The sequence below is a fragment of the Artemia franciscana genome, chromosome 12 (assembly GCF_032884065.1).
Source record: "Artemia franciscana chromosome 12, ASM3288406v1, whole genome shotgun sequence".
Lineage (NCBI taxonomy): Eukaryota > Metazoa > Arthropoda > Branchiopoda > Anostraca > Artemiidae > Artemia > Artemia franciscana.
This window is the reverse complement of record NC_088874.1, coordinates 24,228,122-24,298,673: the sequence shown is the minus strand read 5'-3', so window position 1 is coordinate 24,298,673 and position 70,552 is coordinate 24,228,122. Positions and strand designations below refer to the sequence as shown.

Sequence of the window (70,552 nt, the reverse complement as noted above, 5' to 3'; positions counted from 1 at the left end):
ACAGGGAATATAAATGACCGGGACACAGGGACACAACTACAACGGGGACGCCGATGGGCACAAGGGGGACATATAAATGACGACGGAGACACAGAGAATGTTCGATTAGCAATCACCATCAACAAAGCTCAAGGGCAATCATTAGAATCATGAGGTATAGATCTGAATACCGATTGTTTTTCCCATGGAATTAATTATATGTTGCATGTTCAAGAGTTGGTAAACCTGACAATCTATTTATATGCACAGACAATGGGACACCGAAGAATGTTGTATATTCGCAAGTTTTACGTAGTGAAAAACACACACACATATATATATATATATATATATATATATATATATATATATATATATATATATATATATATATATATATATGTATATATATATATATATATATATATATATATATATATATATATATATATATATATATATATACACTAGCTGTTGGGGTGGCGCTTCAAGCCACCCCATCACCTAGTTGGTGGGGCGCTTCGCGCCCCCCCCCCCCCCCCGCGCGCGTAAGTCGTTACGCGTCATGTTAGTTACGCGCCATTGTAGTTGTGTCCCTGTGTCCCACCTGTGAATAGATATATATATATATATATATATATATATATATATATATATATATATATATATATATATATATTTATATATATACATATATATATATATATATATATATACTAGCTGTTGGGGTGGCGCTTCGCGCCACCCCAACACCTAGTTGGTGGGGGCGCTTCGCGCCCCCCCCCCCAAGCCCCCCCGCGCACGTAAGTCGTTACGCGCCATAATAGTTACGCGCCATTGTAGTTGTGTCCCTATGTCCCACCTGTGAATATAGATAGATATATATATATATGGTTTTAACTACGTAAAACTTGCGAATATACAACATTCTTTGCTGTCCCATTGTCTTTGCATATAAATAGATTGTCAGGTTTACCGACTCTTGAACATGCAACATATAATGGTCCATGGGAAAACAATCTGTATTCAGATCTATACCTCATGATTCTAATGATTGCCCTTGAGCTTTGTTGATGGTGATTGCTAATCGACCATTCCCTGTCCCGGTGTCCCGGTCGTCATTTACATCCCCCTGTTTCCTCCGGTGTCCCCGTTGTAGTTGTGTCCCTGTGTCCCGGTCGTCATTTATATTCCCTGTGTCCCGGTCGTCATTTGTATCCCGGTGTCCCGGTCTGTATATACATTCGTTTTTTAGTTTTGTTTTTCTCCTTTATTTTTTTCCTTTTTTTTTCTTTTTTAGCTTATTTAGATTTTTAGATTTTTTAGTTTTTTTATTAGTTTTTAGTTTTTTTTTCTTTTTAGTTTTTTTGTCCCGGTCGTCATTTATATCCCCCTGTTTCCCCCGGTGTCCCCGTTGTAGTTGTGTCCCTGTGTCCCGGTCGTCATTTATATTCCCTGTGTCCCGGTCGTCATTTGTATCCCGGTGTACCGGTCTGTATATACATTCGTTTTTTAGTTTTGTTTTTCTCCTTTATTTTTTTCCTTTTTTTTCTTTTTTAGTTTATTTAGATTTTTAGATTTTTTAGTTTTTTTATTAGTTTTTAGTTTTTTTTTCTTTTTAGTTTTTTTGAAGTTTTTACCTTCTTTTTAGTTTTGTTAATTTTTTTTTTACTTATGTCCTGGTCGTCATTTATGCTCCCTATGTCCCGGTGCTTTGTTGATTGCTAATCGAACATTCCTTTTGTCCTGGTCGCTTTCTCTTTGAGTGTCGTCATTTATTTTTTTCTTTTTTAGTTCTTTTAGTTTTTACCTTTTTTAGTTTTTTTTAGTTTTTTAGATGAAAATTTTTTTTAGTTTTTTCCTTTTTTTCTTTTTAGTTTTTATTGGTTTTTACCTTTATGTTAGCTTATTTTTCAGTTTTTTCCTTTTTTCTTAGTTTTTTTTTATTTTTTATTTTTTTTAGTTTTTTACCTTTTTTTAGTTTTTTTAGTTTTTTTAGTTTTTTAGCTTTTTTACTTTTTTTATTAGTTTTTAGTTTTTTGTAGTTTTTGCCTTTTTTTAGTTTTTTCAGTTTTTTTTTTAGTTTTTTATTGGTTTTTACCTTTATTTTAGCTTATTTTTCAGTTTTTTCCTTTTTTTTTAGTTTTTTTCAGTTTTTAGTTTTTTTAGTTTTTTTGCTTTTTTTAGTTTTTTTAGTTTTTTTAGTTTTTTAGCTTTTTTATTTTTTTTTATTAGTTTTTAGTTTTTTTTGTAGTTTTTGCCTTTTTTTTAGTTTTTTTAGTTTTTTAGCTTTTTTATTAGTTTTTAGTTTTTTTTGTAGTTTTTGCCTTTTTTTAGTTTGACAACTTATTTTTATATATATAGATAGTTTTTTTTTTTACTTATGTCCTGGTCGTCATTTATACTCCCTGTGTCCCTGTGCTTTGTTGATTGCTAATCGAACATTCCTTTTGTCCTGGTCGCTTTCTCTTTGAGTGTCGTCATTTATTAGTTTTTTCCTTTTTTTTTAGTTTTTTATTGGTTTTTACCTTTATTTTAGCTTATTTTTCAGTTTTTTCCTTTTTTTTAGTTTTTTTTTATTTTTTATTTTTTTTAGTTTTTTACCTTTTTTTAGTTTTTTTTTAGTTTTTTTTAGTTTTTTAGCTTTTTTACTTTTTTTATTAGTTTTTAGTTTTTTTTGTAGTTTTTGCCTTTTTTTAGTTTTTTCAGCTTTTTTTTTAGTTTTTTATTGGTTTTTACCTTTATAGTTTTTTTAGTTTTTTAGCTTTTTTATTTTTTTTATTAGTTTTTAGTTTTTTTTGTAGTTTTTGCCTTTTTTTAGTTTTTTCAGTTTTGACGTCACCTGATCCAGTTTTTTCAGGTGACGTCACCTGACACATCCATCCATCCATCCACAGACAACTTATTTTTATATATATAGATATATATATATATATATATATATATATATATATATATATATATATATATATATATATATATATATATATATATATATATATATATATATATATATATATATATATATATATATATATATATATATATATATATATATATATATATATATATATATATATATATATATATATATATATATGTTTTTAACTACGTAAAACATGCGAATATACAACATTCTTCGCTGTCCCATTGTCTGTGCATATAAATAGATTGTCAGGTTTACTGACTCTTGAACATGCATCATTTGTGTCCCGGTTTCCCAGTTTGTAATTTCTCTTTGAGTGTCCCGGTCGTCATTTATATTCCCTGTGTCCCGGTCGTCATTTATATTCCCTGTGTCCCGGTCGTCATTTATATTTCCCGCATGTGCCCCCGGCGTTCCCCTTGTAGTTGTGTCCCTATGTCCCGGTCGTCATTTATATTCCCTGTGTCCCGGTCGTGATTTGTGTCCGGGTGTCCCAGTCTGTAATTTTTCTTTGAGGTTCCCGCTCATCATTTATATTCCCTGTGTCCCGGTCGTCATTTGTGTCACGGTGTCCCGGTATGTAATTTCATCAGTTGACAAACATGACGTCAGTCGACAAACAACTTCATGACGCATACAGCTCAATCCTTTATATATTTTTTTAACTGCGTAAAACATGCGAATATACAACATTCTTCGCTGTCCCATTGTCTCTGCATATAAATAGATTGTCAGGTTTACTGACTCTTGAACATGCATCATTTGTGTCCCGGTATCCCAGTTTGTAATTTCTCTTTGAGTGTCCCGGTCGTCATTTATATTCCCTGTGTCCCGGTGTCCCGGTCGTCATTTGTGTCCCGGTCTGTAATTTCTATTCGAACAATCCCTGTGTCCCGGTCGTCATCTATATATCCCGCCTGTGCCCCCGGCGTCCCCGTTGTAGTTGTGTCCCTATGTCCCAGTCGTCATTTATACTCCCTGTGTCCCGGTCGTGATTTGTGTCCGGGTGTCCAAGTCTGTAATTCCTCTTTGAGGTTCCCGGTCATCATTTATATTCCCTGTGTCCCGGTCGTCATTTGTGTCGCTGTGTCCCGGTATGTAATTTCATCAGTTGACAAACATGACATCAGTCGACAAACAACTTCATGACGCATACAGCTCAATCCTATATATTTATATATATATGTTTTTAACTGCGTAAAACATGCGAATATACAACATTCTTCGCTGTCCCATTGTCTCTGCATATAAATAGATTGTCAGGTTTACTGAATCTTGAACATGCATCATTTGTGTCCCGGTATCCCAGTTTGTAATTTCTTTTTGAGTGTCCCGGTCGTCATTTATATTCCCTGTGTCCCGGTCGTCATTTGTGTCCCGGTCTGTAATTTCTATTCGAACAATCCCTGTGTCCCGGTCGTCATTTATATATCCCGCCTGTGCCCCCGGCGTCCCCGTTGTAGTTGTGTCCCTATGTCCCAGTCGTCATTTATATTCCCTGTGTCCCGGTCGTGATTTGTGTCCGGGTGTCCCAGTCTGTAATTTCTCTTTGAGGTTCCCGGTCGTCATTTATATTCCTGTGTCCCGGTGTCCAGGTATGTAATTTCATCAGTTGACAAACATGACGTCAGTCGACAAACAACTTCATGACGCATACAGCTCAATCCTTATAATGACGTCAGTCGACAAACATGACGTCAGTCAACGCACAAACATGACGTCACTCGACAGACACACACACACAGACAACTTATTTATATATAATATATATATATACTAGCTGTTGGGGTGTCGCTTCGCGCCACCCCAACACCTAGTTGGTGGGGCGCTTCGCGCCCCCCCCCCAAGCCCCCCCGCGCGCGTAAGTCGTTACGCGCCATATTAGTTACGCGCCATTGTAGTTGTGTCCCTATGTCCCACCTGTGAATATAGATAGATTTATATATGTGTTTCAAACTACGTAAAAATTGCGAATATACAACATTCTTGGCTTTCCCATTGTCTGTCCATATACAAAGCCGTATGTACTAATAATGACGTCATATGCAAACGCTCTTTTTACAAACAAACAAACATGCATACACACAACTCGTTTTTATATAGATAGATAGATAGATAGATACAATACAAATTAATTACGTAAAACTTGTGAATATACAACAGTCTTCGCTGTCCCATTGTCTGTGCGTATAAATAGATTGTCAGGTTTACCGACCCTCAAAGATGCAACATACAATTGTACATTGGTAAAGCAATCTGTATTAAGATCTATACCGCATTTTTCTAGTGATTGCCCTTGAGCTTTGTTGATGGTGGTTGCAAATGCTAATCGAATTGGGAATTGCAATCTTTTAAATTGAAAAAGCAGATCCGTTGGAATCATGGGAATGCGAGGAATAAGAACAGACTCACCCTCATAAGGCCCTGTCAAGATTGTGGCATCTATTAGGTTTTCCATTGTTTTTTTTTTACGGCAAGTCGTCATTTATAACTGCATCTCGCAAATGAATGTATTGTTCAGAGCGGAACTTGGTCTGATTCAGGCGGATATATAGCAAACGTTCTGATTCAATTTTAGCATACATATCCACGACAAATTGGTGAAACAATTCACGGCATTTTAAAATATAATTTTCTTCATCCTGCCGAATCATTAGTCTATAGGAATAATAATGCATTGCACTGCATTTCTTATTCATTTCTTTGTTAGTGGCTGGATTCATCAATTTAATATTAAAGTGATAGCCGTCGGCTCCATCCCAAAAAATGATAGGATATTGTAGGGCATCGTAGCAATGATGAGTTTCAGCAATTCTTAACAACTGAGCGTTTCGCTTATGTAGAATAATATCTCGAGGTAAAAACTGATCACCGACCATAACGATTGCCACTTCGTCGATAGTCGGAGCATTTTATCTACGCACATGTTGGCCAGGAGGCGTTTTGTCAGCGGAAATAACAATTTTATGAGTATCAGTAGGCATCAAATCATGGCTGTTTTGAACAGACGCACTAAATTATTATTTTCGTGGAAAAGATGTTGCAATTGGGAAACGATTGTCCTTTCAACGTTGGGAGAAATTTCGCAACGTGCATTCAATTCAGAATTTCTATCACTGATGAAGTACAATTGTAAAAATTTATGATTCTCGCCTGAGAATGGTAGAAGGGACCCTGCTTTATGATAAATTTGCCCTTTTACTTTGAAAGTAGACATAAATTGATCTGGATTTTCGATTTGGGCTCCAAACGACGTCATTTGGAAACATGAGTTGTATTGTCTGATTTTTGACAAAAAACGCTTAGATTCTGACGTAGTTCCAGTAAGGAAAGTCTTCAATGGCTCTGGTGGTGCAGCCAATAGAAGAAGTTTAACTTTTCCTGAGGCGCAACACATTCCCATTGTTTCACCATTGAATTTCAAGGCCTTGCAATAGGGACAAATTTTAGACATTGTCCCGATTTGAACACATCTACTCAAGCTATAATCATCGACTGGGTTGTACCTGAATGCCAGGCGATAACTTTCAGATTGCTCTGATTCCTCGGCACGCTTTCTTTTCTTACTTTCTCTGTCAGCAGCAAGCCTGATTTCTTGCTGTTCTTGTAATTCCTCGGCACGCTTTCTTTTCTTACTTTCTCTATCAGCAGCAAGCCTGATTTCTTGCTGTTCTTGTGATTCCTCGGCACGCTTTCTTTTCTTACTTTCTCTATCAGCAGCAAGCCTGATTTCTTGCTGTTCTTGTAATTCCTCGGCACGCTTTCTTTTCTTACTTTCTCTATCAGCAGCAAGCCTGATTTCTTGCTGTTCTTGTAATTCCTCGGCACGCCTTCTTTTTTCACATTCTCTTTTAGCAGCAAGTCTGCTTCTGCGTTGCTCTGGTAGTTCCTCGGCATGCTTTCTGTTCTTTCTTTCTCTATCAGCCTCAAGCCTGTTTCCCTGCTGGTCTTTTGATTCCTCGGCACGCCTTCTTTTTTCACTTTCTCTTTTAGCAGCAAGTCTGCTTCTGCGTTGCTCTGGTAGTTCCTCGGCATGCTTTCTGTTCTTTCTTTCTCTATCAGCCTCAAGCCTGTTTCCCTGCTGGTCTTTTGATTCCTCGGCACGCCTTCTTTTTTCACTTTCTCTTTTAGCAGCAAGTCTGCTTTCGCGTTGCTCTGGTAGTTCCTCGGCACGCTTTCTTTTCTGACTTTCTCTATCAGCAGCAAGTTTTTTGGCATAGACTCTTTGAGCATCTTCATCAGTCATTGTAAACTTAAACATTAATAGATTTCTACGCGAACATATGTCTTATATAACTTGAATGACGTCACCTTCAAAGCAAAAATGACGGCAACTAATTTCATGACGTCAGCCGAAACATGACGTCACCTGATCCACAGATCCACAGATCCACTGACAGACAGACAACTTATTTTTATATATATAGATATATATATATATATATATATATATATATATATATATATATATATATATATATATATATATATATATATATATATATATATATCTTATATATATAAAAATAAGTTGTCTGTCTGTCTGTGGATGGATCAGGTGACGTCACCTGAAAAAACTGGATCAGGTGACGTCAAAACTGAAAAAACTAAAAAAAGGCAAAAACTACAAAAAAAACTAAAAACTAATAAAAAAATAAAAAAGCTAAAAAACTAAAAAAATAAAAAAAGGCAAAAACTACAAAAAAAACTAAAAACTAATAAAAAAGCTAAAAAACTAAAAAAACTAAAAAAAGGCAAAAACTACAAAAAAAACTAAAAACTAATAAAAAAAAATAAAAAAGCTAAAAAACTAAAAAAACTAAAAAAAGGTAAAAAACTAAAAAAACTAAAAACTAAAAAAAACTAAAAAATAAGGAAAAAACTGAAAAATAAGCTAAAATAAAGGTAAAAACCAATAAAAAACTAAAAAAAAAACTGAAAAAACTAAAAAAAGGCAAAAACTACAAAAAAAACTAAAAACTAATAAAAAAAGTAAAAAAGCTAAAAAACTAAAAAAACTAAAAAAACTAAAAAAAGGTAAAAAACTAAAAAAAATAAAAAATAAAAAAAACTAAAAAAAGGAAAAAACTGAAAAATAAGCTAAAATAAAGGTAAAAACCAATAAACAACTAAAAAGAAAAAAAGGAAAAAACTAAAAAAAAATTTCATCTAAAAAACTAAAAAAAACTAAAAAAGGTAAAAACTAAAAGAACTAAAAAAGAAAAAAATAAATGACGACACTCAAAGAGAAAGCGACCAGGACAAAAGGAATGTTCGAATAGCAATCAACAAAGCACCGGGACACAGGGAGTGTAAATGACGACCAGGACATAAGTAAAAAAAAAAAACTATCTATATATATAAAAATAAGTTGTCTGTGGATCTGTAGATCGTGGATCAGGTGACGTCACCTGAAAAAACTGGATCAGGTGACGTCAAAACTGAAAAAACTAAAAAAAGGCAAAAACTACAAAAAAAACTAAAAACTAATAAAAAAAATAAAAAAGCTAAAAAACTAAAAAAACTAAAAAAAGGCAAAAACTACAAAAAAAACTAAAAACTAATAAAAAAGCTAAAAAACTAAAAAAACTAAAAAAAAGGCAAAAACTACAAAAAAAACTAAAAACTAATAAAAAAAATAAAAAAGCTAAAAAACTAAAAAAACTAAAAAACTAAAAAAAGGTAAAAAACTAAAAAAACTAAAAACTAAAAAAAACTAAAAAAAAGGAAAAAACTGAAAAATAAGCTAAAATAAAGGTAAAAACCAATAAAAAACTAAAAAAAAACTGAAAAAACTAAAAAAAGGCAAAAACTACAAAAAAACTAAAAACTAATAAAAAAAAGTAAAAAAGCTAAAAAACTAAAAAAACTAAAAAAACTAAAAAAACTAAAAAAAGGTAAAAAACTAAAAAAAATAAAAAATAAAAAAAAACTAAAAAAAAAGGAAAAAACTGAAAAATAAGCTAACATAAAGGTAAAAACCAATAAAAAACTAAAAAGAAAAAAAGGAAAAAACTAAAAAAAATTTTCATCTAAAAAACTAAAAAAAAATAAAAAAGGTAAAAACTAAAAGAACTAAAAAAGAAAAAAATAAATGACGACACTCAAAGAGAAAGCGACCAGGACAAAAGGAATGTTCGATTAGCAATCAACAAAGCACCGGGACACAGGGAGTATAAATGACGACCAGGACATAAGTAAAAAAAAAAATTAACAAAACTAAAAAGAAGGTAAAAACTACAAAAAAACTAAAAAGAAAAAAAAACTAAAAACTAATAAAAAAACTAAAAAATCTAAAAATCTAAATAAACTAAAAAAGAAAAAAAAAGGAAAAAAATAAAGGAGAAAAACAAAACTAAAAAACGAATGTATATACAGACCGGTACACCGGGATACAAATGACGACCGGGACACAGGGAATATAAATGACGACCGGGACACAGGGACACAACTACAACGGGGACACCGGGGGAAACAGGGGGATGTAAATGACGACCGGGACACCGGGACAGGGAATGGTCGATTAGCAATCACCATCAACGAAGCTCAAGGGCAATCATTAGAATCATGAGGTATAGATCTGAATACAGATTGTTTTCCCATGGACCATTATATGTTGCATGTTCAAGAGTCGGTAAACCTGACAATCTATTTATATGCAAAGACAATGGGACAGCAAAGAATGTTGTAAATTCGCAAGTTTTACGTAGTTAAAACCGTAGTTACGTAGTTAATATTCACAGGTGGGACATAGGGACACAACTACAATGGCGCGTAACTATTATGGCACGTAACGACTTACGCGCGCGGGGGGGCTTGGGGGGGGGGGGCGCGAAGCGCCCCCACCAACTAGGTGTTGGGGTGGCGCGAAGCGCCACCCCAACAGCTGGTATATATATATATATATATATATATATATATATATATATATATATATATATATATATATATATATATATATATATATATATATATATATATATAAAATAAGTTGTCTGTGGATGTGTCTGTCTGTCGGGTGACGTCATGTTTGTGTGTTGACTGACTTCATGAAGTTAGTTGTCGTCATTTTTGTTATGACGGTGACTTCATTAAAGATATTTAAGACATGCGTTCACTATTAATGTTTAACTTTAAAATGACTGATGAACTTACAATGGCAACAGCCGAGGAAGATGCTCAAAGAGTCTATGTCAAAAAACTTGCTGCTGATAGAGAAAGTAAGAAAAGAAAGCGTGCCGAGGAATCAAAAGAACAGCAAGGAAACAGGCTTGAGGCTGATAGAGAAAGTAAGAAAAGAAAGCGTGCCGAGGAATCAAAAGAACAGCAAGGAAACAGGCTTGAGGCTGATAGAGAAAGAAAGAACAGAAAGCGTGCCGAGGAACTACCAGAGCAACGCGAAAGCAGACTTTCTGCTAAAAGAGAAAGTGAAAAAAGAAGGCGTGCCGAGGAACTACCAGAGCAACATGAAACCAGACTTGCTGCTAAAAGAGAAAGTGAAAAAAGAAGGCGTGCCGAGGAATCACAAGAACAGCAAGAAATCAGGCTTGCTGCTGATAGAGAAAGTAAGAAAAGAAAGCGTGCCGAGGAATCAGAGCAACCTGAAAGTTATCGCCTGGCATTCAGGTACAGCCCAGTCGATGATTATAGCTTGAGTAGATGTGTTCAAATCGGGACTATGTCTTAAATTTGTCCCTATTGCAAGGCCTTGAAATTGAATGGTGAAACAATGGGAATGTGTTGCGCCTCAGGAAAAGTTAAACTTCCTCTATTGGCTGCACCACCAGAGCCATTGAAGACTTTCCTTACTGGAACTACGTCAGAATCTAAGCGTTTTTTGTCACAAATAGGAAAATATAACTCATGTTTCCAAATGACGTCGTTTGGAGCCCAAATCGAAAATCCAGATCAATTTATGTCTACTTTCAAAGTAAAAGGGCAAATTTATCATAGAGCAGGGTCCCTTCTACCATTCTCAGGCGAGAATCATAAATTTTTACAATTGTACTTCATCAGTGATAGAAATTCTGAATTGAATGCACGTTGCGAAATTTCTCCCAACGTTGAAAGGACAATTGTTTCCCAATTGCAACATCTTTTCCACGAAAATAATAATTTAGTGCGTCTGTTCAAAACAGCCAGCGATTTGATGCCTACTGATACGCAATATTTCCAAATCATCTGGGATGGGTAAAGTATTGCAGCAATGCAAACTTATTATTTGGGATGAGTGCACAATGGCACACAAAAAATCGCTCAAGGCTCTGGATCAATGCTTGAAAGATTTGCGAGGGAAGTCGAAACCCTTTGGCAGCACATTAATATTGCTTGCGGGAGATTTCAGGCAAACAATACCTATAATACCTAGATCAACTCCTGCAGACGAAATGAATGCTTGCCTGAAAAATTCTAATTTATGGGCACACGTAAAAACATTAAAATTAACTACAAATATGCGTGTCCGATTGCAAAACGATGACTCTGGTCAAACATTTTCAGATCAATTGCTAGAATTAGAAACGGAAAGTTCCCAGTAGACTCAATTTCAGGACGTATACAACTACCTGCTGATTTCTGTAATTTATTGACGTCCAAAAATGAATTGATTGAAAAAGTATTTCCGAATATTCTAAACGATTATAAAAATAATAAATGGCTAAGTGAAAGAGCGATTCTCGCACCCAAAAATATAGACGTCCACGAAATCAACAATATTGTTTTGACCAAGATTCGAGACCAGGCAGTCCTATACAAGTCAGTCGACACAGTTTTGGAACCAAATGAAGCGGTTAATTATCCATCTGAATTTTTAAATTCCGTGGATCTTTCAGGGTTTCCACCACACGTGCTACAACTAAAAATAGGCGTACCAATAATACTTTTAAGAAATATCAACCCACCAAAGCTTTGCAATGGCACGCCACAATCTTGACAGGGCCTTTTGAGGGTGAGGCTGTTCTTATTCCTCGCATTCCCATGATTCCAACAGATCTGCCTTTTCAATTTAAAAGATTGCAATTCCCAATTCGATTAGCATTTGCAATCACCATTAACAAAGCTCAAGGTCAATCATTAGAAAAATGTGGTATAGATCTTAATACTGATTGTTTTTCCCATGGACAATTGTACGTTGCATGTTCGAGGATCGGTAAACCTGACAATCTATTTATATTCAGCGACAATTGGACAGCGAAGAATGTTGTATATTCGCAAGTTTTACGCAGTTAATTTGTATTGTATCAATCTATCTATATATCTATATAAAAACGAGTTGTGTGTATGCATGTTTGTTTGTTTGTAAAAAGAGCGTTTGTATATGACGTCATTATTAGTACATACGGCTTTGTATATGCACAGACAATGGGAAAGCCAAGAATGTTGTATATTCGCAATTATTACGTAGTTTGAAACACATATAAATCTATCTATATTCACAGGTGGGACACAGGGACACAACTACAATGGCGCGTAACGACTTACGCGCGCGGAGGGGCTTGGGGGGGTGCGAAGCGCCCCACCAACTAGGTGTTGGGGTGGCGCGAAGCGCCACCCCAACAGCTAGTATATATATATATATATATATATATATATATATATATATATATATATATATATATATATATATATATATATATATATATATATATATCATGAAAAGAGAAATCACCAATGTAACAGCACAAACACATTAAAAAAAAAAAAAAAACACATGAAAGAGACAGAAGGAGAAAATGAAGGCTGTTTTCCTAAATTAGTGACTAATATAGACCAGCACTTGAATGAGGCCTTAACCCTACTCATCCATACAATCACATAGGTCAAACAGCATAGCCATACACAATCAACCATAAAGAATAATCCATGGAGAGGCAGTCATGTCGTCAATAAGTCTAAGTCGTCATTTACAAAACAATAGAAACAATAAAGACAAATAATTCAGAGGCAACAACCCAACACAAGGGCTCATCAGGAGAATACACTTGTCTATAGGGTTTCGCCACATTAAATTCTCTACCCAGTCAAGTGTTGTGGCTACCACAGAATATCCATGGCATCCCCGTGTCCGGTATCACCCCCAAAATACATGCCTATGAAAAAAAAAAAAACCAGCAAATGTAACACCAAAACAAGCTTATCCTGTTAATATATCCCTCTTTTTTGCAACAATAGGTAAACTAAATATGATAAATTTTACCAAATCACAAATATTAACACATTGCAAAAAACCTGAATGAACTAAACAACCTGTGTTGAACTAAACACCTGTGAATATACAATATACATATATGTATATTCACAGGTGGGACACAGGGACACAACTACAATGGCGCGTAACAAATATGGCGCGTAACGACTTACGCGTGCAGGGGGCTTGGGTGGGGGGGTCAATATAAGTTTTTTGTTTGTGTGTCTGTCTGTCTGTCCGCATATGACGTCTGAATTATTTCATCATATACAAATTCAAAAACGAATGTATTCAAGCCGAAGTAGCTGAGTAGGTAAAGCCTTATGTTCCAGTTTCTATGTCCGAGAGGTTCCAGGTTCGAGCTTTGGCTTTAGCATTAATACAAAAGAAGAAAAAAACTAAAAAAGCTAAAAAACTAAAAAAAAACTAAAAAAAGGTAAAAAACTAAAAACAAAAAAACAAAAAAAAACTTAAAAAAGGTAAAAGTACAACTACAAGGGGGACGCTGGGGGCACAGGAGGGATATATAAATGACGATGGGGACAGAGAGAATGTTTGATTAGCAATCACCATCAACAAAGCTCAAGGGCAATCATTAGAATAATAAGGTATAGATCTGAATACGGATTGTTTTTCCCATGGACAATTATATATGGCATGTTCAAGAGTCGGTAAACCTGACAATCTATTTATATGTACAGACAATGGGACAGCGAAGAATGTTGTATATTCGCAAGTTTTACGTAGTTAAAAACCATATATATATATACATATATATATATATATATATATATATATATATATATATATATATATATATATATATATATATATATATATATATATATATATATATATATATATATATATATATATATATATATCTATAATCACAGGTGGGAAACAGGGACACAACTACAATGGCGCGTAACTAATATGGCGCGTAACGACTTACGTGCGCCCCAACAGCTAGTCTATATATATCTATATAAATAAGTTGTCTGTCTGTCTGTCTATCTTTCGAGTGACGTCATGTCATCACGTCGTCATGAAGTTAGTTGTTGTCATGTTTGTTATGACGATGACGTCATTAATAGTATTTAAGAAAATCGTTCAAAGACAAATTTTTAATTGTAAGATCGTGGACGGAAAAATGTTTAATTGTAAAATGACTGAAGAACCAACAATGGCAACAGCCGAGGAAGCTGCTCAAAGAGTCTATGCCAAAAAACTTGCGGCTGATAGAGAAAGTAATAAAAGAAAGCGTGCCGAGGAATCACAAGAACAGCAAGAAAACAGGCTTGCGGCTGATAGAGAAAGTAAGAAAAGAAAGCGTGCCGAGGAATCACAAGAACAGCAAGAAAACAGGCTTGCGGCTAAAGAACGAAAAACCGCGCAGTTAGATGAAAATCCACCTGGACAGCGAGAGTCAAAACATATCAAAACTGAAAATGATAGCGATGATGATTGGGTTTGGGATTTTGACTTGGATAAGGTCATCAATGCCTACCAGATTTTAGTTAAAAAAGAAAGGTTCGGCGATATGTATTTCATAGTGACGCTGAAAAATAAAGAAGAAAAAGAAAACTGAAAAAAGAAAGAAGGTAAAAAACTAAAAAAACTAAAAAGAAAAAACACTCAAAGAGAAATTACAGACCGGGACACAAATGACGACCGGGACATAGGGAATATAAATGACGACCGGGACACTCAAAGAGAAATTACAGACTGGGATACCGGAACACAAATGACGACCGGGACACAGGGAATATAAATGACGACCAGGACACAGGTATTTAAGAAAATCGTTCAAAGACAAATTTTTAATTGTAAGAAGATCGTTGAAAGAGAAATTTCTAATTGTAAAATGACTGAAGAACCTACAATGGCAACAGCCAAGGAAGCTGCTCAAAGAGTCTATGCCAACAGACTTGCGGCTGATAGAGAAAGTAAGAAAAGAAAGCGTGCCGAGGAATCACAAGAACAGCATGAAAACAGGCTTGCGGCTGATAGAGAAAGTAAGAAAAGAAAGCGTGCCTAGGAATCACAAGAACAGCTTGAAAACAGGCTTACGGCTAAAGAACGCAAAACCGCGCAGTTAAATGAAAATCCACCTGGACAGCGAGAGTCAAAACATATCAAAACTGAAAGTGATAGCGATGATGATTGGGTTTGGGATTTTGACTTGGATAAGGTCATCAATGCCTACCAGATTTTAGTTAAAAAAACAAAGGTTCGGCGAAATGTGACGCTGAAAAATAAAGAAGAAAAAGAAAACTGAAAAAAAGCTAAAAAACTAAAAAAAAAGCTAAAAAGAAAAAACACTCAAAGAGAAATTACAGACCGGGACACAAATGACGACCGGAACAGAGGGAATATAAATGACGACTGGGACACTCAGAGAGAAATTACAGACTGCGATACCGGGACACAAATGACGACCGAGACGCAGGGAATATAAATGACGACCAGGACACAGGGACACAACTACAACAGGGACGCCGGGGGCACAGGGGGATATATAAATGACGACGGGGACACAGGGAATGTTCGATTAGCAATCACCATCAACAAAGCTCAAGGGCAATCGTTAGAAAAATGCGGTATAGATCTGAATTCGGATTGTTTTCCCATGGACAATTATTATGTTCCATGTTGAAGAGTTTGTACAATTTTGTTTGTACAATACAAGTTTGTACATGTACAAACGGTAAATTATATGAAAAATAGAACATTAAATATGTTCTGAAACCATAATGGCTATGCATGACGTATGAAAACAAGAAAGGAATTAATAAATGAAGAGAGAAAAATCAAACAGGTGAAAAACGAGGATTTCGTCTGCCAGTAGCAAAATATGAAGATGAAAATCAAGTAAATATTTCGACAAGAACCTCCACCAATCGTCCTCGTTTTGTTCGTTAGTTCGTTTTGAGTTGAGATAAAAAGAAATATATTAATGTATAAACAGAAATTTGGCTATAAATAGAGACACGGGAGATATTTCCTTAAGTCCAATTTATAACAATTTAATATTAAAAGACTATATCAATATTTTCGCCCAGTCTAATTTAAGACAGCCTGTCTGCATATCTAATGAAAACCGAAATTGTACACTGGAAAAATCTATTGCAAGGCAAAGAATATTTATTCAATCCAATTAGTAACTTCTCTTTCATTGATCTCAAGTTGGATTTCGTCTTTTGATTCAGTGTCTTTTCTCCTCTCGTAGAGTTCACTTAAGAAGGTTAGATTTTTTTTTGTCTTATATTTTTTTTAGCACTGAGGACGACTTGGCGGAGATCCTTGTCGAAATATTTGCTTGATTTTCATCTTCATATTTTACTACTGGCTGACAAAATCCTCGTTTTTCTCCTATTGATTTTCTCTTCATTTATTAGTTCCTTTCTTGTTCCATTTCTAAATATATAAAAGAAACAATAACTCGACTTGGCGGTTTATATAAAAGAAATCGAAACTTGTAAAGAATTCGATTTATGTACAAATATTTATAAAAGTAGATGAAAAATCGACTCTAATTCAGGGATTACAAAACAGATAACAGAAGTATTAGTTCAGCTCGGTGGGAACTGAGAATCGGTGGGCGGATCTTTTGCACTCTATTGCCGAGCTTTGTTACCGGAAATATTTATAAAACCATACTGCCATCTAGAATCTGCCTACTAAAGACACTGTTCTCGACATGTCGCTCTAAGACAAGGATCTTCCAACTTTCTTCAAATTAGTAACTTAATGTCTGAAAGGTATACAAAATGGAGTCTTAGATTGCCTCAAATCCTATAAACTATCGCCTGCAACAAAAAGCCTTCATTTATTAAATAGAGTATTATTGGAAAATAATGGAAGTAGGTTTTAATTTGAAAGTTTTACTTCAGCTGGTGTCGCACATGTTCATAGAGCTAAAAAGACACTTGTCCCCTTGGTACTTGGGTCGGCCCTGCTTTGGGTTGCTACAGTTGTGTTTGAACTCTGCATCGCGTATTATCAACCTGAGGGCAGGGGGATAGTTTTGCAACTTCAAGAATTCCCAAATCAGACAAACAAGAAGCAAATGGGACTGGATTCATGTCAGAAAACGAGAATAGAAAATACAGACAAAAAAGGCACACTATGTCATTGCCAATATTATGTAGTAAATGAAGTTTTGTATGATCAGCGAAATAACACAATTATCGAAAATCTCTAGCTCTTGCCAAAAAAAAACTTTACAAAATACTCACTATTCCTTTATTTAATAGCTCAAAATACTTTTCCTAGCCCCTCCCTCCTCCCCAACTGAAGCCAATTTAAGCCATCTCGAAACATAATCTGTCTACCACACTCGTCTACTCTATACTGATTTGGAAGAAGAGGTTACGAACCTTGCTCCGCTCATTTTTTATGCTCTTTTGTTAATGAGATTCTAAACAACTGAATAATTTGTCACCAGATGTGTGATATGTCTGATGCTGAAAAAGGACATGCATTCCTTACTGAAGAAAGTCCCAAATTCGACATAGACTTCTGATTGTGGTCAATTAAGCATGTCCAGACTTACATAGTAATCATTAAATTGTTTAACCAAAATAACTCGCGACTGTTACAGATATGCCATTTTCTTTGTTTAGTTAGGATTCAACTCAGAAGTTAGTTATAATTGATTGTATTGAGAAGATTTCAAGGTATTTGTCTTTGTAAAATTTCTGCACTGTAGGTACAGTTTAAGCTCCTGAGATCTTAGTTTTTATAATAGGATTCAGACACGTAACGAAAATTGCTGGAGGAGTGGTAAGCTCAAGGGCGCCCATTGAAAATTTTTCAGGGGAAGGGGTGGTACGGAAATATTTATTAGAATGCATTTTCTTAGGAATAACTTTGTTTTTAAATACATTTTGTAGAAAAAATTTCAAATAAAAAAAGTAACTAACTTTGCATGCAAAATGTCATAAAACTCGAGAAATTTTAAACAGCGAGGATTCCTGGCAAAGGGATCAATCTGTTTATTCAAAAATATACGTAATTATTGTGCATTACCATGTATTTAATCTTTATCCATTATGTCCGAAACTTATAATAAAAGGAAATCAGCCTGAAAACAAAAGTATGGAAAGAGTTATGCTTCCCCGGATTTATGCAATTTCCTAAGCCTTAGTATTTTCGCAATTTTCTCTAGCCCCTAGAGCGGAGTTTTGCCAAGTTGTTTACATTTCAAGGACCCATACTCAAAAATTATTCTGTCTGGATAGATGTCGCGTTTTGATTTTATAATGGCCATTTAGAACATACCTCTTTCGTAACAGAACAATTTTCTCCCTCGAACTGAAATCCCACTATCTTCAGAAATTTAAAAACAACACAATAGCGAAAGGAAAACTAAATTTTACTTACAATCCTGCTGTCAAATTGACTCTTTCTTTCGATACTCTAGTTAAACTGAATAAAATGATCAGGATCAAATAAAACCGTTTATCATAAGAGAATGTGATCAAATGGTATGTGATAACAAACTGCAAGTAAGGAGCAACTCGAGCCTCCAATCTATAAAATTTGTAATTTTCGATCATTTTTTTTTCAGAAGAGAGATCGTTGAAGCACTTTTTTTTCTCCAGGGGTGATCGTATCAGACCAAATGTCCTAGAAAATTTGGAGGGAGTTCGTTTGAACTTAAATTAAAAGTTGCTTTTTAAGTGACCGTAAAGATTGTTCCACGGGAAAGTACTGTTTTCTGTCATGTTATGGCAACAAAATTTTCCCCAAAGAGGACAAATTAGCAATCAATTTTAAAAATTTGAGAAGCAAATCGATTTAAAAGTATCAAAAAACTATGTTTTATGCCTCCCAGTTGCAGAAAAAGTTATGCTGCTGGGTGTCAGCAGTGGATTTAACCAAGATTCATTTTGTAATGAAATTCCATTTGGCGATGTGTAATTGCGGATCAGTTATCATGAAGGGGGTGGGGTGTGTCATTTGTGGCCGAGGGTAGGGGCAGAAGTCAAAAAGAGCCCTTTTTAATGCCCACACTGCTAAACCTCCACGAGCCTTCAGGTAAATGTACAAACAGGTAAAGGAAAGGGGACCTACCAGCACAGAGGTGGGAAAGGCGAGACAGGCTGTCATTAGCCCGCCAGAGAATTTTCTTGGTGGGTGGCAAAGACAACTAGGAACTTTGTTTTCAGCAATTTTGAATGGTAATATTTCTCTTTTCTATTTATATAAAATATTTCAATGCATTTGAACATATGTTATCGTTTACTTTTCAGAGAATCCTATTGTAGAGGCTGTGATGACTTACGATAAAAGTAAAGCAAGTACAAAAAAATACACTAAACAATAGCCTACTTATAAAAAAATAAGCTAGGAACTCGTACCATTGAATTCTAATGAGCAATGATAAGGGTTTGGATGGACATTTTTGAACATTATCGAAATTTGAACTTGGTTAGCAAACAGAAATATTTAATATTTTTAGATTCTGTCCTTATAAAAATTCGAGCAATTTCACTTAGTTTGTTCTAAGTTAAGTATTGAAACTAAGATTAACAAAACCAAATTAGATTTTCTAGCGCTCGGCGTTGTTGAGAAACATTGTTGAACATTACTGAGTAGTATTGATATTTTTAGTTTAGTTTTGAATGCCAAAAACCGAAATATTTGACAGCTTTATACTTCATAACTATAAATATTTAAAGATATTCAAAGTAAACCACTATATCAATACAGTCACTCCTGGTAAAACAAAAATAATAATAAAAGAACACAAGAAAACACCGATCTGTTCTGGGGGAAAATAAAAAATTAAACTTTTCTTATTGTAGTGTCTTCAGTTATCAGCTCATGGGTACTCGTGCATGCTAAATTTATGGTATCTTTTTTGTCAAGATTGCCTCCCTTTTAAGCTTGTTTTTGTTCTTTTTCTGTAATTATGTTAACTTTATTTACTAGTAATTTATAACTTCAAGCTCCAAAAAAATGCATATTTGAAATAACCATGAAAATCTGATTGTTTGATTTAATGTTATTAATATTTACGTTTTTAAGCTTTTGTTACTGATAAGGATTACAATTTACATACCATTCATTACTATAAAGACTTTGATTTTTTTTTTTTATTCCAAACAAATTAAGTAGAAAAAACACTGGTGAAAAACTGGAAAGGGGTGATTCAGGCATACATTAGAGCCCTGCAGGCAGCTGACCAACGCACATTTTTTGCAGGATTTGTCTCTATTCTGCTCTTTTTCGTTGGTTTCCTCATAATTACTTTATATTCACTGATTTCTAGGGGGGCTATGCCCTCTGTCCTCACCACTGCGGGCACTCATGGGCAAGCTCGACCTTGCCCTCCAAAAAAGCAGAATATGTGAAACGATAGGAGAACCTTAAGAATCTTCACGCTAGGGGACGCTGAGCCGGCAGAACCCCCCGTGATAATTCTGGTAGTCATGCCAGTAATCAATAATAGTCAACCATTTTTATTCGTCTGTGTATGCATTATTTTATATTTAGTACCGGGAGTCTGAACCCCTCTAAAAATGTTGAAATTGGGTAGTTTCGGACAAACCCAGTTTAAAAAATATCCGATTCTACTAAACTAGAAGTAATGTGATAAACTATATTAGAATATTCCTACGTGGATGAAGCCTTAAATCTCACTCCCCGCTTGTAATTGTGATTTCTGTTATCTAAAAATAGGTGAAAATTTGGTTCTGCAAGCTAAATCCTTCTGCATTGAGTAATATCTGTCACTTTCTAGGATGAAAATGGCTATGGCAAAAGGAAATTCCCGTACTCTGATCATAGAAAAAGAAAGTGGATCATACGGATTTACTTTACAGGTAAAGAATATCCATAGATCGTGCAAGTTTAATAAATAGGTTACTTTTTGAAGAATTCTACCTTACAAATTTACGGTGCAAAATACACGGCTATATTCCGAGTGCCCCAGAATCTGAAATTTTGCCAGTCTAGCTGGACAAGAATCAATTTTTTTTCATTTTTTATTTTACAGATCATATTACCACGAGCTTTTTGCTTGAAAAGTAGCCGGCTTCATCCCGTGCCACCCGCAAGGAGGATCAAAATTTTGTTTTTGAGGACTTTTTTTCTTGACTGGCCATTTCATGCCCGTGGCATCGAAAAGTTGGGAAAAGGCTCCTTAGTGAACGAATTTCAAGTTCTAATGCGAAATATTTGTAACGAAAGAAACTGAACCACAACAATTGGCTTCAATTCACCTAGGAGAATCAATAGGGTGGAATTTTTCTTTTTGTTGTAGCTCGATTTCACTCGGAATTAACCAATGTTTTTATTGTCTGTCCAGAAATTCCAGGAACAATGTGATTGGCTCTTGAACATACGTAACAGATTAATCTAATAACATTAATAATAAAATTAGAGCACACGTTTACCTCGGAATAATATGAAACTATTCTCTCCTTTTCTCTTTGTTGTGCACGTTATTGCAGACATGGTAAAGAGTGACCTGCGTCGCAAATTAAAAGTAAAGTTAAAATTGAAAGTAAGTTAAATTAGAATTAAGCCAAATTGAGATACCGTGAGCTGGGGGAAAATACATAATGAAGTTGTGTGGTGGTGCAGTGGGTTTGATCTCACACGGGACCCAGAGTTCGAATTCAGTTGCAGCAACACTATAGGGGCCGACACAAGGACCATAGTAGTCGAGGAAAGGAGAATTTAGAAGATGTGTGCTGATTCAAGGAAAACAGAAAAATGGGTCATTCGTATGACAACTAAACGTAATCATATGAGAAACTCATTAAAAAAATATTCAAATTTTCGGGTAGGAAATCGAAAGATCTAGTTCCTTTTCCCAGTGGCATTATAAATTGGACCAAGGCAAAAAATTCGCTATACGCCTTTTTGCACTGGGAAATAATTTTAGGATTGAGATGTGCATAATGATACTAATAATAAGTTTGTCTTGCGCTAAAAGCCCCAAGGCCATGGTAACGTAAAAAAAAACACTCTTAAATAATACTTGGATGAAAATTCTGAGATATCAATTCAATTAAGAAGCATCAGAAGGGTCACATATCTCAAAATTTCATCATAATGCTGCCAAAAGGTGGCTTATAATTTCCATTACCCCTTAACTGGAGTCAAGGGTATTAAATGCGGTTAGGTTATAATTTGGAAGTTTTGCTTCCATTGTTTGGAATAACACCTACGTACAGAGGTTGATAAGAAAATGGAACTTGTCCCTTTTTCGAAAAAATAATCTTTCTAACAGTCTTCTTCTCCCAAAGAGAAATTAGACCGACTACGGTGCAAAATCAAGTTTTTGAAGCGAAGTCATTCCTTTTTCAAAACTTCTCCCCTCCCCCCGCCTTTCGCGATAAAAGAGATTCAAAACACAGAAGTGTATACAACTTATTATTAAAAGAACGCTTGGTCAAGGCCAAAAATTTTATATTTGGGTATGTAGAATTTATTGTGAAGAGATGCACATTTAGGGCGGCTTGTAATATATTGGTTTCAGATAAAATTGCTTAACGAAATTACGAAATAAAATTTCCTTGTGTGCAGGTAAAGAGCTACTAAAACAAAACAATAAAACATTACCACTTTCGTCAACACGATGTCGTGGAACTTGATCCTTTAGAGGAGGTAAAATTCATAACAAGGTTTCCTTAGGTGAACCATTGGCGTTTGATAAGCGAGAAGAAGACTCTTGGCTCCTGTGGTCAGTAGTTTTCTAATCGTTGGTATTGATACACGTCCCAGTGTTTAGTGTTGGAGGTGCACGAGTAGATTGCCTCGTGTGAAGAGTGCTCTTGTGCAGCATCATACACGTGGACATTCGTTGAACAGAGGGATGCTCAACGGATATCTTCAGGAATGGGGGAATTGATGCAGAGAGAGTGGAAACACATTAAGCACATATATTATGTATTTTTAATTACAAATGGTCCTCTTTTCTATGCTAATGTTTTAAGTGAGGGGTTCTAATTATTCTTTACCTTCATATACATTTTCAATCGATTCATCATGAAGTAAAAGGGCAGCAGAATGTACTCATGGGCACCGTAGGTTCGCTGCCTAAGTAAATTGAGAAATGGCTTCAATGGACTATGTTGTTTTTTACTAGGCCACTTCATGTGGAAGAGTTGGTCGTAGCAGCTTTGGAAGGTACGCATTTGGTTGAAAATTTAAATTTTCTAGTGGTATTTTTAAGAGCCAAAAATAATCAGAGGACCACCAGCCTCCTTTCTACCTGATCCCCCTGTTTTTACTACCTGATTCCCCTTGTCTGCCAAAGACATTCAATCATAGTTTTTAGACAGCCATTTTGTTCAAACCATTCTAAAGGTTAAATCAATATGTCTCCGTGGATGGCATGACTCAAACAGCCCATAGTGCAAAGACAGTGAATTATGCAAGTTGTTGATTGTTGTATCCAATAAATATCCTCCACTACCTCTGGGTCAAGGTCTGTAAAACATGCAAGTTGCTCATTTTTTATATATGTTTTTTTTTCCGTTCCCTTTTTACTACAATTTTCCAAGAAATCCGATCAAAAATTTTTTATAGCCATTTATCTAAGATAGTCGAAAGATTTTACAGATGTACCTCCTGGTATGATTTAAACCCTCAGTTCCTGGGTCAAGGGTAGTAAATTATACGAGTTGTGCGTATTTTTACATGGGGCTGTAAAACGTAAAGACGGCGGGGGTATTTTAATCCTAGGCGTCATATTAACTCAAAACTTTCACAGATTGTTCAGTGGGAACAAAGACGCCATTTGGACCAAATCTTGGGGTGGGCATGAACTCCATCTTGCCCCCCCCCCCAAATCACTTCATGTCGCGTAATCATCTAGGAAATGGGCATTTGACAGAACTCGAGAATTTTATTATGTATCTAACCTACTTTCAAAGTTTACAATGATTAATAGCAAATAGCGTAATTACCCCAAGGGTCGTCAAGTAATTACGCTCTTTGGTTAATAGGCGTGCAGTAATTTCAAATCAATTGGACAAAATGGATTATGTTGGACATAATGGATTATTATGGCCGGCAAAGGGCCCTTTGTGGTGGAAGCTTGGGCCCCCTGGAAAATTTGGGGTGGGCATTTGCCCACCCCTGACCCCCCCCCCCAAATGGCGCCTCTGAGTGGGAAGAGAAAATTATAAATTTTGTGGACAGGAGAGGGAATCCTATAATGGGCAAAACTTTTTTGTTCTTTTTTTTCTTTTTCTTTTTTTTTTGTTCTTTTTGCTCAGTAGTGAGCTCTTACGGATCATAGTCAAGGCTAAGTAGCAGGATAAATAAAAAAAAACTTTACGCGGCAAGGTTGTCAAAATGGTCAAAAGGTTGTCAAAATTAACATTCTCAAAACTTTTAGGGAACGTTAAGGGGATGTAAGCTGATTTGGAATAACGTTGTGGGGAAAGGGTAGATCTAAGTCAAAAGACATTATGTGTATCTAGGCAATCAAAATACCATACTTAAGTATTCTGGGAACGGAAATGGACCTATGCAATTGAGATTCAAAATTTCTAGTGCTTTTTTTAGAATCGAAAGTGATTTGAGGACAGTCAGCCCTCCTTTCATGCCCCTTTTGGCTACCTTCCTCACCCCTTATGCTCCCCAGGATATCTGTTGAAAATTTTGATATTCCTGGTTTGTTCAAAACTAAAAACTAAAAGAAAAAGTATCGAAAAAATCAAATGTTCCTATTATAACCCAATAAAAAAAGAATAGAAATTAACGATAAAAATATTTAACAAAAAAAGATTTTTCAAAAAGAAGCAAAGAGGATCAGATCAGAGAAGAAGATATTTAAATAAAAATTCCGCAGCAATGGAGTCATGATAATTCAAACTTTAAAAGAATAGATACCGCTGTCAATTACTAAAGTAGATCCAAAATTAATAACAATCAAAATGAACTATCAAGTCAATCTTAGCGAACGGAAAGTACCACTAACAGGAGTAGGGTTAAGCAGTTTGAGTAGCAAGGGCTTAGGCAGAAACTTTTTCGGTAAGGGGGGGGGGGCAGACGCCAAAATAGCAGTGGTGGTTGGGTGACAGTTTAGGTGGTTTAGGGCACCAAACTGCGACTTTACCCTAAAGAGGACGAATTTTGCAGTCAATTTAAAATCCCGAGAAACAAATAGATTTAAGAGTATTAATGACTATATTTTAGGCTTCCCAGTTGCAAAAGAAGTAATGCCAAACGGTGGCAATACTGGATTCAACCAAGATGATTCGCTTTATTTGTAATGAAATAAGGCTGAGTTTGGTGATTTGTAATTGCGTATCAGCTATAATAAGGGGGAGGGCGAGTCATTGTTTAGGTGGGAGTAGGCTAAATTCCTACAAAAGTACATTTTAATGTTTAAACTGCTTACTCTTCATGAGGCTTTTGATAAATGTTGAAAGAGGTAGGGGGAGTGGCAATTAATTAAAATTTTTCTCTATACAGCTATAATTTTACATTCCAATATCTACCAGCGCAGTTGTGGAAAAGGCAAGGCAGGTCATCATTAGCCCCGCCAGGAAATTTCTTCAGGGTGGCAAATACTGCTAGGAACTTAGTTTGCAGCAATTTTAAATGGTAAAGTTTTTCTTTTTCTATTTATATGAAGTACTTCAATGTATTTAAACAAACGTATGTAATGTATTTATCAATCAGAAAATCCTATTTTAGAAGTTGTGATGGCTTCAATTATGTAGAAGATCAAAAGTCTCACAGAATTTCCATCCAGTCAAACAATGATACTCCTTTTCATCCACCCGAAATTCCTTAGTGATAATATTAACAAGGACCTTTCACCAAAATTACTATCTATTGCCAATTTTTTAAGTATGTTCAAATTTTAACCAAAATTGAAATTACAAATTTAAGCGTAGGACGGTACTGATCAACCTACTATTACTGATTTACACATTTTATAAGCAATAAACGAGGGAATCAAGGAACCGGTATAATCACACGGTATAATAACCGGAAAAATCACAGATTTGTGTCTATTTGGTTTTTTTCCAGGGGTGATTGTATTGACCCAGTGGGCCTGGAACGTCAGGAGAGGCCTCATTCAAACGGAATTAAAAAGTTCTAGTGCTCTATTTAAGCTACCAAAAAATTGCAGGGTATCTAGGCCCCCTCCTATGCCACCTTTTCCCAGAGCTGTTCGATCCAAATTTTGAGATAGCTTTTCTGTTTAGCATAGTTGAAACGCCCAATAATGATGTCTTTGGAGATGATCCCCACCAGCCCCTGGGGAAAGATTTTAAGCTATAGAATTTGTCCATTGTTTTATTTGTTTCTAGGAAGTATGCATACATTTTTAGGATGGGGGAGGGGAGGACAAATTTTCTGCTGGAAGGATTTTCCACGGAGAGAGAAGTTTCCAGGGGGTGAACTTTTCAGGGGAAATTTCACACTGGTTGAATTTGCCAGAATTCCTATACAAACTTTCTCTTTACAGATTCAATTTTGCGCATGGAGATGTTAAGGGTAATTGACCGGGACAAATTTTCACCAGGACTGAATTGTCCAGAGGATATTTCTATGGGGACAGGGATTTTTCCGAGGAGGTGGAGGCAGGTATCCTAGCGTTATTTAAAAAACGATCAGAAATAAGAAAATAAAATCAAAGAAACAAGTTTTTTCAACTGAAAGTAAGGAGCAACATTAGAACTTAAAACGAAAAAAAATTATCGCGTTTATAAGGGGGTTGCCCCCTCCTCAACAATTTGCTCTTTACGCTAAGGTTTTAACTTTGTCCTCATTCTTTAAAAACGACTCCTGAAACACAAGGGTCGTTCAATTAGAACAATAAGTAACTTTTTTTTAAAGTGCCGAAAAACTGTAGAGTGAAGAGCGAGGTGTTGAGGAGGGGGGCAACCCTCCTCATATGCGTAATCATTTCTGTTTGTTTTAAGTTTTAATTTTGCACCTTACTTTCATTTGAAAAAAAATGTTTGTTTACAGACAAACATTTTTCTAAAGGCAATGGAAAAATTACGTCAATTAAATTAAAAGTATATAAAAAAGGAAAAAAGTAAGTAATTACAAAAAATACGCAGAGCAATGCCTGCTTACAAAAACTAAGATATAAACTGCCAGCATTCAGTTCTGTTGAGCAATGTCGAAACGTTGGACGGATATTTTCTAACAATATCGACAGTTTTGAACTTGGTTATCAAACATCAAAATATTTAATGCCTTTAGACTCAGTGTTTATAAAAAGTAACGCATTATCAAATTAGTTCGTTCTAAGTAAAACGTTAAAACTAAGATTAAGAAAATCAAATCAAAATTTTTAATTCAATATTTTTAATTCAATTTTGAATACCAAAAGCCAGTATATTTGTATACAATTTTTAATCTTTTTCAAAGTGACATCTAGATAAATACAATCACTCCTGAAAAAAAAATGATAATAAAACATGAAAAAGGTATCCATTCAGGATGAAAACAGAAATTCCCAGCATTCTATTCAGGGGAAACATTTCTGATTATATTGGTTTCATGTATCAACTCATGGCTGCTCTTGCAATTCAAGCAATATCCCCTCCTGGATATTTGTCCTTTCAATTTAAGTCCTTGTCCTGGATTGAAAGTCCTTTCAATTTACATTTTTTTCGTTTTTGCCGGGGCTACCCTATAGTCGTACTTGTTGATGAAAGCCCCGGAATTTATCTTAGTGTTATTGGTGCTCTTTGATCCGTGTTCTTCCTCGATTTATCATCATACATACGCTGTACAAGTGAAAAATTTGAAGATGAGAAAGATACGAACTTGGTTTTGAAGGCTTACATAAACAATAATTTGCTCCCAAGTAAATTTCAAACTAATAATTTGTCCTTGTATTTTTGTCAGATTTAGTATACATACAGGAATAACACTGCTTCAATTCCCCATATATTATAATTTCTGAATATTTTGAAATTATATTTACCAAATTACACACATGGTATATTCTTGGCTTTGCGGTTTTATTTAATGTTGTCTCTTCAGCAAGTGTGGCTGAGATTTGACTTAGTTAAATACCAGTGGAGGCAATGTAGATATTTATTTTTCAGAGTTATGGAATTAAACACCATGGAGAAAAAGATATTGAGTATCTTACCTATGTTGATTTTGTATTGGAAAATGGACCTGCTGGAAAAGCTGGGATGAGACCAGGTAATTTTGAAGCGTTCACTGTTGTTTCATGTCTTGCGCTAATTGGTGCAAAATGTACATATGCAGTTCAGGTAAAAGCTGGGATGAGACCAGGTAATTTTGAAGCGTTCACTGTTGTTTCATGTCTTGCACTAATTGGTGCAAAATGTACATATGCAGTTCAGGTAAAAGCTGGGATGAGACCAGGTAATTTTGAAGCGTTCACTGTTGTTTCATGTCTTGCACTAATTGGTGCAAAATGTACATATGCAGTTCAGGTAAAAGCTGGGATGAGACCAGGTAATTTTGAAGCGTTCACTGTTGTTTCATGTCTTGCACTAATTGGTGCAAAATGTACATATGCAGTTCAGGTAAAAGCTGGGATGAGACCAGGTAATTTTGAAGCGTTCACTGTTGTTTCATGTCTTGCACTAATTGGTGCAAAATGTACATATGCAGTTCAGGTAAAAGCTGGGATGAGACCAGGTAATTTTGAAGCGTTCACTGTTGTTTCATGTCTTGCACTAATTGGTGCAAAATGTACATATGCAGTTCAGGTAAAAGCTGGGATGAGACCAGGTAATTTTGAAGCGTTCACTGTTGTTTCATGTCTTGCACTAATTGGTGCAAAATGTACATATGCAGTTCAGGTAAGACGGGTCTAGACAGGAACGCAATGGACTTGCGTCTTCAAAATTACATAATTTTTTCAATTCTCGTCGGGATTGTCCTTCTTTTAGTTGCTTGTTTCTAGTTATTTGACCCCCCCCCCCGCAGAGAATAATTCATGTGGACCCCTGGCAAGGCTCGTAGGCTTATAACTGATTAAGAACCAAGTGTCAGAGAAATAAAGAAACACATGGATTATCTAGAACGACAACAAGGTTTTATTTCGGAGTAAGAGTGGGGGGAAGGGGCTTTGACTAGTAGTAGAAGATATTTCAAGTCTCACAACCCATTCTGTAGACGTGGTTCGTAAATCATAAAATTTAGCAGATATATTTCGAATGATAAGAGGTAATGTTCTAGCGTTGCCTGCAGTAAAGTGTCATTAACCTTCAATGAATGTTATATTTTTTTTCCATAGCCACTTAACATGGTAGGGGTATCCGTGAAAACATCTGAGGGGGGTCAATCGATTGGGAATGAAATTTTTACTGCTGTTTTTAAGAGTTAAAAGTCATTGAAGGGCAACCAGTCCCCTCTCTTGACCTTTTTGGCTACCCCTTGTACCCAACTGATGATTCACTGATGACTTGTGACTTTCAACTGATGATTCAGTTGAAATTGTGACATTCGATAAAGATTTTAAGCCTTTTTGCTCAAAATAGTCGAGAGATTCAATTAATGTATCTCCAGGGACGACTTAAACCCTAGAGGCTCAGTGAGAAGAGCCGCAAATATTTCAAATTTGGGTGTTTAAACATAAATTTTGGATACAAAGCTGCAAAGTTGACTTTCATGACAAATGACACTACTTCAAAAAAAGTTTTAAAAAAAACTTCAGGTAAATTCTGAAAACATCGTGCTAATAGATTTCAAAATATTTAATACTCTTTCTCCTTTTACTTTTTTGATGACCAATAAATAATCTTTGGCAGTGGAAAAAATAAACGTGTCATTTAAAGATTGGCTGAAGGGCGATGTGGGTACAATTATTATTATTATTTCTTTGGGGTTTGTTGTTTTGGTTTTAGACCAGGGTACATCGTATCGAAGGAGTTATCGTAGAAACTTCGAAACGGACTTATTCGATTGGAAACTGAAAGGGCCAGTGCGCTTTTTAATAGTCGAAAGGGATTGGAGGGTAATTAACACTCTTCCCACGCTCACCATTTCCCCAAACACATTCAATAAAAATTTCAGAGATAGCCATTTTGTTCAACGTAGTTGAAAGGTCCGGAAATTGTGTAACACTTCCGGACTTACAACCCGGAAAGGGTTGTAAGTTATGCCCTGGGGGCATATAAGGTTTTTATATAAAGGGTGATCGTATAAAATATGGGGAAGGGACTAATTGGATTGGTGATCAAAATTTCTAGAGCCATTTTTCAGATTCAGAGTGACCAGAAGGGGGAATACCCCCCCACACACACACACCTCGTATTTTCCTGAAATGCAACTGATAGAAATTTTGAGATGACCATTTGTTGTCGTATAAACTTTGAAAAGGGCTCATTTGATTGGAAATTGAATAGATTAGTGCCCCTTTTAATAGTCGAAAGAGATTGGAGGGCAACTAGCCCCCCTTAAATGCCCACCATTTCCCCGAACACATTCAATAAAAATTTTGAGATAGCCATTTTGTTCAAAATAGTTAAGAGATCTGGAAATTATGCCTTTGAGGATGACAACTCCCCCGCAGCCCTCGGAGCAAGGGTTTTAAGTTAGTCCTGGTGGTATTTAAGGTTTTTATAGAAAGAGTGGTCGTATAAGCTTTGGAGGGGACTCACTGGATTGGCGATCAGAAGTTCAAGTACCCTTTTAAAGATTCAAAGTGATCGGAGGGTGCATAGCCCCTCCCTCCAACACGTCGTATTTTCCCAAAATGAATCGGATAGACGTTTTGAGATGACCATTTGTTGTCGTAGAAACTTCAGAAAAGGCTCATTTGATTGGAAATGTGAATGGCCTTTTTTAATACTAAAAATCGATTGGAGGGCAACAATCAATTGTTGCCCATCAATTCCCGAACACATCGCCCATCAATTCTCAAAACACTCTAATCAAAATTTTGATTTGAGCTCATTTTGAGCTGATTTGAGCTCGATTTTGAGCTCATTTGATTGGAAATCAAATGTTTTAGTTCCATTTTTAAGAGTCAAATTGATCATGAGCAGCCATCCCCGCCCTTACGTCGCATTTTCAAACATGCATCAGATAAAAATTTTGAGACTGCTATTCGTTCAAAAATAGTCCAAAGATCCTATAATAAGGGCTTTGAGGTGGACAGAATCCCCCAGCGTCTGCGGGAAAGGATTGTAAGTTATGCCCCAGGGTCATATGAGGTTTTTATGGAAGGGGTGGTCGTGTGAACTTTAAAAGAGTCTTATTTGATTTGAAATATATATTCCTAGTTCCCTTTGAAGAGTCAAACATGATGGAGAGCAACTAGCCCCCCTCTCTGACACCCTCTTTTCCCAAAATGATTCCATTGAAATTTTGAGGTATCCATTTTGTTACAAATAGTTCGAAAACCATGTTATAACGTCTTTAGGGTGGAAACAATCCCTTAGAGCACATTGGCAAGGGTTATAAGTTATGCCCGGGACTTATGAGGTTTTTGTAGAACAGGTAGTCGCATAAACTTTCGATCGAATGGAGCTCATTTGATTGGAAGATGGAAGTTTTAGTACTTTTTTAAGAGTCAAAAGTGAATGGAGGGCAATCTACCCCCTCCACTCAAGCCCATCATTCCCCAAAACATATTTGATCGAAATATTAAGAGAAATATTTTGTTCACCCTTGTAGAAAGGTCCAGTAATTATGTCTTTCGGGAACTCAACCTCCACACAGTCCTCGGGACAAGGGATGTAAGTTAGGCAATTCGTTCATTGTTTACACCTAGTATATGTTATTGAGAAAGGTATGCATGTTTGAACTTTAATTTCCAAGAAAACGAAGGGTATTTAGGTAAGACTTTCAGAGAATGTTTAGGGGGTGTTGAACTAAATCAAAACAGGAAGGATTGTCAAAATGGTGTAACGCAGGATTAACTGAATAGGTTAATTTGGAAAACTCAGGAAATAATAAGTGAGATGATCAAAAGGCAGTATTTGCATACTATCAATACTATTACAACTATCACCACTATTACTATCACACTACTCCGTTTACAGGATTAAGGAGAAATTTGAACTAAATCCAAAGACGCTATGTGCATGCACATGGTTAAAATAGTGTTTCTCAAGAATTGATTTGGGTATTAAAGTTGGAACTTTCAGAGAATACTTAAAGGGGAAGATCATCTCACCAAAAGCCAATATGTGCACACTACTGCTAATACTACTGTTACTGCTACATTTACTGCTACTGCTACTACCTTTATTGCAACTACTTGTAGGGTTAAGAGCACTGAGATGAAAATTTCAAGAAGTATATGAACATACAGGTTATCAAAAGGACATACCAGCAATATCATAGCGATGGCTAATTTTATTATGTTGGAACTTCCAGGACTTGATGAGAGGGATGTTCTACTGACCAAAAAGCAATATGTTAATACTACTGCTGCTAGTAGTACTACCACTTTTCAAAACTATTTACTAGTAATATCAGTACTATTACTACTATTACAACTATGCCTAAGGGTATGAAGGTGGAATTTTCAAGAAATTTTGAAAAGGGAAGATGAACTGAATCAAAACATGCCTCCCTTATGCAGTTTGTCAATAGAGTGAAACAGCAATATCTTAGGAACAGTTTGCGTATGAGAAGTTGAAACTAACAGGGCTTGTTGTGAGAGATGTTGAACTAACCAAACGAAAATATTTGCATTCTGCTCATACTACTCATACTACTGATGCTGTTACTATTATTACTACTTCTTTTACTACTAATGGCACTAAAGCTTAGGCTACTACAATTGATTTTACTGCTACTACTACTACTATTAAAACTAAGGATAGTAAGGCGAAAAACTTGGGACATATAGAAACTGAATAAACTAATTCAAAACATACTATTCCCACACAGGTTGTCAAGCGGGCACATAAGAAATGCTTCATGAACGGTTGATGATATGTATTAAACTGAAACTTTCAGCATATGTCAAAGGGGATATAGAAGAAATAAGGTGCTATGTGTATATTGCTACTAAAACTATTGCTACTGCGCGAACTAAGGTTATTAAGATGAAGCTTTTAAGGAATATTTAGGTGGATATTGATCTAAATAAAAACAAACAATGAGCATGGTGACTTTCTAAAAGGTAGCAAAGCAGCATCTGTGGAACAACTTATATTAATGATTTAGACTTTTAATTTAGACTTTTAGATTCAAGTTTTATGGGACTTTGAACTTGCCAGAGGGCAGTGTATGTACACTTAAGGCACTGCACTGTAACTAATGACGCTATGGGTATTAAGATGAAACTTATAGGGAAGGTTTAGGAGTTTCAATTAAACGAAAAAACTGTATGCGTCCAGGTTTTCAAATGGGCATATAAGCAATATCATAGGCAGCACCACTTTATAATAGCTAGAAATATCATTGAAACTTTTAAAGGAGCTAATTTGATTCAAAATTGAAATTTCTGGTGCCCTTTTTAAGAGTAAAAAGAGATTGGATGGCCAGCAGCCCTTTTCTCAAACCCATTCATTTTCCAAGCGCATCCAGTCAAAATTTTTCAGACAGTCATTTTGCTCAGCATAATCCAACGGTCCAGCAGCTATGTCTCTAGAGGTATTAAGCCCATCAGCCCCCCACAATTATGCAATTGCCCCATTATGCTTTAAAAATAAATGTTCCTTCAAAATAAATCGAAAGGCATTGTATCTATGGTTGCCAATAAGACACCTCAGCAATATATCGGGATCGACTAGGGGTATTAAGTTATAGTTTTTGGTGATACTATTATTACCACTTCTGCTCTTACAATCAGACTGTAAGTGTATCCAGGTTGTCAAAGAGCATAAATAGAATCTTTTGGGAATGATATTAAGTTTTATTTTTTCAGGTTACCTTCAGAAGCTGTAAAATTAAATTAAAAAATACGGTTTGAATCAGAATTGAAAATTGTTCAAAAAGTTTCTCCAACATACAAATAGCAACACATACTATGGATTCTTATAGAAAAACTTTAAATATTTAAAACACTATTTTTTTCCATGAAAAAGATTGTCAATAAAAACGAACAGAAATTAATATAAATTTTTTTTTCCGCAATGCAAGTTTTTTCCAAAGAAAAGTAAAGAGCTTCATTAAGCCAAGCATGAACAGAAATATAGTCAAATATTGCTGCAAGCGTAAAACTACCAAGAATCACTATCAATAAATAAATGAAACTCAAAATGAACAGAAATTACAATAAATAGCCGATTTAAACTCGAAACGAGCAAAAATTAACATGAGCAGGATTGAAATCCCCCATGCCTTCTTAAAACCAGAACATAATTTACGCTTTACTGAAAGCAAAACACACTTTAAATATTTTCACCTTTTTAAAATTTTATAAATAAAAATAATTAAAACCTTAAGGAATAAAGATCAGTCTATGTCAATTAAACTGACAATCCACGAGTAGTGACAGCATAATGACTTTAAAACAAGCCATAGCCACTACTGCTTTCTTCCTTTAATGATTTAAGTAGAATGGTGATTCCCACAAAACCCAGGTGCTATGAAACTCTTTCAAGACGCAGATGTTATTAATTTTCTTTGAAATGCAGGAGTTAAGTTTTTAAACTTTATGCTTATAAAGTTGACTATTTAAGTTGGAGAGGGAAGGTTTCTGACGATGATAAAGAGCAGGGGGGAGGGTAATTAATCCCCAGGGCATTTTTCAGAATGTTCTTTTATTATGTGTAAACACACTTGTATAAGACTTTTATAGCTGAAATGGTTTCTTTTACTATATTATAGCAAGAATAAAAAACCAAGTTCATGATCTATGATATACGCTAATTCAAATTTTTCTGCCTTACTAGTATTATAAAAGTTTAAATTCCTTATAGAGGAAAGACGTTTACACATCATTTGCTATCCATAGTCCCATATCATTGCGGCATTTTTTGGCATTGCCCTGTCCTAAAATATTCCACTTTTTTTAGGCCTTTTCGCTATGATTTAACGCTAAAAAAAACTTTTTTTTTGGGGAACTATTAAGAATGATAATATCTCCTCATCTTTAAAAAGTAACGTATTTCTTTTGGGTTAATAAAGGGGCCAACTGTCGATATTGCTCTTATCGGTCCTAAGAGAGAAATTGCTAAGAATAAGACATTCTTTTCAAGTTAATAAATAACAAAATAACTAAGATCTTCATGCTTCTAAAAATAATGCATTCCAGTGTGGAAAAGCGTTTTACTATTCCCTCTGATAAGGGGGATTTGAGGGCGTCACCCAATAGTTTTTTTTTCAAAAAATTGATTGAAGAATAAACGGGTTTAATTTCTATGAAGCAGTGAACAAAAATAAAATATATAAACTACACTTTAACTAAAAAAACAAAAATACTCCGAATATTTCGGCCCCGCGTCCGGGAGCCTTTCTCAGCGGAAAAAAAATTACAAACCGACAATTTAATACTTTTTTAAAGACATCATAAATAAAATTCCACGACAAATAAAACACTACAAAAGATATAAACAATAAAATAAATAAGAAACAAACTCACATTATAAAACAAAACTCCTGCACTGACGGTAATAACTTTAGAATAAAACTAAAGTAATTGTATATAATGAAGCTTTCCTCTGCCACATTCGGTGTATAAATGGGAACCTATTAAAAATGAAAATTATAAAAACTTGCAACAAAACAAAAGACAGGTCACCCAACCCCAAATCCAATCAAAATCTTACAGGCTAATGAAACAAAGTTATGAATTATAAATTGAATGGATTTTTTCATTTGCTATTTTAGCTGCAGTCCGTTGACTTCTTAAAGTATTGACCTTGCTTTGACTTTCGTTTGCAAGGTTATTACTTGTTTTGGGACAATTATGCAAATCACAACTCGTTGAAGTTTTGACTGGTCTTTAATTAAACTATTATAAATTGAATTTATTTTAAAATCCCCTTCATCTCTATTGAGACTAATACCCCCATAGATAATCTTTTTATTTCTATAATTTCTCTGAAACTTTGTAAAAGTCCTACAGACTTATCAACAATTTTTGTCTGATCAAATAAAATACTGTGATGAGGAAAATTATATACGTGTTCCGCTATAGCGGATTCAAAAGTTTCAGGTTTTTTATTCTGTCTTAGCGAGCAATCTATCGCATTTTTGTGTTGCTGTAGCCTATTTTGTAAATTCTGCTGTGTTCTACCTACATAAAATTTACCACAAGAGCATGGAATTTTGTATACCCCCTGTTGTATATTTCTTGGAACTTTATCTTTTCCATTATTTAGCCATGAGCTTATATTTTGTCCTGATTTAAAAGCTGATTTTATATTATGTTTTTTTAATTTTCTCCTTAATTTCTGTGACAACCTTGGGATATAAGGCAAAGTTATGTAATTTGTTTTTTGATTTGATCCATTCTCTTCTAATATTATAGGTTCCAGTAACTTTTTTTTCCTTTTTTTCAATTATTTGAGAAATCATATTTTCGGGATATCCATTTCCTACTAGAACATCCTTAATAAAAATTAATTCACGACTCATATATTCTGGTGAAGCTAATTTTAACACTCTATCAACTAAAGAAAAAACTACCCCCCTTTTTACTTGGATCGGGTGATTTGATGCGAAAGACAAATAGCGGTTGTTATTAGTTGATTTACGGTAAATTGAAAACACTAGTGTATTATTCTTTCTATGGATCCAAATATCCAGAAATTTTCAAGAAAGCCTAAGTATATGAACAATATTTAGTAGGATTTCGCTGCTGCCTCTAAGAAGAAGGATATGTGGGTATTACCCGATAGATTTTTTCATAACAATGAAAATACACCATTCTTTTCAGGTTAATAACTGGGTCTTCCTCGTTACTTCATAAAAATCTGAGGACCCTTAGATTAATACTGTTTTCACAGCTTAAAATCATAATTGCCTCAAGGGAATAATTTTTTTTTTATTCTTTTTCCAGTCTAGTGTGACATCCATAACCTGTTGCAGCACCGTAGATTGGTGCTCTACTCGGTAGTAGGGGGCTGAGGGTTCGATCCCCGTCGTAGCAAGGTTCACCGACAAGCTTCCAACTTATCCCTGTAGAAGGACCTAGCAACTGAATCATCGATTCGACACCCTCTGCGCCAGCAAAAGTCCTGGAGGATCTCTATCTTTATCTTATTGTTGTGACATCTACTCGGCTAAAGCTGGGCCTAAAGCTGGTCTAGCTAATGTACCCATGACCTGCATGAAAATCTGCTATTAGTGCTTTTTGTACAGTGAGGAGATTGAGTCTTTTCTTCTACTTATCAGTCTCTAATAGAGCCTTATCGTCAGTACATTATTATAATTTATTTGAAATCAATGTTTTTTTTTGTCTGATATTATAGGAGATGTCATACTATCAATAAATGGCGTTGATATGGAGCACGAGGATCATCAATTAGTGGTTAATTATTTACAGCAATGCCCTGATCGGATTAGGATGGCCGTGCGGTTTGAAGATTGTGTTCGGAAGGTGATTATAAATCTAATTAAGTCAACAATTGCTCTTTGCAAAGGCGTATCCAGGGGTGGGTGTTTGGGTTAACCTGTCCCCTTCCAAAATTGTCGTCCTACTTGTAAATAAAATAATTAAAGAAGAATACAAACAAATGTTGATGCATTTTTTAAAGTATTTTGGAAAATCCCCACCAAAAATACACCCCTCCCCCCAACGAAAATCCTGGATACACCCTTCTATCTTTTAACGAACTACTATTTTATTGTAACTAGTATGCCAGGTAAAAAGAACAATCAGGAATAAGTCAAAACATCAATCTCTACAATCAGAGACGTAACTAGGGTTTTCAATGCCGAGGAACAATAGGGTTTTGTGCCCTCCCACCATCACTCCTTCCCTTAAATCATAGTACTAACGAAACACATTAGTTTGGTACCCCTATACGTGATGTAGCTAGGGATGGCCGTCCCTCATTGTCCCCCATTGGTTATGCCACTGTCGCAGTGCCATTTACCACACTCAACTACTTCCTTTTAAATATTATAGAAGGTTTCCCAGAAAGCCATTGTTTGCTCTCGAACAGCAATAGTGTAAGTAGTTATGCAATGTGTTTAAAAAAGTATGCCTTCATTCGTTCTCTTGTTCATTCTCATCGTCCATATAACATTCCTCATTCGTTCTCTTGTTTGTAAATTTAAATCTCTCCCTCCAAAAAAAATAAAGCTTTTGCCATAATAGATCTTGCGTATTCTATTCTTTTGCTGATAAAATAATGTAAAGTTTTCTAAATAACTGTTATTGTGAATTCCTACGGAAGCTAGGCCAAAGCAGTTTTAGCAAACAAGGATCCCATTTGTTAACCCGATGGCATGCAAGTACATAGAAATATTGCCGTGTAGTATACATTATTGTAATTACTACGTTACTATTATGTCATCTACAAACCATCATCACTACATTACTTGAGCTTCTAAGCACCGATTAGCCAATCTGTATTTCCAATATTATGAAGCTTTAAATTTTTAATTGCCAAAACTACTAAGCTAGTATCCTGATCAGTGTTTCTAGTTCAACAGATTTAGCTGTAGATTAACTGAATTTCAGTTCCTTCTACGAAAATGAAAACACACTTAAGAAATCTATGGAAAGTACACAAAGCACGGGAAAACTACGGAAATATTGAGGAATATTTAAATTTGAGTCAAAAGATTCTTTAAAAAATCTGTTTTCTTTTCTAAGTTTAAAGGCTATGCATACGGTGGAGAATTGCAATCTAATTGGGTTAATCGGCATAGGAATCTGGGATGATTGAAGGTGAAAATCAGTGCTTGGTTTTTTCACAGATTTGCAAAAATCAGCGCAGATATAAAAAAAAATGACATCAGCATTATAGACTTCAAACGACGCAACAATAATAATGAAGAAAGAGCAAACTCACATTAGGGAAGTCAATGGAAACACTAGAGACAGCAGTTGGAAATTTTATTAAAGTTAGTGTGTCAAATTTAGGAGATAGCACCGAAAATTGCATTTTTTCATGCCATCTGGCACATTGTTCTGGCTCTGTCGGAGTGGGTTTCTTAAAAGTAGATTTGTAGAGAAAGTTGTTAGTGCATTATAAAAGATTTTGAAGATTGTGCTAAGAATTTGTTTCCATGCAATGTAATATGTGCCACATGGCACCCTTCTGGCTATTTCAGAATGAGAATATAGAAAATGGATAGGTCTGAGTTTATGTTGTTAGTGCGTTAAAAAGGATTTCGGAGATGGCACAAAAAAGTATATTATTGGAAGTATTACTGAAAGAAGCATAATATTTCAAAAGTATGTAGAATATAGTTTATAAATATAAATAAAAAATAGAATTAGTAACCAAAAGTTATTTATAAAAATAACTACAAACGTAAAAAAAAATAATATTAAAATGACTGGAAATTGTAAGTAAATTATATAAAGTATAAAAGAATATAAGTATATAAAAATTTAATATTATTGATGTTAATAAAGTTAATATTATGTTAATGTTAATTTTATTAAAATTAAGTTAAAATAATGTGAAGCAAATGTTTAACTCGTAAAACAAAGTTAATTAGGAAGCAGATAAGATCAATTCTAAATTTTCTGCCAAAACCGTCGTGCATCCATTCCAATTTGGGTACACATTTTAGCTACATGTGGCTCACCCGTAACGATTGATGTTGATCTTCTTTTGTACCCTGTGAGTTGTTTTTTGGAATTTTTCTTGTGACAGCTGTAAAAGTTTAAAGGGGTGAGAAATTTTACCTTGAAGATGGCGTGCGTGAACTATTTGCCCCGACAGTAAACTTTTGATTGAATTCATAGGATGTCTTCGAGATAATGGGTTAGTTTATATCAAGGTCTGTTTCGATTTGTGTATTTTTAAAACTTACTTACTGAAGCAAGTAAAGTGAAAATTAGCATTTTCCTCGAAACACACAAAATAAATTTGTATTTATTTTTTGTGTTTTTGTCAATATTTTTTTTTAACACAAAATATTTTTTTTGGTTTATTCATTCATGAAAAAATTAATTTCTCATGAGAAAATTAATAATAAATTCATGAGAAAATTTCTTTGTCAGAGGAATTTAAAGAAAGAAAGGCTCCTTGTTAAAAGACCTTTTTTATAGCCATTAAATGATAAATCATATATACTCAAGCATAAATTGTCTTATTTGAAAAAAGGAGTATGGCCCAGACACGCACAAAGGGGGAACTAAATCTTGGGCCCTCAAATTCTCAAGGGTCTAACGAATTTCTCTTTAATCTTTTATCTTTTTTATATGATTTGCCATATTTTTGAATATTTTTTTAGAGTTTTCTGAAAACGAATCACGTCTGATTTTCATTAACATTTCATATTATTTTCTATAAAAATTTCGAATCAAGGACATTTCAAAGATGAAACGATAATAAGCAAAATATAGAAGCTCTACCAAAAGTAATATAAAATAATTTACGTCATGTATTTATCGTATTTGAAACCAAAACTGACTTTTGTCTATAAGAAGAATTAAGACATCTTTTCTTGCTAGAAAAAAAAAGAAACCAAAATTTAATACTAAGAAAATGTAGAAATTATGAATAAGTAGTGTAACTATTAAAAAAAAAAGAAGGTGGATCCATTTGCAGTTAGTTTTCCAGCAACAATAAAAATACTGTGAATAGTTGTAAATTGTTCGTGTCTTTAGGGGCAAATCTTTGTCTGGGTATATGATTTACATATACCTTTGTGATATCTTGTTGTCACAATTTTTGTTAGAGGAATTTAAAGAAACAAAAGCTTCTTGTTAAGAGACCTTTTTTATATTCATTAAATGATAAATTATATACTCAAGTATAATAGTTGTAAATCGTTCGTGTCTTCAGGGGCACATCTTTGTCTGGGTATATGAGAAAGGGTAAATGATAGTATGGGCAGAAATAGAACAAATGGGGGGGGGGGCAATATGACAAGGGTGCCAGTAAGGAAAATCTTGATGGGGGCATAAATGTGACAAGGATGCCAATTATTGACCAAATTGACAAATTTATTTAAAAAAAAGAGGGACAAACAGAAAAAAAAAGAAATAAGGGCACCAGAAAAATCCCTGGATCCGACAATGAATGAGAGTGCTTTTCTAAAGAGTGTTTGTGCAGTTCTTTCTGCTAGTCATGACTATTCAACTGAAATTGAAATATTCAACCGAAATCGAGTTGGAATATTCAACTGAATATTATACTGAAATCGGCTTCGCCGATCAGCTGGCAAATGATGCCCTGTAATCGAATAATATATACAGTGGCATACTGCATTAAAACACACCGACGCAATTTAATGTGTCAACAAAATTAATCACATTAAACATAATTAAAAACAAAGAGTTTACCTGTAAAGATGTTGTAACTGAAATAGTTTTCGTTCTTTTTACTGTCTTAGTGTTTCTTACAAAAGAACCAATCAGGTATAAGATGGGGAAATCAATTGTATATCACTTTTTGTGATAGATTAATGATATCTAGAAATTGCTTGTTCTTGTCAGTCTAGATTTGTTGCTCAGCATTAGTTAACCTGGTGGGGATTTTTTTATCCAGGAATAATTGATTATGTGATTGGCGTCTAAAAAACTAGATAAGAAAATATAAATGGAATTGAAGCATACTTTTCACAAAAGGACGTGATAGGATAGCAATGTCTCTTAATAGCTTTAAATGTATAATTTCGAGTCTACGTTCCCTGATTTATTATCCTATTTATTTAAGAAATCTATTGTTTTACTGAATATATTGATATCATAGACAGGAGTTGTAGAATGTGTGCAACTTCAATTCTATTGACCATATCAAACAGTTCGTGGTAACGAACTGTAGTAAGGAGCGACCCGGCTCAATAGTAACCAAAACTCTAAAAAACGGAATTTTGATACCAATAGTTACATCAAAAGAATTGCATTTTAATGCTGATTTTAAATATATAAGTTTCATCGAGTTTAGTCTTACCCATCAAAAGTTACGAGCCTGAGAAAATCTGCCCTATTTTAGAAAATAGGGTTAAACACCCCCTAAAAGTCATAGAATCTTAATGAAAATCACACCATCAGATTCAGCGTATCGTAGAACTCTATTGTACAAGTTCCAAGATCCAATCTACAAAAATGTGGAATTTTGTATTTTTTGCCACAAGACAAATCACGGATGCGTGTTTATTTGTTTGTTTTTTTCCCCAGGGGTGATCGTATCGACCCAGTGGTCCTATAATTTGGCGAAAGGGCTCATTCGAACAGAAATGAAAAGTTCTAGTGCCCTTTTTAAGTGACCAAAAAAATCGGAGGGCACCTAGGCCCCCTCCCACGCTCATTTTTTCTCAAAGTAGTCGGATCAAAATTCTGAGATGGCCATTCTATTCAGCATAGTCGAAAAACCTTATAACTATGTCTTTGGGGATGACTTACTCCCCCACAGTCCCCGTGGGAGGGGCTGCAAGTTGCAAATTTTGACCAGTGTTTACATATATTAATGGTTATTAGGAAATGTAGAGACGTTTTCAGGGGTATTTTTTGGTTGGGAGGGGGGTTGAGAAGTGGGGGCTATTTGGGGGAAATTTTCCATGGAGGAATTCGTCATGGGGGAAGAAGATTTCCATAAAGGGGGCGCAGCATTTTCTAGCATTATTTAAAAAAAAAACAATGAGAAAATAAATATGAAAAAGTTTTTTCAACTGGAAGTATGGAGTAGCATTAAAACTTAAAACGAACAGAAAATATTACGCATATAAGGGGTTCACCTCCTCCTAATACCTCACTCTTCACCCTAAAGGATTTTTAGTAATTTCAACTATTCATTCTACGGCCTTTGTGATTCAGGGGACAAAATTTAAGCTTTAATGCAAAGAGTTATTGAGGAGGTATTGACGAGTGGGCGAACCTTCTCATATACATAATAAAAACATACGAACATAGAAGTTTGTTATGTAAGCTAATTCGTAAGTTACGTATATCTTTTACTAATGAAAACGTTCGTAAAAACTAAAAGTTCTAGTTGCCTTTTAAGTACCCAAAAAATTGGAGAGCAACTGGGCCTCCTTCCCCTCCTTTTTTCGCAAAATCATTCGATCAAAACTATGGGAAAGCCATTTAGCCAAATAAATAAATATGCAAATTTCGCTTTAATTATTCATCTACGGAGAGCCGAAATCAAAACATGGATTAACTTAAAAACGTTCAGAACTGAAATAAAAAAAACAAGTTTTTTTAACTGAAAGTAAGGAGCGACATTAAAACTTAAAACGAACAGAAATTACCCCGTATATGAAAGGGGCTGCTCCTTCTTCAACGCCCTGCTCTTTACGCTAAAGTTTTTACTGTTTTAAAAAGTAGAGTTGAGAGAAAGAGTCAAACTTTAGTGCAAAGAGCAAGGCGTTGAAGAAGGAGCAGCCCCTTTCATATACGGGGTAATTTCTGTTCGTTTTAAGTTTTAATGACGCTCCTTGCTTTCAGTTAAAAAAACTAGTTTTTTTTATTTAATTTATGAAACAAGGTCAATGTGCCATTGTTCTGAATGTTCCTTAAGCTACTCTTTTTTCGTAACCTTCGTGGTTCTTTCTTTCTGTGTTAATTATGCAATAATCAGTAAAAAATGCAAATAACGATTTTTTTTTCAGGTAAATTTACATGTCAGATACGTGAAGCTACAAGCTGCTCTTTACGAAAGAGTAAAAGTATATAATCAGCTTTGTGAGCATGAAAAACGGATTGTGAGCCATATTTGTCAAAGGAAACGGATGACAGAACTTAGAGAAAGTAAAAGTGTTCAAAAACAACAAGATTCCACATCACAAGCTCAAGCAAAGATGTGTCGTTGTAAGTGCATGAAAAAATCAAAGAATTTAAGTGCCAGAAGCGAGACCCATTTAACAGATAATGAACAGTCCAGCAGCATAAAAGCTACAGAAATTAATGAGAAACTCAAAAGGTTTTCATTGCATTATCCATGCACCAATGGCTCCTCACAAATTGAACGTAGCAACTATGCAAAAATAATATCAACTAAATCAAAAAAGCAATCGGAGTGGAGGTCACAGCCAGACATTCAAGAAGCAGAACAGTTCAATGCCATGGCCTACGGTGGCTACGGCTTTGTATATGGCTATGCGATGCCAAAATCTCCGAAACATAAGCCGCAGACTTTGCCACGTGGTACTAAAAAAGATGAAGATATTTTGGAGGGGGGAATTCAGAGAACAGCATCTGCTGGGACTGAGCTTGCAAGTGATCAGGAACATTTAGCAACACGTAGGCATCTTAAATCAGCTGAAGATCTTTTACTGAAACAGCAAGTATCAGATAAGAGCTCCTGTTTCAAAAATGTTTATAGTGATTATCGAAATTCGAACAAATGCTGGTGGAAATAATATGATAGATTATAAATTAAAGTAATTTTGTTTTCTTTTTTATGATTAGTTTAATTAATTTTTAAATAAATTTGTAAATTGACGTTTATGTTTTCTCTGCAATTTTTGGTATTTTATTTTTCTGCTCTCATATGGTTTTAATCTACTAACGAAACAGGACAATTTGGTTTTTATTTTTAAACACAGATTTAATGATTGGTGATTTCGGCGGTTTTTATTTTAACAGATATAAAAAATAGTGAATATTTGAACTAATCAAATCTTAAAGCCGATAATTATTTTTTTATAATTCCAAAACAATTATAAAACCTGTTTCGGGTTTGCATTCTAGATTGCTAAACTTGACACTGTTGTTGTGGGGTATCAAAAAATAGAGCAAAAAATATTCTATTCAACAATCAGAAACTTATTTGTATAATATATACTTGCTGGCTGCAGTCCCTTCAAATACTTTACATATTTGAGTTCCGACGTCAAAAATTCCCTTCAAAAGACTAGATGCAGCTGTAATCAGAGCGCGTGAGAACGCATAAATTAGACCAAGGGACTAACCATTCGGATTGTTCAGGAGCGATTCAGTAAAGTATTAGTTAGTTGCAACAGGTTTAAACAGAGTCTGGAGAATAAGTAGCGTGCAGACACAAAACTGCCGGCTAATAAATATATATAGAAAAATTATATTGTATAAATAATTACAAGAAGAACTGCTAAGGATAACCTGTGCCTAATCGTAATTTTGAGACAGAAACCCGTAAGTTCAACCTTCTCATGCTTATGTAGTTGAAGCGACGTAGAAAACTGATAACTGTGTCTTTGACCGACCTGCCGCTCTGAAAAAGAATTGACTAGGGAGTAAAATGCTTGGACTTCCTCTAGGCCTTAATGCATGGCTATTTATGCTGCAAAACAAAAAAAAGATTTCAATTCATCAAAATTTAGAAAAGAAAACGTGGTTTAAATTTTTTTTAATTAACTTACAGAAAAGGTACCTCTTAAAATTTTGAGGGGATTGTTTAATGAAATTATATAAAAAGATATTTTCAAAACATACGGGCAACAACTGCCTCCTCCTTCTAAGAACCACTTTTGATAGTAAAACCCTGCCTTGAAAAAGACTTTCCTATCAAAGGTTTCGAAAAAGTTACGTTTTATAGTTTGGACATTACGGTTTTTTCGGTCCAGTGGCAACCCTGTTATCACATAAGTCAGAAATATTTTTTTATTTCTTTATGGCTAGTTCTCCTCAACGGACTTCTAAATGACAGAAAAAGCAACTTATAAAGTAGCCCATGATTCTTTAGTGTTGTAATACTACTTTCAGACTATCTGTTTTCTTAAAAATGTGACGGAAAACCAGAACCAGTAAAAACACTGCAATTTTTACCCGCCCTCTTTATATGCAAATATATATCCCAAATTATATATTTCCCATGTATTTTTTTCCATTTACTGATTAGGTCAGCGATGATTCAATTTACGCCTAACCAGATTGAAACACCGGAAAATCCAGGGAAAATATATAATTTTGGCTATATGTTGGCATATTAGGGAGTTTTTGTGGTAAAATACAGTGAAAGAGCATCCAAAATGTTTTAACCGAAAATTTTCAGCATATTATTGAGCAAGAATTGTTTTTGTAATGTGTTTCCTTCTGAATATTCCCAATTCTCTCTTTCCTCCCAAAAAAATGTTATCTATCGGTTTTCAAAGTCACCTCCGGTTAAATTACCCCCCCCCCTATAATGACTGGAATCGGTATCATATACCAAAAATATAAAGGACAGGGGGCACAAAATGTACCTTTCATGTTCCAGAGGGGGAGGGGAATACCCCCCCTATACTATAATAATTTATTTTGAAATAACTTCTTATAATCTTTACCACCTATCTTTTTCAGAATAATATTTACCAATGTTTAGTCTACCAATACGAGTGTTCTTCTTTCTAGGTGTCAATCTAATGCATGACTAAACAAAACACAAATATTCTTTAGCCTTTAATATAATGTAACGTCCGTTTGTTAGCATAACAAGAGAACAATCAATAAATGAAGATGTTAATATGTTATGTCTTACTTTTCGTTACACAAATGCTTGAAAAAAAAACAGAAATCGTTCCTTTTTTTACGGGGAAACAGATACCTAATGAGCAAGTTGATTCTTTGAACATTAAATTTAAAAAAACACTACTTTTAAATAAAAGTACTGAAAAAGTACGTCTTTTAACGAAAATTATCGAAAATAAATACTACTTTCGCAAAAAGCATTTAAAAAGTACTTCTTTCAAACAGTTCGTGGTAACGAACTGTAGTAAGGAGCGACCCGGCTCAATAGTAACCAAAACTCTAAAAAATTGAATTTTGATATCAATAGCTACATCAAAAGAATCGCATTTTAATGCTGATTTAAATTATATAAGTTTCATCAAGTTTAGTCTTACCCATCAAAAGTTACGAGCCTGAGAAAATTTGCCTTATTGAAGAAAATAGGGGAAAACAACCCCTAAAAGTCGTAGGATCTTAACGAAAATGACACCATCAGATTCAGCGTATCAGAGAACCCTACTGTAGAAGTTTCCTATCTACAAAAATGTGGAATTTTGTATTTTTTGCCAGAAGACAAATCACGGGTGCGTGTTTATTTGTTTTTTTTTTCTTTTCTTTTTCCCAGGGGACATCGTATCGACCAAGTGGTCCTAGAATGTCGCAAGAGGGCTCATTCTAATGGATATGAAAAGTTCTAGTGCCCTTTTTAAGTGACCAAAAAATTGGAGGGCATCTAGGCCCCCTCCCCCGCTCATTATTTTCCAAAGTCAACGGATCAAAATTTTGAGATAGCCATTTTGTTCAGCATAGTCGAAAACCATAATAAATATGTCTTTGGGGATGACTTACTCCCCCACAATCCCTGGGGGAGGGGCTGCAAGTTACAAACTTTGACCAGTGTTTACATATAGTAAAGGTTATTGGGAAGTGTACAGACGTTTTCAGGGGGATTTTATTTTGTTTGGGGGTGGGGCTGAGGAGAGGGGGCTATGTTGGAGGATCTTTCCTTGGAGGAATCTGTCATGGGGGAAGAAAAATTCAATGAAAAGGGCGCAGGATTTTCTAGCATTAGTATAAGAAAACAATGAAAAATAAACATGAAAACTTTTTTCAAATGAAAGGAAGGAGTAGCATTGAAACTTAAAACGAACAGATGTTATTACGAATATGAGGGGTTCTAATAATACTTTAGCATAAAGAGCGAGGTATTTAGGAGGAGATAAATACCTCGCTCTTTATGCTAAAGTATTTTTAGTAATTTCAACTATTTATTCTACGGCCTTTTTTATTCAGGGGTCATTCTTAAAGAATTGGGACAAAACTTACGATTTAGTGTAAAGAGCGAGGTATTAACGAGGGTACAAACCCCCTCGTATACATAATAAAAATATAAGGTTATGAAAGTTTTTTACGTAAGTTAATTCTTAAGTTACGTATATTTTTTACTAACAAAAACGTTCGTTAAAAATTAAAAGTTCTAGTTGCATTTTTAAGTAACCAAAAAATTGGAGGGCAACTAGGCCTCCTTCTCCACCCCTTATTTCTCAAAATCGTCTGATCAAAACTAAGAGAATGCCATTTAGCCAAAAAAGAATTAATATACAAATTTCATTTTAATAATTTATGTGCGGAGAGCCAAAACCAAACATGCATTAATTCAAAAACGTTCAGAAATTAAATAAAAAAACTAATTTTTTTAGCTGAAAGTAAGGAGCGACATTAAAACTTAAAACGAACAGAAATTACTCCATATATGAAATGGGTTGTCCCCTCCGCAATCCCTCGCTCTTTATGCTAAAGTTTGACTCTTTGCCACAATTCTACTTTTTAAAACAATTAAAAGCCTTAGCGTAAAGAGCGAGGGATTGCGGAGGGGACAACCCATTTCATATACGGAGTAATTTCTGTTCGTTTTAAGTTTTAATGTCGCTCCTTACTTTCAGCTAAAAAAATTAGTTTTTTTTAATTTAATGATTAAAAAAATATTAAAATAGTACTTTGGTACTCCCCGTGGCAACCTTGGCTATAGGCCTGATATGAGTATTGAGGATTTTGAGGGGTTAATAAGACCATTTGGTGAAAAGTACAACCCCTACGGCAGAAACGTCGGATGCAATAAGGAAACTGGGGGGTTAGTAAGACCATTTTGATGAAAAGTACACCCCCTAAGACAGCATCGTAATATTTCTTATGACAGCACTAGGGGAAACCCAGGAAATAGATGTCAGCGCTATAGGGAGCGCTTATCATAGTGAAGGAATTACTACTTAAAGGACCATTTTGTGTTGTGGCTAATCATGATGGCGTAGAGGCGTATAAGAAATAATTCAACCAACAATTACTAACATGATTCTAGTACTACAATAGCTAAGGATATAAGCGTGCATATTTCATCAATGGCATGACTCTATAAGCTTAGCCAGTGTCGACCCAACTCTACCTGGAGAAATCTTAGGGAAGGTAGGCAGGAAGGGTGTGCGAAAGCACATGATAGTCTGTCCCCCACCCACCATTGCACTTCCTGGCTATTACAGTACATAAAAGTATGGCAAATTGAAGATTTTCTGCTATACTTGAAAAATTAATGTCTAAAGAGCAGTCATAGATTAAATCAAATTTAAATCAATTTAAATAGATTAAACCAATAAGCGTCATAGATTAGGGCAGTTAGCTCCGTGTGATTTTTAAACCAATTTAACCAATGGGAGTTAATTTTGGCATGTTTGGTGGTAAAAGAGCAAGTAAAAGAGACTCTTAGAAGACAAAAGTATCAAGTAGATGTCCTTCCACTTTCCCTTTAAATATTCTGTCCTTCCAACTCTGCTCAAAAATAATATTTTATTATCTGTTCTTTCTGTCTGATATTTCATAGTAGTTGGTTATGACTGATGAAAAATACAGTTTTTCGGTATGAATATCTTTGTTAACCAAATTCCTTTGTTATCCTATGGAACTTGGATTTTTATGCATTTACTGTCTCATAAAATTTATGCTGGCCTTTGATTGGTTGATCTCCTTCATTTTGGAGTAAAAATGTGACTTTCTTTGTGTTTGTTTGTGTAGTTCAAACTCATTTCTTATTTTACCATTGGTTTGATATTAGGAATGGGAGTTTTTTTTGGACATTATAGGAGCTATTTTTCATAGTCAGAGATAGGTTAGTAAAGGTTCTTATAGTCAATTGGTTCCACATTGGCTTGTGATACAAAGATTTGGAAGTGGCATTCTTATAGATAGGGAATTTCTGAATTCCCTATATGGCACAGGTTTCATCGAAAAACTTACGCTTTTTCTTTTTTTAAAATTAAAAGAAATTGACTTGCAGAACAAAAGAGGATAATTAGATTAATTGAACCCAATTTTTCCTTTATTATAGGAAGTATTCTGAACATAAAAGAAAAAAGTTAAATCCCTTTACTGTATTCTAACTAAAAGATTTATAGCAATATCCCCTCAGCTCAAGAGATCTATACAAGTTAGACTAGGTATTAAAACTTTAAGGACCAAACACATCCAAAACACATTAACTGCAAAAGAAACCTTTGATCAATTATAGTTCAAGTTACTAAGCTATATGTTAAAACACTCCACTCTTGTTATGAAGGACTCTTGCATCAAGTTTAACGAATCCTGGCCATTCCAATGGTAAAACCAAAGCTTCAAATAAGGTTTAGAATAAGCAATGGAACAAATAAATATATAAAAGTAGATTTTCGAATTGCGAACTGTATAGCAGCAAAGCTGATTACTGATAGCATAAAAGTGATTAGTGCTAAGTTCAAGAAAGACACTGCTGCAGTTAGGGTAGCAAATGAGATTAGTAGATGAATTCATATAGAATCAGGAGTTCAGCAGGGTTGCATCCTGTCTCCGTTTATGCAAATCATTTCGATGGACTTCGTCCAACAAAACACAACAAAGCCTATGGGAGAAAATGGAATCAAATGGATAGGTAAACCATCCTAGACTTGGACTACACTAGTGATTCGTGTCCTAGAGGAAAATGTTAACAGACTGAATGATTTTTCGGAGGTTTTGAGAAATCAAGATGCAAAAATAGGGTTGGAAATGAAGGCTAAGAAGATTAAGTCACTTGAACTAGGAGTAAACGAAGCTGAAAACTGAAGAGGTAACATGTTTCAGTTTGGATCAACTACCAAACTGATCCAACAATTGGATCAAGTTGGATCAGACTTGAGTCTGATCCACTTGATCAGACTTGAGAAGACTGATCAAATGGAAAGCTTACTGGGCAGGGTTATTACTAAAGACGGCAGATGGGGCGAAGATAGTAAAGTTTAAATAGCCAAGTCTATAGGTGTAATTTCACAGCTGAAGCTTTCCTTTTTTTTAAGAATAACGAGAAAAATCTGCAAACCCAGATTAGAATATAGGAAGCTATAGTGATGACAGTGGTCAACTATGGTTCTGAAGCATACACACTTCGGAATATGAAAAGGAATTTGTTAGAAGTTTTCCAGAGGAATTATCAATTGATCATTTGTTAATGAACTTTCTGAGGCTTCAAATACCCCTTTTACCTTCATAAAAGCACCACCAACCTCTCCTCTTGTAGATGATTTACAAGGATGTAATACCATACATAAAAGATCAAATGGATCAAGAAGCAATGTTCCTCCCATGATTGCTCATTTTTCCCCAATGGATCATTGCATACGACAGAAGTTCGTAGTTTTAATGTTCATCTTTTGTGTTGAAAGCTGTCAGAGGACAACCTACAACCCCTTCAAAATCCCATATGTTCCAACCATTGCAATGCTATATGATATTGGATCAAATTTTTCCAGTAAAACTTATTGAAACATAAAAAAAATGCCTCCAGGGTCATGAAAACTGCAGCCCAATGGAGAAGGTTCTCAAACTATGATAAAAATGAACATATTAAACCTTTTCGAAATCAGTGTGATACAAAGATGTGTCATACAACATATTTTGAAATGAGTGTCATACAAATTACACAATACTATGCATGATTAAAGGTATCTCTTATAGCTCATATCACCAACTTTTATGGCCCACCATTGGCAACATATGTTCCAACCATTGCAATGCTATATGACATTGGATCCAATTTTTCCAGTAAAACTTATTGAAACATAAAAAAATGCCTCAGGGTCATGAAAACTGCATCCCAATGGAGAAGATTCTCAAACTATGATAGCAATGAACATATTAAACCTTTTCGAAATCAGTGTGATACAAAGATGCGTCATACAACATATTTTGAAATGAGTGTCATACAAATTACACAATACTATGCATGATTAAAGGCATCTCTTAGGGCTCATATCACCATCTGTTAGGGCCCATATCACCAAAAAAATTGTTACTAAGTATTCCCGAGCCTGCCCATCACAAATATGAAAAGACATCCAAAATCTAAATTTGTCAAGTAAATATCAGAATAAAAGATGAAGTGCAAAATAAGAAATTGGAAATTTTATTTTTATAATTGGAAGTCCTGGAGTGTGACCCATGTCCCAAACAAAATCCCCTGCACATATCAACCCTTGTTTCTGTGTTTTGGTGTATTTCTTTCGCTTCATAATTCTTTAGAGATTATTTAACGAATCGATCTAATTCATCTGATGTTGAAAATCGTTAAGAACACAGTGCATCATATATTTCACAGTCATACTTTTTCACTATCACAGTGAATATATTTCATAGATGGTATATAATCCTACCAAAGTAGTGCTCATGGGCTGCTGAGCTTGTTGATTACAAATACAAGGCTAATACTTTAACATAGAAGTAAAAAATAAAGCATATCAAGCAATTATTACATGAGGAGTTTGACTATCACCAAAGTTAGCATTTAAGGATTTAACTATTGTTAGTAACACAGAAATATAGAAGTGTAATAAATAACAAACTACATTTTAATTTGTCATTTCATGATTAAATACATCTATCACTTGAATTTTCTGTAAGACCCTGATTGGATTTAAGCTGAGGTCATCTTGAGAGAAATATTAAAACGTTATGCATTTGGAAAATCTTATAATTTTTTTCATAAAAATAAATCCTGCATGGGTTGTGTTTTTTTAAAGTGCAATTCTATGTTAATCAGTGTATTACAGCCATGGCTATCATTGTACATGCACCTAGTTCTATCGAAATTGAAAAATAAGAAAAGAAGAGCCTTTATGTCGTTATCAACTTGGATCCTAGTGAGGGCGAAACTTTTATAGTAAGATTTGGAATATCTGGAAACTACAAAATAGCGAAGCCAGGCTCGTTTTTTAATTTAAGAATCGGTCCACCAACAGAAGTACCAATCCGAACAAGGTAAACATGTAGACATCCTGTGTCCCTAAAAAAAAAAAAAAAAAAAAAAAAAAAAAAAAAAAAAAAAAAAAAAAAAAAAAAATTAATGGCATTCGAACTCAAAATAAAAGCCAAGAATACACAATTTTATTCAAATGAAGAGAAACACGGATTGAAAACAAACATATGTTTCATTGGAACAGGCTCCAATAATTATTAGAAAGGGTATTTTCCTCATCCGTACAATGATTTCAAAACTCTTACAATGTTTAGAAAATACATCTATTAGCCCTCATACACTTCAACACGGAATTGTATAATCCACAGATACTGAGATCAATCTACATTCTACAATCTACATGAGATACAATCTACAGATACAGATACTGAGGTCTTTACAAGACCTCAGTTTACAAAGACATTCAAAACAATCCATGTAAACAGAAATTGCAAAGATACACAAAAAAAAATACAATTAAAAGAAGTTTCCACATTTATAACAAGCAAAATATAACTCTTTACAAAGAAGAGCTAAATAGCAATAAATTTCCGTTAAATGTCTCTTTTGTTAAATATTATAAACTGATATTTTTTTGGCAAAAAAAAATAATTTTTTTTAAGCTGATTCTAGAGTTTCTTGGGGATGTTATATTTAGATACAAATTTAGATCAAAAATAGTGAATTATTCCGCAATTTAGCCACAATTTAACAATAATAATCAAGTCGCATTAAAAGTATTTGGACAAGCATGCTTGCCTTTAAGCAATATTCATGTAAATGCAGAGACGACAGAAAAACAAAGATTTTATGATAAAACCAGTGCAAATTTCCTTATCTTGGGAAAATAAATTAAAAGGGGAAAATAAATTTTTGTTTCTAAAGAATACTTTGGATTTCATTATTTTCACAATTCCTAGTTTGTTTTCAGAGCAAAGCACTCAACCCAGCATGCATGTGCATATATCTAAAATTATTTACATAAATGTCTTAACTGTGGTCTGATACCTGCTGGTATTTTTCTTGATGTACAAAAAGTATTTGGTTCAATAAGACGCAAGATTCTCCTTTGGAAACTATCCCATATTGGAATGCGTGGGAGAACTGATTCTTTGTTTCAATTATATTTATCTGATCAAGTTAACTCGGCTGATCCTCTCTTTTCCAATCCATCTGAAATAGCCTTTGGCGTTCCATAGGGATCCGTTATTGGGCTACTACTCTTTTTAATTTATGTTAATGATCTCATAAATGCAGGTAAGAATCACTGCAGTTATGGGTCTCAACGTGAGTTTTGTATGGGTCTCAACGTGAGTTTTGTCACAGGTGAAAATAAGTTTTTAAAGTTTTGTTGAAATTCCCATTAAGACTGGGAAAGAACATTCAATTCTCAATCTGACAGATGTAGTATAGAATAGTCTCAAGATCTTTCGATCAGCACCCCAGTCTTTACCTGCCAGACATTTTATAATATTTAGTGCTTGATTAGCTGATCTAACTAGATTTTCCACGTGCATGTCGAACAAAGAATCTAGCAGAACACCTAAATACTTTGTTTGATTGACACACGGCACAATTAAATTGTTTAAATTATCAAGTCCCTTCTGTTATCTGGCAAATTTGAGTTATTCTTATGAGTAACGACTCTATTGAGAAAGATGCCCTCTATGAACTAAAGTAGCCAACCGCAGCAGATGGTGTATGAAATTTCCAAAATTTGACGTTGCAATCTGTTTAGTTTTCAAATTGGTTAGTTCAAAATTTTTTAACTTGAAAGCCAAATTGGGAATTGTACGAACTACTGTGAGTATTTTTAGAAGTAGCATTCTTTAATATTTTCACTGAAGTTTTGATATCAGTTTAGCATTACTACTATTCAAAAGAGAACACATTAATATTCTACAATCTGCCTAAAAATCATAGAATACTTGTGTCACTCCTTAGAGGGCGTGCAAATAAACTCTTACACCCCTTTGAATGGACAAATACTAACTTGATTCAAAATTTTACACTATTCTGGAAAATGGCAATCCTAAACTGACACCAGATGGAGTACCCTATTGTAAGAAAAAATGGAACTATTTTGTGTTACGTCTGATTTGGGAAGAACAAAATACATAATTTAAATTGAAACCAATATAGTCAAAAGCCTAGGCGAAATAGGTTTCAGTCACTAATCATTGTTTCTGGGGTAGATGAGAAATATTGAGAGGCAAACTCCAGCACGTAATAATTAAACTGACAATATAGGTCTAATAACACCCGTCTAATCAGAAAAAAATGGCTGATTAATATAAATATAAATAAACAATTTTTGTTCAAATGTGACAATCATTATTTAATAATTATAAGTAAAAATCAAGACCACCCAGTAAACCACAACAGTTCAAAGTAGTATTTACCTTAGAAATTGATATTCAAAACACTGTTTCTGAAAATTAATTCTGTGGTTGTCGCTAACTTGGAAATTGTACTTTTATTAAGATTCTATTTTACAACAGTTTGCAATTACGAAGGGAATTTCTTGTAAATTGCAAAGAAGAGTCCAAAACCCATATACGCATGAGTTGAATTAAAAATGAAAAACACCCTATTGAAATCGCCGATTTAAAAGAAAAACTTTCCTCGGGCTAAACAGCCCCTGTCTAGAAAGTCGAAAAAGATCATATATTTTAACGTTAGTGGGGAAATTTTTCATCTTTTTTCCATCCTTTTTTTTCGTGAGGTCATATAACAATTGATCTTAAGCAGGGGAATATTGAATCATAAAAAATCAAAGATAGACCAGACTTTACTTCTTATTAGATTATTTTTCCGAAATATAACAGTTCAGTTGCCTTAGGTTTTTTATATGAATAAGTATTCACCTGCATACAACTAGCCTTAGTTTGTAGTAGATGCCAAAGTTGTAAGACTGGCTGTATTACTATCGATAGTAGCTGTAGTACTAGTAACAGTATGTTGCTTCCAGGTCCGGTGAAAATGCCCCTCGTCGAGCCCTATAATTTGAATTTAATAATATAAGTCATTGCTATAATATTACCGATATGCCCTTTTGATAACTTGTATGTCAATAGTGTGTTTTACTTTAGTTCGACCTTTTTCTCAATGTTCTCTCAAATTTTCACCTTAATAATCTTAAACGTAGAGGTAGTAGGTAGAGTAGCAGTATTAGTAGTAGTAAAAATGTGTATATATTACGTTTTAGTCCAACGATCTTCCCCCTAAGCATTGACAGAAGGTTCCCTAAGCCACTCCTACAAAACTCCATTTTCACAACCAGCATACACATAATATGTTTTGATATAGTTTAACTTTCCCCTCAGTATTTTCTTAAGTGTTCACATTCATATCCTTAGCCTTAATGTTAGTAAAAGTAATGGCAGCAACAGCCGTTGTAGTAGAAATAGCACCAAAGTAGTATGCACATATTGCCTTTTGCTCAGCTGAACACCCCACTCATCCTACCCTGAAAGTTTTAGCTGGGTAAGGTAAGTTGCTCCTAAGATGTTCCTGATATGCATTTCTGACAATGTTATCTGCTGTTAGATCTCTAGTTGAATTTTTTCTAACATACCTATATGCCAATTATCTTTAGCCACAACACAAAATGGTCCTAGAAGCAATTTATAAAGAGGATATACTCTTTAACCTTCATAACAAGTGCCAAAATTAAGGCTGTATGGGTCTTCAGTCAGGGCTGTGGTAAAATTATTACAGTTCATATAACTGGCTTACCAATACAGTAAATATACAACTCAATGCCTTTTTTTTATGTTCTTTACGAATATAATAATCGCTTCTACCGTAAATTCAAATTTAAGCACTTTTTGAGCTCTTAAAAATGTCGAACTTTCTAAATATTATGACAGTTCATATAACTGACGCATCAATAAAGTGAACGTACAACTTGATTCCTTTTTTTATTTTTTTTATGAATATAATAATCGCTTCTTCCGCAAATTCAAATTTAAGCACCTTTTGAGCTCTTAAAAATTAGGAATTTTCAATTAAAGTATGAATTATCAACTCGTTTTCCAGAAAATAATACTACGTTTTCAAAACGCCATCTTTTTCCATCGTTTTCGGAAATATAATGCTACATTTTCTCAGTGCTAAAATTATTTATAATAAAGTTAGTTTAGGTTAGGTTAAAAATTGCTTAAATTTGAATTTACGGTGCAAGCTATTATTTTATTCGCAAAGAACATAAAAAAAGGCTTCCAGTGGTATGTTCACTTTATTGGCAAGTCAGTTATATGAACTGTCTTAAATTTACCAGGGCTATTACCAAACCCATCCTTTTCTGCAATAAAGAAGGGGGTAAACTTAATAAACCTTATATTTTTGAAACCAGCATAAATAGCCATTTTTTTATGTATTTATTATTATCAAATTCCATTTTTTAGGGTTTCAGTTATTATTAGGTTGACTCGTTCCCTATTTGTAGTTCGTTTCCACGAACTGTCTGATAGAAAAAGGAGAAACATTTTGACTTTTTTTTTTAGTTTTAAAATGGAAGGCTGCGAGGGGGTGGTATAATACCTTTGATCATAATTTTGTTTGAAAACACAAACGAAAACTTTTTCTGAAATCAACGATATTAAGTTAATAGTATTTCTAAGAAGTCGTTAGTTAAAAGTATATTCTAGTAATTTTGCAACCAACGCCATATTTGCTTATTTTACCGCTCATTGTTCTAATTTGCTGCAAAATATGAAAAACCAAATTAGGTCAAACCAATGCAAAATCAGTAAATTTGGTAGGCAAATAACTGACTTTAAGTCAGAAACAGATTTTAATCCTTAGTTTACATTGGGTTACTTTGGCAAAACAACGAAATGCCAAGGTAACAAATTTTGCATTTTTACCACATTCATCCCAAAAAATTCACACGGATTATTGCCAAAGATTGGCCTTTTCAGCCAATCGTCTACGGCCGAGCCAAAAGCAGGTGCGGTATTAGTAGTAGCAATAGTATAATTTTCAACTTTTGGTTCAAATTTTATCGAATCTCAAAAAGTTTGGGGAGCTGCCCCGCTCCTCTGTTTTGACACTCCTGCAGGCTAGAATGGAGATATAAACCAGCATCCACTTGCTTTTACATGCGTTGCAAGTTCCATTTTTCAAATTTTGTCTTTGTTAAGGCCTTCAAACTGGCTCTAATTTAAATGACGTAAGGTATTTGGAAGACGTTATTGTTTGTTTTTTCTCCCTCTTTCCCAAATGAACTGAGTCCTTAGCTTCTTCTGTGTCTGCTGCATAGGTAGAACTAAAGCTATTTCACTTTTGTAGCACACGCTGGGCTGAAAGGAAGTTTGGGGAGCTGCCCCGCTCCTCTGTTTTGACACTTCTCCATGCTAGAATAGAGATATAAGCCCGCATCCACTTGCTTTTATATGCGTCGCAAGTTCCATTTTTCAAATTTTGTCTTTGTTAAGGCCTTCAAACTGGCTATAATTTAAATGACGTAAGGTATTTGGAAGACGTTATTGTTTGTTTTTTCTCCCTCTTTTCCAAATGAACTGAGTCCTTAGCTTCTTCTGTGTCTGCTGCATAGGTAGAACTAAAGCTATTTCATTTTTGTAACACACGCTGGGCTGAAAGGTATGATACAGTGACTACTGGGTTTCATCGACTACAACGACAGGTATCATAAAAACCCAAACATGGAGTGAAGCAAACACCACCGTTCGCTGAATAGAAGGAGATGAAAAGTAAGGAAAAACTCTTGATCATCCAGATTTTGAGTGTAGTTACTTCTGTTGCATTTTTTCAATCTACATATGCCATTATATATTTATCTTGGAGTTCTAAAGGGCTTTAAAAGACTCATCCCTTTGTTCAGATGTGAACGATGGGGGTTTGAACTTGGGTTTTGAATCAAACAGATTTGAAACTCCTTCCTATTAAGAAAAATTGGTGTCTACCAGCCACCGAAAACATTTCTTGTGGTGGTGCGACGCTGTTCCCTCTAATACTCTGCTATTTGCCACAGAGAAGAAAACCAGCGTGGCACCAGAGTCTCACTGAAACCATTGCTGATTGAAATTGGGTATCTTTTGTGGTAAAGACATTTATGATTAGAACAAAAAGGCCTTATGCCCAAGCCACAATAAATAGCACATTTTGAAAAAAAAAAACAAACAAGAATTTATGAATAATCTGTTTTCTTTGTTAATTTTATATGTACCCCAAAAAGTATTGAAAAGTCTTGAATAACTGTTCTTTACAGAAAATCCTTTTTTTCTGAATTTGAAATCAAACGTATTTTATATATATATGCACATAGTAAATGATTGTTCACTTCAAAACTTACAACAATTGCATGACAAAAGCACTGTTTACTTAAAATGAAGTAAAGATTCCCCCTACATCTCACTGATTTACATGCATTGTATATACAGTGAATTTCTTCAGGATAATTCTAGTTTACTATTCAAATTAGGTATTGAGCTGCTGTCAGTTCTAATTATTCAATTTATCCAGTTAGAGCTAGTCTGAGTGGCTAACACTCAAGCTTTAGGTGACTTTTTCTGGTCACTAGGTAGAGTCAGCGTATAGCCACTAGACTGCTGAGAATTCTATAGACAGATTTTTGGAATTTTTAACAAAGGTGTTCTTACGGTATTTAAAAGGGACTCAATTTAATTTTTTTTTCTTTTAACATTTTCGTTTATATGTTTTATTTCAATTTTTTGGTTTTCAACATTTAAACCGTAACAAAGCTACAACTGACCTGACCATAGTCAAATGAAATATCATAATTAAGGATCAAGAGCACACAATTATAGCAATATCATATTTTATTAACATATATATTAATAAGGAAAAATATATTCATAAGCTTGTAGATAAAACAAGAGGGTATTGTTACATAAGCTATTAACTTTTTTGTTGAACTTTTATGGACAAAAAAGGAGAAAGACAACCTGAATTAGTCCACAGAATCACAGCTTGAAGCGACAGACCACAAAACTAAAAATTTTTAAGTGTACTACAACTTTTCTTGAGTAAAACAATTTCTATCCGTGTTACTAAAATGCTGCTCCTCTATGACATTCTTTTTTTCTTTTTTCAAGTTTAAAAAAAAACAAAGTTAGATTTATAGCGTTCTAATTTTGTTTTCGAGATCCATTAAGATATGCGAAACTCGCTGTTCTTAGAAAAATGTATCTGTGAAATGAAGCATTGAAGTTAAAGTGAAAAGATTTCAACGTTTTGAACATTTAGGCATAACTTGAAACAGGGTGATGACAACATTTTTAAATTTATAATATCTCAACAGAAAAGACTTGCTGACCAACAGTGCTGACAGAAGAACACCCAGCACTTTTTGCGTAGATATGAAAAATGGAGCATGTATATTGTCTATGCATTTACTGGTAAAAGAACTTTTATTTTGACTTACTTATATAGAATACTAGCTGTTGGGGTGGCGCCAAGCACCACCCCAACACCTAGTTGGTGGGGGCGCTTCGCCCCCCCCCAAGCCCCCCCGCGCGCGCAAGTCGTTACGCGCCATATTAGTTACGCGCCATTGTAGTTGTGTCTCTATGTCCCACCTGTGAATATAGATATATACATATATATATATATATATACATATATATATATATATATATATATATATATATATATATATATATATATATATATGTTTTTAACTACGTAAAACTTGCGAATATACAACATTCTTTGCTGTCCCATTGTCTGTGCATATAAATAGAATGTCAGGTTTAACGACTCTTGAACATGCAACATATAATGGTCCATGGGAAAACAATCCGTATTCAGATCTATACCTCATGATTCTAACGATTGCCCTTGAGCTTTGTTGATGGTGATTGCTAATCGACGATTCCCTGTGTCGCCATCGTCATTTATATATCCCCCTGAGCCCCCCGGCGTCCCTGTGTCCCGGTCGTCATGTCCCGGTCTGTATATACATTCGTTTTTGAATTGGTCTTTTTTTAGGTTTTAGTTTTTTACCTTTTTTTAGTTTTTTTTTCTTTTTTTAGTTTTGTTTTTCTCCTTTATTTTTCATTTTTTTTTCCTTTTTCATTTTATTTTCTTAGTTTTTTTTAGCTTTTTAGATTTTTTATTAGTTTTTAGTTTTTTTTCTTTTTAGTTTTTTTGTAGTTTTTACCTTTTTTTAATTTTTAATTTTTTTTTACTTATGTCCTGGTCGTCATTTATACTCCCTGTGTCCCGGTCGTCATTTGTGTCCCGGTGCTTTGTTGATGGTGATTGCTAATCGAACATTCCTTGTGTCCCGGTCGTCATTTATATTCCCTATGTGCCGGTGTCCCGGTCGTCATTTGTGTCCCGATGTCCCGGTCTGTAATTTCGTCAGTCGAAAACATGACGTCAGTCGACACAGAAACATGACGTCACTTGACAGATCCACAGACAGACAACTTATTTTTATATATATAGATTAAAGCTGAAGCACATACTAATAGGGGTCTTGTAGCGGCACAGTGAGTTTGATATCATCAAACTTGCTGATAGTACTTCCAGGCCGTTTTGGCACTGGTATTACAAGCCGTTTTGGCTACAGCAAGATAACAAAAGGGCATTCGATATGTTCTGGCTATAGTAAGATAGATAAGGGGCATACGAACCGTCTCGGCTACACAAGATTGCATCCTGTGTCGCTATTTACTTCGCAATCCTGGCGCTAGGAGTCTTCATGACGATAATGTTTTCTTGTATGTAAACGTATGTCATCTTGTCATCATGTATGAAACGGATAGAAAGCTCATCCATTTTCTCGCTTATTTTAAAAATATAGTATTTTTGCAAAACAAATGAACTTCGGAACCATATGGGAATTCCCAATAAATATTTAATTTACAGCAGCGAAAAAATTGAACGGATTTGTTTGCACTCGATTTTTTAAAATAAATTCCGCTGAGGGTTTACGAAAAAAATATGAGGCGCGAATATAGCATTACATAAGGGACCAAGCGCTATTTTATTAAATTGACCTTTAGATCTTTCTAATATAATTTGCTATATCAGTTTTTCTTTAAGAGCCACGATAACAAAAATTTTTAGATACTTTAATGGAAATGTCATATGGAAGTCCGAGGTACTCAAACGTATCTCTTTGGACAACTGTCTCCCCATATGCGTTAATAGCAGGGCTTGGCAGTGCTCGCTGTTCAAAACAATGATTTTAGTCTTAGACGCTTCTATAGTTAGTCCAATATCACCAAGAGCAGATGACATGAACGTACAATTGGATTTTAGGTCAACTTCAATGGAAAGATCGAGCACTTCATCTAAGGTTTAATTTTTTCAAAGAATCTGAAAAATTATTACGCTTTGTATCCTAGGTGGCCTTGGTGATACTTATTTTTTCTGTTCAGCTCGTTTTCTCAACTCACCAAATTTTTTGTTTGTACTTCGGTCACAAAAATTAGGCAATTTAGTAAGCCATTTTTGACCACTCCCGAAAGTTCAGTTACCAAATTTTATCGCTATATATATTTCCGAAGCCGCTACAATACTGCGATATCAAATTCCTCATTGTGTATAATCCTCCTCCCAAGCCTTTAATGTTTTTTTATCCACCGCCTGCTGGCTGAGCCTAGATACCCCTGAAGGTTGATAGCCTTGATCATAAGTAGGAAAAACTTCAAAACGAATGACTAGACGTGTTTTGCTTCTAGCTTTAAATGAGTATCAGATTGATAATGGACTATAAATTGGACACATGAAAAGATGTAAAACAAACACTAAGCGCAGAGGTTAGAATACTTGCCTATGGCCATGGTGGATCGATTGTTAGATAAGACTAAATAGTCAAAAATAATTAAAGTTAATTTTTTTAAAGTCGTTTTCGAAATGGACTAAATATCATAATTCTTTTTATGATCACATCAGGAGTTAGGACAAAGGATCAGGAGATCAGGACACATCAGGAGACCAGACAAAGGACACATTCGATACCTATTGGTTTTAATAAACGAAAACCTCTCGTTAAGACACTACATAGCAAGTGTCGAGACAAAGCTTTCAAGGAACCTTGGAATCTTGACAAAACTTAGTCACCAATTCCCAAAACCAATATTCATAAAACATAAACCAATTCCGGTTTTATGTCAGAGCGATCGACCATAGAGCAAATATTCACAGCCTGTCAAGTAGTCGAGGAAACCAGAGAGTTTCGACAGAAAGCATTCATCGCCTTTGTAGACTTCCGAGCTGCTTTCGATTCAATCGATCGGAATGCCCTGTTGAGCACCTTGAAGTCCATCGGCCTGCCAGATAAGTACTACAGACGGTTCGAAACAGTCCATCACGAAACAGAGAGCTACGTCCAAGTCAACAGCCGACGAAGCCCATCCTTCCGATTTGTACAGGGGTTCGGCAAGGTTGTGCCGTTGCGCCCGAACTTTTCAACGTCATCATAGACCACACCATGGCGAAGACGACCTCCAGGCTTGGATTTGGACTTAGGTTTTGCTAGTGTATTCTCTCGGACGCTGACTTTGCCGACGACCTGGCGCTCATGGCGGAATCCATGAACCAACTGGTAGAAGCACTTCACATCTTACAAGAGGCTCTGTCATTGCTGCTGATGGCCCACTTCTCCCTGAACTACAAGCAAGAATAGCCAAGGCATCTGTTGCCATCGAGAGGTTAAATCGCCATCTGTGGCAGAAGCCAAGTATTAGTCGAAAGACGAAGCTGCAAATCTTCAACGCCCTGGTCGGGTCTGTAATTCTTTATGGAACAGAAACCTGGCCAGCCACAATCACAGCTCTCAAGGCCGTAGACGTGTTCCAGACGAAAAGCCTTAGGAGGGTAGAAGGCCTGAGATGGCTCAACTTCGTCAGCAACGAGAAGTTACTACAGACAGGGCATCAGACAATGTTTTCCATCCAAATTGCTGAGCGCAATCTACGATGGTACGGTCATCTCCTTAGAATGTCATCACAATTACCTGCGAAAATCGACCCTGCGCAGACCGAAACATCTATGATCCGATAGTCTTTCAAAATATTTGAAGTTGACAAATATCGATGTCCGTGATGCACCAGCGTTAGCTGCTGATCGCACCAGTTGGAGGAGGCTGGAATCACTCTACGCTGAGTCATGTCCGGCAGGAGACATAAGTAAAAGCAAGCCACTAATTCCCTAAAAATATACTAATACTGATTTTCAATGCTCTTCTATGCCTCACATTCAGTATTGTTTTACAGTTTTGCAATCCAGAGACTAAATTCACTTCACAACGAAGCACTTCAAACTTTAGGCCCGTCACCGAACGGACTTTCAATAACACCACTTTACAGACTATGCTGCACCGTTTTTTTTTAAATAAATTTTTAAGGAAGACTCCCATTACCATTTAAAGGTTTATTCACACTAGCATCACAAATCAGGTCAGAATTTTCGTCTAGACTTGCGTGTGCTAGTGAGTGGAATGCCCTTCCGCCGGACCTGAAATCACGTATGTCTCTTTAAATGCCTAAACATCTTAACTTTCACTCGGCTTTCGGATAAATAAAGAATAATTGCTAAGGAAGAGGCGGGGGAGGAAAGGGGTGGAGGTAAAACATTTGTATTTAAAAAATTCCTTAGAAGCACTTACGGATTAACAATCCTTTATATACTATACTGTGAAAAGCTTTCAAATCGTGGAAAGATCAACACTGACGGATGACTTCCAGCTCCAATGTGATAAAATGTGTTCTAGATCAATTCTTCCCCAACCAGTTTCTCCTGTAGATCCATCAGATGGGTGGTCGTGACAATATTGAAATATCGTTAATAATTTAACTGTCTTTAAACTTTCATCACCATTCACAACATTTCATTCATTCTAGTCTTTCACAAGTAGACCCTTACTATTGTTTCTACATATTAGACGAAATTGTGAAACATCGATATCTGAAAAAGTCCAAAGTAAAACGAGAAAAAAGATTTTGGAAGAGGTATAACTCCGAGGCAGTACAGGTTTCGTCTCCAGATGAAGTCTTTTTAACAAAATAAAGAATATTTTGTGCAAACATGTAACGAGTCAGCCGAGCCAAGGCGATCGCAGATAAAATTTTAAATAAAAAAATATTTACGCCCCCTTCCCTAACCTTTTTCTGAAATTTGGTAAATTTATAAATGAATCAGTCACGTTAAGAAATGGTTCCGGACACTGAGACCAAAGAGATATACTACAGTACTCTGGTCATATCCAGGAATATATTCTTTTCGGGTTGTATACTATAGCATAAATTACCTCAAATGATTTGATAGCAAGTCCCTTTTGGTTTTCCATTCTCTATAAAGCATAAAAAATTGCAAGACATTCAAAAATAAATAATCTTTTTATTCTAAATTAAATAAAAAACACTTCACCTCCCCAAAATAAATATCACATTGGTTTCATTGAGGCTCGAGTATTTATGCTCGATAATTTCAGACAAACATCTTCTTTTATATTGTTAGGGTTCAAGTTCACCGCCTCATTATCGTAGATACTAGAGACAGATAACATTATCCACATTTTCAAGTTAGAAAATATATTTGATTTAGACCAAGTTTTCTGCTGATAACCGCATATCCCCTGTCCTAACAGAAATCGAGACCTTCAAAATGCCTACCATCACTAAAGGGGAAATTCCGCTTGGTGTTTTGGTAGGGGCGTAGAAATGTGTAAAAATATGGAAACTTGGAATCAAAAGACCGCTTTTTCAGCATTAGATTTCTTAATAGAATATACTGACACAAACCCCTCCACAGAGGGTCTTGACTGCGCAAAAGTATATCGTTATAGGGTTTCTTCGAAATCATAAGACAATTCCCTATAAAAATTGTATGTATGCTAGATGTTCGATAGGTTTGTTCCTTAAATACCACGTAGGTACTTAGCATACACCAATATAAACATGAAAATAACAGCATTTGGGGTAAAATAATTTATTAAGATTAGCGTTTTGTACTATCCACAAAAATACATTATATTCATAATAAACAAAAAATTTACAGGTTTAAATGCATGAAAGTAGAATATGGCCAAGAACAGTTTACAAACAAGTCACAGAATTACATGATTCCAACCCATTATAAAAGCTACAGCAACTGAAAATGAACAGAACATTAAAATCAAATATGTCAAAACTGTGTTTTACTACAGAAGTATTCAATAGCGTTTAATTCATGTAGCTACAACAGCTTATTAAAATGTTATTGTCCTATTGGTAACAATAAAGCTACTGACGTCCTTCGAACTTTAACTAGAAGCTTGGATTCTGAGCCCAGATCTTTCCTACCCTTCAAAACAGAAATACTAATATAGTCGTACATGAGGTTGGCCATTTTTGGAATAGTGTACACCGTGGGGCATGAGCAACAGGCAGTGCGAAAGTGCTTCACGTAGACCTAAGTGCACGGCACGTGGCGGAGTAAATGACGCTCGGGGATGTACATGAGGTAGAGTGAATAGCCCTTAATTCAAACAAAGGAAGTCTTTCGTCAGTATAGAGCTGTGAAAGCTTACTGCACTGTTACTCGCAATAAATAAATCAAATTACAACAAGTAATTTAGAACAAATGTGTCAATGAGTCAGCGAAAAATCCTGGTTTAATTGGCTATCGCAGCTTAAAATTGTCACACAGCACAAAATAATTAGATGAAAAAAGCGAAAGTCCAATTGATTTTAAATTAAACCAATGTTTGGATCTATCGTACAAGTTCACTCACAGTAAAAGCTGGCTGTGGTATCATTTTACATCATTAGTCAAGCATACTCGAAAAATTAAGAACATATCCCCTATTATTTTGAAATTCTTTGATAATTTAAAATTCGTAAGCGAAATCGAGAATGGGGTTTTCAATGAAAGTTGCAAGGAGGATATGAACATGTTTCTTTGAAACTTTTTTCCGTAGCGCTGAAGAAGAAAAGCAGTTATACCCGAAACATTCGTCTTTTGTCGTCCGGTGTTTTATTGGAGGATTGCTTTTATGAAGCTGTTGATAATTGCCTCGCACGTCCTTTAAATTATGGGATCTTTCAGGATCAAATTAATGTCTTGGAAGAAATATTCAGAGAAACAAACAACTATGCCAAAGGTTAGAAAAAATGCGAGAGGTGGAGGATGATGCAAATCAGCTTGCTGCTTCACTGGGACAACAGCCTCCAGATATGCAGCTCATTTTTACTTTGTCAGCTGGTGTAGATTATAGACGGTTGAACCCTCCTGCATGTAATGAAATATGCGCTGTGCTTACTCTTAATGCTGACCATAGTTTTCCACCAAATGAAATGGTTGCAAAACAACGCGGCAAAAATCTTGTCATTAAAAAAATACCGACCATCGTGTGGAGCCCTTTACCTACCCAATGTTTTATCCAGCTGGAACTTCAGGATGGCCAAGAGGGATGCTACTTCAATCACCTTATGTAAGTCGTCCACATGTAACACAACTTGAATTAGCGAGGTATCGTATCAGTTTTTGACCTGAACATGCGAAGAGCCTTTCGGTACAAGCTCTAATACCCGATATGCGTCGGATTCGTTTTAATGCTTTGCATTTTGGTGTAAGACTTTTCCAACAATACCTCGTTGATACCGATATTCGTGTTGAGCGTGATCGCATGAACTGGATAAAATATAACCAGAAAACTACTATAGGTGAAGACTATGTAGATGTTGCACGGCTTCTTAAAGACTTAGCCTCGAAACAGGATGCATTTATTGGTGAAAAGTTAATAATACCGTCATGATTCGTCAGATCAACACGCTACTTTGCTGGACATTTTGAAGACGCCTTGGCTGTCGTTCGTCGCCTTGGACCCCCAGATTTGTTTATTACTGTGACTTGCAATCCTGATTGGCCTGAATTTAAAGAAGCCGCAAGTATCAAAATTTATTATAACTCTATCATATCAGAGAAATTTTTGTGTCGTTTAGAAACTAATAGGAACCAGTACAAAGAACAATGTATTCTATATATTTGTTTAAGTCTTAAAAAAAGGTTCTTGAGCAAAGCAAGCGATGATGCTTTGTTTAATAGGAATTTTTCACTTTTAAAGGTTTTCTGCTCTTATCCTATTATGTGTTCAGTATCTCTAGAATTAAAACAGAGAGGATTTGTACTAAATATAAAATAAAGACAACTTAACAAAATCAACATTCATTATATTATTGAAAAAGCTGTTTTATAAAAACAATATTAATTATGATGACAGAAGCTATAAATTTTTCAATTTTAACATAAAAATAACAGGAAAATTTTCTTTCTAAAAAACAAGAGAGAATACAACGAGTTCTCAAATCAAGAAGGAGCATATACTACCAAATAACACAAATGATCCTAAACTTAATTTTTATTGTCTACCCCCAAAGAGTATGGATAACTTATAAGAGTGGAAACTGGCGCTAATGTCGAAGATGAAATCACCAGCACCATCTAGCATTTGGGACTTTCTTTAATGCAATACTAATTCAGAATTAGCGTAATTAGTAAAATTGTCGTTTGGTGGCTCAGTTGGTTTGATCTCAGCTGGGTAATACGAGACCCAGAGTTCGAACTACGGGACCGACGCAAGGACCATAGTAGTCAAAAATTGTGGTAATCCGATACAATACAGTTGGCAAAATTAGCCTAGTAATAATGTCTGACATAAGTTTCTAAAAAGGAAAACAACACGATTTTGAAGGTATAAAAAAGTCAGGAAACGCTAAATCTAAGATGATGTTGGTGACTTTCATCAACAACACCACCAGTTAACAATCTTATAAGTTACTCTTACTCTGTGGTCTACCCTTCATTTAATCACTGTTCATGCCTTCTTTACTACTATCAAATATTTCTTTAGCATTTTCATCGGGATCGTTTCTATTGAAATAATATCGAACATCTCGATCTTCGTCTGCCTTTAATAGGCTAATGGTTTCTTGCAGCTCAATATAATGTTGGTTGATTGGACTGCTGAAATACGCTGCAAAAGAATGAGTGTCACCATAACTGAAGTAAACAAACACAAACAATAATTACAGAAAAAACACATAATTGAAGGAAAAAAGCATAAGAAAGCGAGAAAAAAATTGACATAAATACAAAAGAAAATAATGTTGGTCACCATATGAGCATCTAGTATGCTGAAAAGGGCAAACATTTTTAAAAAGAAATTGAAATTTTATTGGTTTGGAACGTACCCGTAAACGAGGGGTTTCCATTCTCAAAGAAAGATGCGAAGGACCAATCTTCCCTTTCTCAAAGGAGAACCCAACCTGTGTCTTTCAAATCCAAAGTTTCGTACGTTTAATCCAAACTCCTGAACATCGAAAGTTTGTCCCCTATGATCATAAATAATAACAGAAAATAATAACAGAATATTTACCGAAAAGAAGGAAAAGAATTTTTTTTTATTAGTAGTTGGTTTTAGTTGCCCAATAATGCAAGGCCCAATGGTTTGAGAGTAGTGAACGCATTTTACTTTTAAAGTTTATATATATTTGTATTATATATATAGAAAAATATTGTAAATTGTAATGATTTGTTTAATGCGTTTTTTTTTTGTTTTTTTTTTTTATGTATTTGTAGTGTAATTTAAGATGAGAAGGGAGCAGACCCTTGCCTGCTGTGGGCAACTAGTGACAGTTATTTTTTGAGTTGTATGATAATTTTAATTCCGATAAATTTTTTTTATTAATTTAAATTTTATTTGAAATTTAATTGGTTTATTAATTTATAATTTAAACATTTAAATTTTGAAGAAAGGTAGAATAGGATTTTTAAATATAATAGAACGTATTAATAGAATTTTTTTAAGTTGAAAAAATTAGGATGTTCAGAGAATTTTAGTAAAGAGGATTAATTATTTGATATATAAAAAATTGAGTAATTCTTAGTTCAATAGTCTTTAACATTTATAAGCTGACATTGCAACGGAAGACATGTTTGCAAAAGTTAAGATGAGAATCATCGCTTTGTTCACTATTCTGATAAGGACATTTGTCGTCACGTCGCCAGGGGCTCTTCGAGGAAAATGATTTTTGCCTATGGTAAAAATAGCTCTGGAGAAGAAGATACTTCCAAACCCAGTACAGATTTCCCTACCCGTTCCGGCTGAATTTTTAGGACTCCCAGCAGAGGCTTTGGGAAAATTATCAAAACTTTATCAGAGAAGACGATAAAGTTATTAATTTTTGTGAAGTTACTGTTTTTTAATATATTGACTGAAGATTAAAAAAAGAAAAAAAAAGAAAAACAATAATAACAGCAATAAAATTCAGTGATTACTTTATAAACACGTTGGGGAAAATCATAGATGCCGCCTTTGTCCTTTGATAGGTCTGAACTTTAGCATTTGTATTAAAGATAAATAAAAATACTTACGATTATTCATGAACTTAGAAGTGACTAAGTGAGCCAGGGCGATTCTCACATTTGGCACCCGGTCCCATCGCAGTCGCAACGCTGGATGCATCGCATATTCACAGAATTGCTGCAGAAAAATAAAAGTTAACATACAGTTGAGACAAGCAAAAAATATTATTTAAGTGGCGGGGGGGGGGGGGGTAGAACACAAAAGGTCAGTCATCAGAAATCTGGCAAAACAATCTACTGATCGAGGAATAGGGACGGTTAACTTCGCAGAGGTAAAACCAAAGAGACAAAATTAGCAGTTAATTATATTCAGGACCAGCAATCGCTTTCCAGAAAAACAATTTTTAGTATTTTAGAGAAAATAGTGGTCAATCGTAAAGAACTGCTTTTAAATGCTCAAGTAAAAAAAAAAAGGTAAATATTAATTCATTCCAAGCTAATTTCCTGAAAGTGAAA

General features: G+C 34.8%; 2 protein-coding genes across 6 annotated transcripts in view; one reads left to right on the top strand and one right to left on the bottom strand.

Moving 5' to 3' along the window:
• Window positions 1-20,851: 20,851 nt before the first annotated feature.
• Window positions 20,852-44,495, top strand: LOC136033477 (uncharacterized). Its single transcript, XM_065714225.1, has 4 exons — window positions 20,852-20,926; window positions 28,145-28,805; window positions 37,397-37,524; window positions 43,668-44,495. Exons 1-4 carry the CDS (start codon window positions 20,852-20,854, stop codon window positions 44,415-44,417), a joined length of 1,614 nt encoding a protein of 537 aa, XP_065570297.1. The 3' UTR covers window positions 44,418-44,495.
• Window positions 44,496-65,664: 21,169 nt separating this feature from the next.
• LOC136033898 (serine/threonine-protein phosphatase 4 regulatory subunit 1-like) overlaps window positions 65,665-70,552 on the bottom strand; it is a 146,633-nt gene continuing 141,745 nt past the window's right edge. For all 5 annotated transcript variants that reach the window (XM_065714895.1, XM_065714894.1, XM_065714896.1 and 2 more), the window contains 2 exons: window positions 70,106-70,214; window positions 65,665-68,705 (listed from right to left, as the gene is read on the bottom strand). In XM_065714895.1, coding sequence (XP_065570967.1) covers window positions 68,536-68,705; window positions 70,106-70,214 — 279 coding nt within the window. In that variant the 3' untranslated portion in view covers window positions 65,665-68,535. The remainder of the gene's footprint in view (window positions 68,706-70,105; window positions 70,215-70,552) is intronic.

Bases quoted from the DNA above. Each gene is read 5' to 3' on its own strand.
- LOC136033477 (XM_065714225.1), top strand. From the start codon at position 20,852: ATGGCTATGGCAAAAGGAAATTCCCGTACTCTGATCATAGAAAAAGAA. The intron at 20,927-28,144 runs GTAAAGAATATC...TTTATTTTTCAG, and splicing joins CATACGGATTTACTTTACAG to AGTTATGGAATTAAACACCA. The intron at 37,525-43,667 runs GTGATTATAAAT...TTTTTTTTTCAG, and splicing joins TTGAAGATTGTGTTCGGAAG to GTAAATTTACATGTCAGATA.